General features: G+C 35.7%; 1 protein-coding gene and 1 pseudogene across 1 annotated transcript; both read left to right on the top strand.

Annotated features, from left to right (window-relative positions):
- Positions 1 to 13,763: 13,763 nt before the first annotated feature.
- On the top strand, positions 13,764 to 38,660 carry LOC120780741. The gene is made up of 4 exons (XM_040113001.1): positions 13,764 to 13,929; positions 38,096 to 38,215; positions 38,270 to 38,477; positions 38,537 to 38,660. Exons 1-4 carry the CDS (start codon positions 13,764 to 13,766, stop codon positions 38,658 to 38,660), a joined length of 618 nt encoding a protein of 205 aa, XP_039968935.1.
- An 8,351-nt stretch (positions 38,661 to 47,011) lies between these two features.
- LOC120780742 lies at positions 47,012 to 51,759 on the top strand (annotated as a pseudogene).
- Positions 51,760 to 72,089: the final 20,330 nt, after the last annotated feature.

Genomic DNA, 72,089 nt, shown 5'->3' on the forward strand with positions numbered 1-72,089 from the left:
TAGATTCCTTTGAGTCTGAGCTCATTTCAAAGATGTATATAATAAATCAAAACGTCTTAGTGAAAACTAGACTTGTAGATGTTTTGAAAATATTTCGTATATTAAATGTTGAATAGAAGACTCTTTTGTATACAAGAGTCTCAAAAAAAAATCAATAAAACCGATGGGTTTTTGATAAACCGAGAATCAAATAATATTTTCGTTTTATATATGTATATATTTATGTATATGATTAGACGAGAACTCTCAAGTAAATAAGAGTTTTGAATGAACTTGATATGACGAGAAGCTTTACGTATTTGATAGTGTGTGTAATCGCGAACTCTTTTAAGTAAATAAGAGTTTTCAAGTAAAATATAACGCGTATGCAGAATATCGCTTATATTTGATTTAATTATTTGTTGTTGACCGGAAATATTTTATTTGTTTTATTTTTCTATATATGTATATATTTGTTTTATGTATATTTTATGTCCAAATGTCCTATAGGGTATACCTATAGGTGGATTTTTTATTTATTATGTGCTAATGAGCGCTCGTTTTAGAGATCACTGCACTTTGTACATATGCATGTATGCACATATGTATTACGGTTTGGTTGGTTACACAATCCTGCTTGTTTTTGTTGATCAAAAACCAAGGGGTTTTGCGGGAAACATGCCAATGTGGACTTTGAATATATTATATACGCAATCCTGCTTGATTTTGTAAGCCACAACCTAAGGGGTATTGCGGAATATATGCCAATGTGGACTTTGAAGTAGTGAGCGTATCTACATATGTAACAATACGCGTATGTAAAAATTTAAGTATGTTAAATAATATTTTATGTTATATTTAAGTTGTACCCGATGTCGATATATATGCCGGTAAAATTTTCGACGGGTTTTATTTATGTATGTTTGTGTATTTTTATATTTTTTTTTTGTGTCCGTAATTCTTATTAGTTATGTGCTAATGAGAGCTCGCTTAGAGATCACTGCACTTTGTACATACATATACATATACTTATGTATAACGTTTTATATGCAATCCTGCTTGTTTTTGTCGGCCAAAGAACAAGGGGTATTGCTTGATGTATGCCAATGCGGACTTTAAAGCGATATTTATGTATCGTAAGTGTGGTGAATTAATGTATTAAACCGCGTAATTTTTGGTCGTTTTGCTTTAGCACTAATCGTGTGCCGTATGCACGTATGTATATGTACGTATATATGAATATGCGTATTCGCAATATTCCTAACGTGAGATCCAAAGAAAAGAAAGCGCATATAATATATATATATATATATGTATATATTTTTTAATATATATGTAATAAATATATACGTGTATATAAGTAAATGCAATTGGAATATAATATACATATGTATGTTTGTATTTGGTTCTAAATATCGGTTTTTTTCCGTTTTCTCCGTTAAGATGTAGGAGAAATGAGAACACCGATATTTTTTTGTTTTTGTGTTTGTTAACGTTCTGGTACCCGTTTTTTGGAACTGTTTAAACGGGGTTTACCAGTTCAAACATACATATATGATATAAAAAATGGATACGATACACTTACACTGACTCGCATCAAGGGTATTTTTGGTTTTGACTTTGGGGGGACAAGTGTTGGTAAGTTTCCTTTATGACTACTTTGCGGTCAGTGGCCTCCTTTCCTTAGCGGTCAGCTGCTCCCCTTTTTTTTTGTTTTTTCCTGTTCCTCTGTGCCAGTCTCCTTTGTTGGTGTTGTGAGTGCGTTCCAGCCCAGGCGTGTTGTTAGTTTTGTTGTTTTACTTAGTTGGTTGAATTTCGCGCCCGTTTTCCGTTAATCGCGACCGGTTTAGTTATGTACATATTATTAATTTTGTTTTTTGTTATGGCGCCCGTTTGTTGGTTGCTGAACATACATATATGTATGTATGTATGTATGTAAATATGTATTTTTCAGTACCGCAACTCCACTCTTTACTATTTTGGTTTAGTTTAAGCTCACCACTTTTTTTTTCGTTTGGTTTTGTTGTCACTGCACTCACTGCACTTTTTGCCCTTATATATTCACTTCACTGTTTGATGTATTATATATGTATGTATGTATGTGAGGGTATTGTCCACAGTTTTGTCACCTGACGTCTCAGAACTTTTTTTTTTGTTTGTGCACTTTTATGTATTGCATTAATATGTGTATGTGCAATTATTATTTTTTTTTTCTGATTTTTTTTTTGTCACTCACACTTTTTTTTCGTATAGTTTTATTTATTATATATTTGTTTAATTATAATATAATTTTTGTTTTCTCTCACTCACACTGTGTTCACTTTAAATTTCTATTTTGTTTTCTTTTTTCTTCACCGCGCGTTTAATTTTATATTTAATATATGTATGTATTTGTTAATTTATATTACAAAATTTTAATTTTTTTTATTTTTTTTTTCACAATGTTTTCACTTTTAATATTATCCCTTTGACCACTGTTGCCGTCCGGTACTGCTTCGAAGGACCATAATTAACTTTAGAGTTTTTTTTTAAGAATTTCGCGGCACTTACCTCACAGTATGGAATGTGTATGACGGTGCGCAACGGATGAAAAAGAGAGTGCACGGAAGAACGTACGCTGACTGGTCGAGTTCGCGGTTGAAATCAAAAAGAGGCTGGTGCCTTGTCCGTCAGTCCCCTTTGTTCTTTTTTGTACGGTGTCCTCATGTGTGTAAAATTCGTGATGTTGGTATTGTGTGCGTGTGATGTGGAATGTGAAATGAAGATGTGGTGTAGAATGATGATGTGGTGTAGAATGATGATGTGGTGAATGTAATGTGTGTGGTGTGGAAGTGTAATAGTGTGAGGGGGGTCTGAGACTCATTTAGCCAGTTAGTTTACACAGTCGTATTAGTTTTGCGAGGATACAAAATTCAGGCATCGCGGCATTAATGCAGATCCTTTTCGTGCTGTCGAAAGCAGTTTTGAAATCAACGAAGAGTTGGAGTGTGTCGATTCTCCTTTCACGGGTCTTTTCCAAGATTTGGCGCATGGTGAATATCTGGTCGGTTGTTGATTTGCCAGGTCGAAAGCCACACTGATAAGTTCCAATCAGTTTGTTGACGGTGGGCTTTAATCTTTAATACGCTCGATAGAACCTTATATGCGATGTTGAGGAGGCTTATCCCACGGTAGTTGGCGCAGATTGTGGGGTCTCCATTTTAGTGGATTGGGCAGAGTACACTTAAACTCCAATCGTTGGGCATGCTTTCGTCGAGGCATATTTTACAAAGAAGCTGATGCATGCTCCTTATTCCTATAAAAGCACGGTCTGATCACTTGGATCATGGAGTCGTTAAACCGAACTCTGGCGCCTCCTTCTCTACCCATATACCTAGGGAGTAGTGGGTGGGAAGAAACCGTTGGAAAAGAGGGACAGTGAGCTTTTTCACGGATGGGTCGAAGGTGGAGGGGTCTACTGTCAGAAGCTCTCATCAGCTCCAGTTTTTCCAACTTCTTAAGTATTACAGTGTCTTCCAGGCCGAGATTGGAGCCATTAAGGTAGCAGTTGATTTACTACTCCGGAGTGCAGCATCCTTCAGAGCAGTGACCATCGACTCAGATAACAGAGCGGCGATTCCAGCCTTGAACTCATTAACAAAGAGAGAATTCAGAGCTGATCGAACACCTAACCTCGCTATCAATAGCATCGAGTGCCTTTGTGGTAAGAATGGTATGAGTGCGAGACCACAGCGGAATCGCAGGAAACATGAGCTAGCAAGAAGAGGCACCCTGGAACCACTATCCGTAGAATTTGAGCGGATCAGTGCTCCCGTATCCTATTATATTACTGCCTGGCCAAAATTTTTACACACGCTGTTGGAAAAGTCTTTTGTCCCAAGATCGTTCGCATGAGATCCAGTGATCTCTTTGCCCTCAGTAAGGCAGTCTTTCCCTAGTTTTGGGGCTTGTAACACGCCATTGCCCTATTGGCTTCCACGCACTAAGACTGGCAATCCTACCAGACACCATCTGCAGAAGCTGTATGGAAGAAGATTAGGTGGAAACAACTCAACACTTCCTTCTTGGCTGTCTTCCGTTAGGGAGGTCAGGACTTAATCCTGAATACCTTCAGACATCCCACCGAACTGGCGGGAAACGTTTTGTTAATTTATTAGTTCGAACACAGGAGTTATTCTTTTCTATGGCCTCACAAAGGACTACATATACATATGCATATAGTAGTCTACCTTCGATCAACGATTTAGCCTAAACTAACCAAAGCACCTTGAACTTAATCACTAAAAATAAACATAAACAATAATTGAAGGCAAACTTCGATATAAAAAAAAACACTCTGTTATATTTACATACTTGAGATGATGATGATACGTTATTTTGTTTAACGAAATCAACCATCTTGATGATACGTTTTTTAGAATTTTTAATATAGCTTGGGTATTTTGATCACAGAAGCTTAAAATTTGCGACACATATGTAATATGATGTGCTGAATCGTAATCAGTAAAAAACTCAATTTTGAATTTTTTGATGATACCTTATTTTGCATTTCAGGTGACGATATGTACATAAGTACATGCGTATGACATTCATACGAAAAATGCACAACAAACCTACATATCGTCACCTGAAATGCAAAATAACGTAGCATCAAAAAATTCGAAATTGAGTGTCTTATTGATTATAATTCACTACTTCAAATTACATACATAATGTTACATATGTCCAACATTTTCAGGTTCTGAGCTCAGACATAAACCAGTTTTAACCAATATTAAACATTTTTTTCACTCATGTTCCATTTTATTTCGTGTTTAATTCATGCCACTGTAAATTTCCGAAAATGTTGTTAAGTTATTTTGCATTTCAGGTGACGATATATATGTCGGAGCGGTAGTACTTGTATTTTGTATGTCAGTGGATATGCGTATGGCTGAGTGCTAATATTTTGTAGGTAACTGTATGTGGCACAGCGTCGTTTGAAATAGGCGACGCATTGGCGGCATATATTACGGTACTATAGAATGTAAATGCGCAAGTAAGCAAAGTAACAGGACTAGAAAAACTGTTACTGAGTGAGGTCTGATCGTATTCTGTGAGCAGAGTGAAGAGACTCAGGAACCGTTAGCTACTTTTAGAGCAATGAAGGGGTGCGTATATAATAAGGCGCTATGTCCTCGCAGAATCAGTTCAAGAAGTGATCTTGATAGGAGCAGAACTTGCTGTGCTCGTATAGTGAAGTTATTGAGTAAAGTGTAAAGTGTAAAACTGTGAAGTGTAAAGTGATATGGAGACATCCATAAGCAAATCCTCTACAGAGTCATCAACGAACCAAATCCCCGACATATACATATCTGTATACACATGTAAATATAATATGTCGCCCGCAAAAACTAAAATTATTGTTCCACAAAAACAACAATCGTCTAAAACAGTGGTTCCCAAACTTATTTTGTCTACCGCCCACTTTGAGAATAAATATTTTTTTAGCGTCCCCATTTTTTCACCTATTTAAAAACCACTATAACTTCATATTAATTATTATGACCTATATATGTATATTAACGGAGAATTCTAAACGAAACTTTTACTATAACCAGCAACTTGAAACCTGAGCGCAGTAGGTAACATACAATGGCGCTTAGGTCTCAAGTTAATTCTTACGGGCACGACCTGCCAATAAGAATGATTATTGAAACACAACTTTATAGTATTAAACCAGAGAATCTTTTATTAAAAATAAAACTAAAATAATCGATCCTTATATCCGTATAAAAACTAATGTGAAGGATGAATTTGATGCTGTTTAATAAGTTTGTTAATATCAGGTTCCAATTTACTCAAGAACAGTCGCAAGTCGCCACGTTCGGTAACAAGCAAACGATTTTTATTTTTGGTAAGCAGAGTTGTCACAGCACTAAATCCACGTTCACACAAATATGACGATGGGAATGCTATCAAGAATCGTTGAACGATTGACCACAATCCAGGGTACAATTGCGAGATCGGTTTTTGTAGCCAAAATTCTTGGTAACAATTTTTGAACTTGATTTTTATTTCCTGGTTTGTTGTCAATTCTATATGTTCTTCTTCCAGCTGAGGTGACATAGCTGTGTTGACATTTGAAAACGGATCCAACACCCAGTCTGGTATTTCCAAGTTCAAAATGTCCTGGTATCGTTCGGTGAAGTCCATGTGGAGGTTTTCCAAATGTTGGTAGTAGGCAAACAATTCGTCGTTACTGCATGATACTGATAAATTCGGAAAATTGTGAAAATTGTGAAACTCACGTCTGCCCAGATTCTTTTTGTGCAGAAGCAGTTTGGCTGCGAAAGCAGCAACGACGTTTTTTGTTTTAATTAAATTTAGTTTATCGCTTTGCAGTTGGAGATTCATGTCGTTGAACAATTTATACAGGTCTGCCATGTAAGCTATATCATTCTGTAATGTAATGAGCTTGTCTGTATCTTTAGTTTCCAAGAACTCTATAACAGAGTCAAACAGGTTGTAGAATCGAGTCAGACAATTGCCTCTTGATAGCCAACGAACTACAGTATGAAACAACAAACGATTGAAATATTCGTCATTAGTAACACAAAGCTGATAAAATAAACTATCATTCAAAGAGCTGTTGCGGATTTTATTGACTGCTTTGATGACATATTGCAGTGATTGAAATATTTTTTCACTTAAGATTCTAGCAACTAAATGTTGTCTATGAATAACGCAATGTACAACAAGGACATCTGGAATTTTATTTTTTAAGTGCGCTATTAAGCCTTTATGGCAACCTATCAAAGCCGGAGCGCCATCCGTAGCAATCGAAATAATATTTTTCAAAGGAATCTCTTTCTCATCGCAAAACTTTTCTAATATATTGAATATGGCTTCGTCTTTTGTATCGGTCTCTAAATTTCTAGCAACTAATAGTTCTTCACATATTTTCTCATCTTTAATAAACCTCACGTAAGACAACAACAATGCTTCATTAGTTGGTAAAGTGGACTCATCGAGCTGAATTGAGAATTGGCTTGTACTCAGGTGATCGCACAATGATTCTTCAATGTTTTCAGCCATTTCATCAATTTGTCTTTGCACAGAATTATTACTCAAAGGAATTTTTCGGATAATATCTGCGGCCGGTTTATGAAGAACGGTAGTTATTACTTCATTTATTGCTGGCATTATTAACTCTTCTGCGATGTTATGTGGTTTGCCTTTTTGAGCAATTAACAAAGAGATATTGTACGAAGCTCGAAGTCCGTCGTCATCTTGCTTAGCAGCCGCCGAAAATAGTTTTGCTACACTTGGCTGAGTATTATGCTTCTTCTCTAGCATCTCTTAATGTATTCCGCACAGTATTGCCGTCTCTTCTTTTTTACTTCCGACATTATTTTGCTTTGAGTAATACGTTTAACTTCGCGAGTAGTGTAAAGGAGGCGTAAGTAATGCTCATCTATTGCGCGCAAAACCACAAATGAATATAAAATAAATATTACATTGTTTATATAGGAATGCTTAAGCACAATTATTATATAGTAGTCCAAAAATATGAATTCTTATTTTTCCTAGAAATACATTTGTAAAAAAGGATCTTTCTCCTTTTCGTATTATCTTATTTTTCCCAGAAATACATTTGTAAGAAAGGATAAAGATCCTTTTTTTATTTTCCATTTTATTTTAAGGAGTTCAATAGCTCAAAACGTGCCCTACATCAGCTACCTACCCGACGTCATTTCGCAAGTGATAAAATAAATTATTCAAGAGCTCAAAGCATGCGCTACATCAGCTCGAACCTACCTACCCTACACCTTTGCGCAAATGATTATATTATGATAGCAAATTCCCACATACAGATTTGGCAATGGCAATAGCAATACGTTTGACAGTTAGTATTCTATAAATTCTATCCTGTCGAGATGCCCCGTTATGAAACGGAGCGACCGATTGACATGATTTTCCTTTTTTCTATATTCAATAAAATAGGACAGATATATGAACTACGCGGAGAGAAATATAGAACCGAGTTTGAGCAATCTTTTAATTCATATTAGTTGATGTTCACAAGTTGCTGTTGAGAGTCGAGGGCTCATGTAGTCGTTGTCTAAGAGACCTCCTAGCTAAATAAAAAAAAAAATAACGCCTCAGACCTCTACACAACGCCCCATTTTCTTTCTGGGTCTCTTACCGCCTACAAGGGGGCGTTATCGACCACTTTGTAAAACACTGGTCTAAAACATCATCATACATACTTATATGCGTACACCTGTAACTATGTGAATATGACATTCCCACACAAACAATGCATACACAACATACATACTTATATGCGTTCACATGTAGATACATACGTCACCCGCAAATATTACAAATATTGTTCTACAAAAAACAACAGTCGTCTCAAATAGCATCAGAAATCAATATGGCCGACGCCAAAATTTATAGTAAATAACACAACAACAAAATTTTCAGTCATAAACGCAAACGCACTTTCAAAAAGCATAGTCGATTTATTCATAAAAGCAAATGCCATTACATCTCCCCGAGCATGTCTTTGCCTACAAGCTTCTTTTCGTGACGGTGGAAAAAACAAAATCATAAATTGAATATAAGTATTTCTGCAATATATGAGAAGGAAAAAGTGACAACCCCGCAACTATAAGGATATTAAAATATATTCGAATAAAATTGACAACATAGTTTATTTGTCGATTTTCAAGCCAAGAAATGTTTCAAAGAAAATATTCCTCTGATTTATGTGTACAGTGAATCCCGGTTTAGTAGTACTCCGCTTAAATGAAAATCATCCCTCTTAACTACCTATATACATAGATGTTATTGTTCTAAGTACCACTAGCTTAGGTATCGCCACTCGCGTATACTTATTATATTTCTGGTTTTAACAAACCACAAAAATCTGTATCTTTGATTGTGGCAAATACCCGTAAATGACTGTGTTTTTTCAAGGAATGTAAAAAATGGTTTTACGCGGCTTGCAAAAATCTGCGTCGATATGTATGCAAGCTCACACATAAACATATGCGAAGCTGTTACAACGGCAAGGAAAGCGGTGACAAGCGGCGGTCATTCGTTTATTTTTTTCAGCACAGCTTGGATTTTCTACCAACAATACAATGTTGTGACGCTTTGTCGTCGCGTCAGTCCTTCGACACATTGACTTTTTTACAAAACGTGAAGCTCGGCAATTGGTTGTCCGTGATAACGGAGATTTTGTATGAAACAATAGGTGTATATATTTACTTACAAAGTTGTGTGTAGACAAGTTAACAAACATTATGAGAATGATTCTTTCAAATTTGTTTACGTGCACACAAAATTACAAAATACTATGTGGATATGTGACAATAATGCGAATGGTTTTTTAAACCGTTTTACATGCTTATGTGAATTTGTGCGACGGCATGGTCTTTTAAAATGTTATCAAAACCTCTAATGCCCATAGCAAATAAATACATATAAGTGTATATAAATATGTATGTACAATATATAATATAACAAACCTATATTAATTATAATATTTAGGTAATAATGCAATTATGATTTTATTATATATTTCAACATATTTGATGGAATTCATCATTAAATCGGTCAGATTGCATTTATGTATGTACATGTATACTTATGTGCTTTGATATCAAATATAATTTTCATAATATCTATAAATGATATCGATAGTCGTTTGCGCATTGTAAATACGCAAATCTGTAAGCGTACATTTGTAAACATTGAAATTAGCATCACTTTTCTCATTTAACAATGAAAATGCTCAATTCTGCTATTTTCGATCCTCTCAAGTTAAATATTGGTGAAATCCGCTAATAATTTTTGTGGTAAAATCCACAAATAGAAAACTGACCCCTCCAAAAAGATGAACGTTTTGACAATCGGCACACCATGAACCTTCTCTATAATACACGTTCTCTGCTATAAGTATATTTTAAATAAAAAATAAAGCAGATTTTATAATAGGGGTCCTACGTTATTTTGAATTTTCCTTTCTGAAACAAAATAATATATATTCAATCTAAATTTGTATAAAAATACAAAATTAAAATATGTTTTTAATTTTAAATAAAAAAATAAAGGTTTTTCATATTTCCTGTTATTTTTATTATTATTGTGGACATAAGTACTAGAAAATCATAAATTATTTAAAGCAAAAAATGGGGTCAATGTTTAATAATTATTTATTTAAAAATTTATTATTCAAAAGATATATTATCATAAAAGTAATCACAGTCCGCTGGAATCAAAGGTCCTGCAGATGTTGCCATTTCTTCTTGGTTATCGTTAAACTTTGCGGTGCAAAATATTAGGCTGATTAGTTCCTAAAAGAGCACGGAACACTCGGAAATCTTCCCTCACCTTCATACCGGATCTCTTGGATTATGAAGTCCGATGGGTCAAAGCTTGCGGGGAAGGTTGGTAGATGAGCTCTCTATCAACTACAGCTTCAGACTTCCTGACTATTGCAGAGTCTTCCGGGCCAAGGTTGCAGCCATTAAAGTAGCAGTATATTTTCTGCTCCGGAGTGCAACCTTCTCAGTCTCATCTACTCAGATCGCAGAGAGGCGATACTAGAATTGAACTCATTAACAGTGCGTTCTGGGCTGGTCAAAGAGTGCCTGACCTCGCTATCAATATCATCGAGTGCCATTGTGATAACAATGGTTTTGTATGGCCAAGCCACAGCAGAATCGCAGGAAACCGTTAAACTGATAATCTAGCTAGAAAAGGTACCCTAGAACCGCAATCGGTAGAATGAGAGCGGAACTGTGCTCCCGTATCCTCTAGTGTACTACATTTGAATAGCTGGGCCTCGCAGAAGCTTGGTCAGCGATGGGCCATCATTAGTACATGCGCTGTTGCAAAAGCCTTTTGGCCCAAGATCCATCGTACCGTAATAATCATAAGCAATATACCAAGGCTAATTTCGTTATAAAAAAACAAAAACAAATACTCTGTTAGGAGTATTTTCACATGAGCGATAATACGTTGTTTTGTTTAACGAAATATAGCACTAGATGATACGTTTTTGTTTTTGGAATTTTCAATATAACTTGTGTATTTATAATTGAAGAGCTTAAAATTTATAACACATATGTAATAGGATGTGGTGAATCGTAATCAATAAAAAACTGAAATTTGAATTTTTTGAGGATACGTTATTTTGCAGTTTAGGTGACGATATACTCCCTTAGTTTTGTTACTACTATATATACTGAAATCATCATATCAGAAATGAAGGACTGTTTGCATTAATTTTTGACATTGCACAGGTATACTTCAGAACTTATTTTTACTAAATTATATAAATATATGTATGAATATTAGGTATGTGGGGGCTTAGGCAAGTTTTCGCTCCATTTTATCCATTTTAGAAACCCGATATACCGTTATTCGAAATAAAAACGCTTCGATATGCTCTTTAGTATAGTATAAAGTCAAGTGGAAGTTCGAAAATCTTGATATTAGGTATTTGGGGGATAAGGGACGTATTGATCCGATTCAACCCATTTTTGATACATGTAGGTAGAGTGGCGGAGGCCCACTTTGATACCAGCGGGACTAGTATTCCCTTACTCTATTGTCTCTTCTCTGAACCACTGCGTGCTTATGATGAAGTTCATCAGTATAAAAAGTTTTGTTTGCGCAAACTCCAAGTTGTCGTCTAGAAATCTTCGACCGGTAGCTGCGATTCATTTTCTGTATAGAGCCTTGCATTCGCATTGAAGATGTTATACAGTCTCTTCTTCTTCTACCTCTTGACAGTTTCTATAATCATCATTGTATGGTGCATCTAACCTACTGGCATGTCTGCCAATTAGACGGTGGCCTGTTAGCACTGGTACTACAGTTATTATGTCATTTCTTTTCAATTTTAATAGTCGGCATGTGCGGCCAAAGTTTCATTCATACGGAGCTTATCTACCTGTTGAGCAAGTCTGGGATTCCACCGAGACTCAGATATATTTATTTTGTATCTTATGTGTTTTTCTATTAGTCATTCCAACGTGTTTAAGAGGAATGAGGAGAGAGACTAATTGGTCTGAAATTCTTTGAACTTGTATGTGAGCTTTTGCCCGCCTTTGTTATGTATATATAATTTTACCTTTCTTAAATAGCGAAGGAATATAGTTTAATAGCAGCACCGTTTAAGAATGGTTACTAAATGGCAATTTTGTAGTCCTGAGAGTGCTGCAATTGAGACGGGAATAAACTGTCTGGTCCTAGCGGTTTGCCCAGTAGGACTATATATACTGGAATGACATCTATCTCTACTCCACTGTTATGTGTATACTCAACCGTATGGTTTTTAGAGCTACCTGGGAAGTAAGTATTTATTTAATAGGCTTAAGCCTCATCGGGTCTGGCCAGGCATATTTTGTTTTTAAATGTTATTTAAATATATTTAGAGTGTAGCAAACGACTTGCGCTTCCGGGTAGCTTCCTAGAATTTTATTGTCTATAGAATTCAGAAAAAAAATTCAAGAATATCGTATCGAAAAGGACGAAAAAAGAATATTATAATATTACACCTTAGTGCACCAATGGTGCTTGGCTAGACCCCATATATGTATTTTGTATGAAAATATATGAACCTTGGTATGTTTCTATCACTTCGCACGGTTGACTTATCTGTTTTCATGTTCGTTACATGTCCAAATTGGTTTGTATGTTTATCTAGGTCAAATACTTTAGCCGCTAGAGCGTTTTAAAGGTTAAGGAAAATGTAATTTTTCTCAAAATGTTACATTTTTTGTGAACGCTATTGCCACGCCAAGCACAAGGCAGTCAATTTGATTTCAACCAAATCGAGAGGTAAGAAATTTCAAAAATGTATCTACATATATGAGCGTAAATACAACACGTATTTCCATACAAATGTATGTAAACTAGCCTAGGCCTAGCCAAGCACCATTGGTCTCGACTAAGTGTATCAGACCGTTGGTCTCGACCAGGGTTAAAGTGTTTTGAATGGATACAGTCTAAGAGTGGTCTGGCTTTTGAAGGTATCCAATGCTATGTATCGACTGTGCCTTTATTTTCATAAGTCAAAACGATTCCGCCGCACTCTCAATTTTCAGTTGAGAGAATTTCTTTTCGCTTTCCTAACACCTTTTTTGTACGACCTTAAGAGGCAGCAATATCTATCTCAATAAACCTCGCCTTTTAGCTAGATTAAGCTGTTTGCTGCAATTCTTCTGTAATATTGCCTGACACTGACATCAGCCAGTATATACGTGCTCCCTTCTCCCACTTTATCGGTGTTTTGTCTTGGTTGCTACAACACCGTAGCATAAAAACTGTAATGTTACCTCCGCCATTCTACATGCCCTAGTTTTAGCTTCGCAATTGGCCTTATATAACTTGTGGTTCGGTGTCCTACGTTCGTAGATATGCCCCATTAACCCATGGTTTCTGAATGAGGACAAACTATGCGGTTAATAAAGCTTACTGGAGCTAGCTTTTTGTGAAGGAGATTAATTGGTAGAAGACGAATTAACCATCAATTGAGTTATATAAAGTAGTATAAAAAAATGAAATAAAATAAATTTAATAAAATAAAAATATACAAAAAACTAAATGATAAAATTATGAGCCAAAGCGATATCCGTGCCCAGAGGCAACGCGAACAAGATGCACGCCGGCGTAACAACGCATACTTTTCGATGAGGTCTCAGAGTGACAGTGAAAGCGTAAAGTCAAACTCATCGTCCACCCTTCAACCTCCTTCAAATTTAAAAGTCCGATCTTGCTCAATGTCAACGATTCCAACGGCAGAGCTTCTTACGGCTGATGTTGTACAAGTTAAAGTCGGTGCATGCTCTGACTCCGGCAACATAACCAAAGCGCAAGATAAGAAAACCCAAACACCTCAAAAAGTGGCTATACAGACCGGAATGGATCAGTACATTACCATCAAGCGTAAGCTTAGTCCGCAAAACTCAACAAACGCTAAGCAAAAAAATAAACCGAGGAAATACAACTGAGCCATTAAGCACAAATCGATTTGCGCTTTTAAGTGAGAACGTTGACGGCCAGAGTAATAAAACTCCTGAAAGTCTTACCAAAGTCACTAACACCAAACCACCGCCAACATATGTAAGAGAGGAAAACTCTGGCGCTCTCGTTAAAACTTATCGGCAATAATAACTTTTATATAGTTCCGCTGTCGAAGGGAAACAATCGAGAAACCAAAGTGCAAATATACTCCGAACAGAACATTCGTACATTGTCCAAATACCTAAATGAGAAAAATATTAAATTCTACACTTATCAAATTAAAAGTGCGGGAGGCCTGCAAGTTCTTATTAAAGGTATTGAGCCAAGTGTTGAACCCAGGGAAATCCACGATGCACTTAAAGATCACGGTTTTAACCCCAAAAATGTTGCAAATATTTGTAATAAAAACAAAATCCCACAGCCTATGTTCAAAGTTGAGCTAGAACAGAAAACAAACAACTTGAAAAAAAATTGTGTGCACCCCATTTACAAACTTCAATATTTGCTACATCGTAGGATCACTATGGAGGAACCGCAGAAAAGAAACGGCCCTGTACAATGCACCAATTGCCAAGAGTATGGTCACACCAGGTCTTACTGCACACTTCGCGCAGTGTGTGTAGCTTGTGGAGAGTTGCATGATTCTGCCACTTGCACGTCAAGCAAAAAAGACCCAAATGCCACAAAGTGTGGAAACTGCGGTGGAAACCACAAAGCAAAATACAGAGGATGTCCAGTCTACAAGGAGCTAAAAAATCGGATCAACCAACGTGTAGTCTCCGAACGCAATCGTAATGTACCGAACGTTATATCCTCCAATATGAATCCGTTGATAGCTCCATCAAAAGCCGTCATGGGCGTATCGTTTGCAAACGTCCTAAAATCAGGCCTAGGAAAACCCACAACTACAGGAACAGCGAATCTTATTGAGGTAGTCACTCGAATTTCGAAGCAATGATAGCGTCAATGCAACATAGCATGATGAACTTCATAACTTTCATGCGGAACACAATGCAATAACACATGCGAAATCAAAACACACTGCTGCAACTGCTTGCTAACCAAAGTTCAAAATAATGAGCTCGCTTAAAATTGTTTTATGGAATGCAAATGGTATACTTCGCCATAAACTAGAGTTCTCAAAATTTCTCAACGACAAGGAAAATTATATAATGCTTCTTGCAAAAACTCACCTAACCAATAAATGCAACTTCAATGTATCCTGATATACATCCTTCTATTGTAAGAAACATCCAGATGGAAAGACGCATGGTGGAACTGTTATCTTAATCAGAACTGAAACTGCTGAGAATTATCTGCAAGCAACATCGATATGCGTGCAGACAAAGCAAGGTGACATTACTTTGTCCGCCGTTTATTGTCCCCCACGTTTCACGATTATAGAAAAGCAATTTATAGATTTCTTCAGCTCGCTGGGAAAGTGCTTTCTTGCTGCCGGTGATTATAACACGAAACACCATCACTGGGGTTCCCGGTTATGTAACCCTAAAGCAAGCAATTATATAACGCCCTTATATGTAAAAGAAACAAACTAGACTACGTGTCTCCTGGAAAGCCTACATATTGGCCGGCAGACCCGAAAAAGCTGCCAGATTTAATTGACTTCGCAGTAATTAGGAAAATTCCTCACAGCCTTATTATTGCAGAAACAAGAGCAGACCTCTCATCAGACCACTCACCAGTTCTCTTCATTTTGCGGCATCAGTCACACTATAAAGAGTTACCCTATATGCTCACGTCAAAAGCTACAAAGTGGTTAAAGTAGAAAAAATACATCAGCACACACATAGAACTCGAACCAAATTTAGTTTGACCGGTCGATATTGAAAACAGCGTTGGAGCATTCGAATCAACCATTATAGCAGCAGCCAAAATTTCAACTCCTCAAAAAGGTTCTAAAGAAAACAAAAAGCAGAGCTTAACTAATAGGGAAATTGAAATACTGGTATTACAAAAACGACTCCTACGAAGGGAGTGGCAGGTTCATAGATCACCAGCCTCAAAACAACTGTTGAAAGCGGCCACACATGCACTGACAAGAGCCCTCAGAAGCGAGGAACAGCGTGCGCAGTACCAGTATATTCAAAAGCTGTCACCGACTGGTACAAAGCACCCGTTGTGGAATGCACATCAAACTCTAAGTGCGCCAATAGAGTGTGAAATGCCAATACGTGACAATAATGGCAAATGGGCTCGGAGTGATGCAGAAAAGTTAGCAATATTCGCTGCTCATCTAAAAAATGTCTTCCAGCTAAACTGGACTAATGACTTTGCACTTCCAACCGTACCCTATTTGATGGAATCTGAGCCAGTGGAGTTCGCACCTGAAGAGATATCAAAAATAATTATGAAGAAATTGAGCTCTGCAATATTTCTTGATGTCGCGCAGGCTTTTGATCGAGTATGGTTAGATGGTCTTATGTACAAAATAAAAACACTTCTCCCGCAAAACACCCACGAACTGTTTAAATCCTACCTTTATAATCGAAATTTTGTAGATAAAAACGATTAAAGCTGGTGTACCACAAGGCAGTGTTCTTGGCCCAATGTTATATGTTTTATACACTTCAGATATCCGAGTAAGCGACCGCTTGACTATGTCTACTTTTGCCGATGACACTGCGATAATCAGCCGCTCCAAGTGCCCAATTCATGCAAATGCGCTCCTAGGAAATCATATTGAAGCTGTGGCCAACTGGCTCGCAAAGTGGAGGATAAAGGTTAATGAGCAAAATTGTAAGCACGTTACATTTACCCTAAACGAGAGCAGCTGTTCGCCTTTAACACTGAACAACGTACAAATACCACAAAGCAACCATGTTACTTACCTAGGGGTCCATCTGGATAGGCGACTTACTTGGCGACTTGCCTTAAGTTAAAGGCAGGCCTTTGCACTGGCTTATTAACTCTCTCTCAGCCCAGAGTCTGGAGTATAAAGTCATTATATACAACACTGTTTTAAAACCAATCTGGACTTATGGGTGTGAGCTGTGGGGCAACGCGAGTAGCAGCAACATCGAAATCCTTCGTCGTGCGCAATAAAAAATTCTTCGCACAATCACCGGAGCACCATGGTATATCCGAAATGAGAACATCCAACGCGACTTAAGAATTCCAGACGTACGAACTGAAATAGACCAACGAAGTGCGAAATATGCATTGAAACTTTCGGTTCACCCAAACCAACTAGCAAGATCGCTATTGCGTGTGAACATGAGCTCAAGATTACGTAGAAACGATTTACCAGCCCAACCATAATATATTTTAGGCCCAGTTTAAAAAATAATCACCCATGTAGGGTGTAAATGAAGTGAGTAGTTTAATATTGGCAAACTTATTGTTAGGCTCTTAAGTAGGGTAGATTCAATAAATAATAGTAAAGTTAAAAAAAAAAATGAGTTATCTGCGTCTTCCTGAGTAAACGGTAATACCTGTCAGTCTGCAAGCTTAGACCCCCAAGAACAATTTCCATTCACTATACTTTCAATATCACTCAAGGATTCTAAAGGATATTCGCCAATCTAATTTTCCGATGCTAAGTGATGATGGGGGGCTAAGTGACGATGGGGTCCTGTGTAGAAGTTCACGCGATCCTTTTATATATGACTCAAGCAACTCACGACTTTCGGCCTTTGATCAAGTATCAAGAGCTATTCAAAGACGGTGGTGAAGAACTGATAAGAAGCATGCATGAGCTTCTTTGTAGGATATGTCGGACAAATGCATGCCCGACGATTGAAATTTAAGTGTGCTCTGGCCAATCCACAAAATTCAAGTTTTCGAGAGAAAAGTTCTGCGATTTATGGTTCTTTGCGCGTTGACCACGGCGAATATTGCATTCGCCTCTGAAATATTCCACGCAGTATCCGCCGGGAGAAGCAGAGGAGGAGGAAGACCTCCACCCCGTTGGAAAGACCAGGAGGAAAAGGACCTGGATTCACTGGGAATCTTTTATTGGCGCCACATTGTAAAAAAGAAGAAACGACTGTCACGCTGTTGTTAACTCGGCTATAATCGCGTGAGCGGTGTCTACGCCAGTAAAGAAGAAGAAGGAGAACGGGATTACTTCATTCCTAATATATATAGGGATATTTGTACGTAGCATTTTTATTAGTTGTATTTCTGTGTTCATTCTACAATTTGATGGTTTGAGGATTGCATTTTGTTCACTCATTTTTGCCGGTCGTAATGATGCAGGTAGTTGGGCGGCGTAGGCATGGCGCTTGTAAACAAAATGTATAAGATTCTTCTTCTTTTTATTGGCTGTAACGTAGCACACATATAATTGTCCCTTCTTGATTCTGAAATAGCGGTTGTTCCTAGTTGCCTCAGATACTGTAGACAGAGAAGCCTTAATTTTTGAAATAGAGCCAGCTGTGTATTTTTTCTATCGCATCTCCTATTATGCTTTCTATTCGATGAACTTGATCGATTGTAGAATGTTGAGATCTAAATTGGAATTGAGGAATTGGTATAAAACCTTTTTCTTCAAACATGTTCTTAAGTATTTTTATAATTACAGCTTCAAGTAGCGTAGACAAAATTGGCAACAATGAGATTGGATGATGTGACCAAGCCCCAATTGCGCTTTTTCCTGGTTTTTGTACCATAATAACTTCAGATAACTTCTATGACAATGGGACGTATCTGAAATTTAAGTTAAGTACCATGGAACACAAAACGACGAAACGTTTTCGTTGTTTCTTTGAAAAAAAATTCCGCTTTTTCTTCGTCGCTTTTGACCCAGGATACGATAGGCTTTCTGAGAGGTGTATTCGACAATATTGATTTCCGAACATTTTTGACAGCTTTCCAATGGAAATAATCTGTATTTTGGCTTAGCGTTAATTTCTCATTTTGATTTGCAAATAACTTTATTTTGGTGCTGAGGAGCTTAGTTAAAATATTTCGTTCTATTTTATACTTACATATATCTAAACAGGATAACTTTTCCAAGCCGATTCTTGAATAGTTTTCGAAAATCTATGGACTACATATTCTAAAATATCTTGAGGTGTTATATTTACTTTAAAATCAATATTTTTGACAAGCAAAACTTTGGAATACTCCCAATCCGAATGTCTATTAGAAAGATGAGGCGATATGTCGATTTCTTTTAGATGGTCATTTAGGAAGATATACTGGCGAGTGGTCCGAATTTAAGTGGAATCCATTTTCCATGGTAAGGAAAGTCTTGAATATTTGTCGAGCGATGAAAAAGTCGATCAGGTCAGGGGGCTATTCTGTAACTCGATTCGAAAAACAATTTACTCGAATTCGGATTTTTCATATTCTGTAATTCGATTTTCGGATTTTCAAGCCAATTTTCGAATAAAATATTCGTTAGCTTTTGAGTTGTAGAAAGCAAAAACGAAAATTGTACGTATTTACTCTGGCACAGGGTGGTACAACTTTCGGATAGTTATAAAGTAGATCCGAATTTCGAATTGAATACATTTTCGAATCGAGATACAGAATAGGGCCCCAGGTAATTTTCTTGTGTCGGAAGGCCAGTAAGTCGGCTTGCTAGTAAACATGAAGTCGCATCCAGTGGCCATAGCTGCTTTAAAGAGCTCTCTCCGCTTCGATGTCTTAACTCTGGAACCCCATTGGGTGTGTTTTGCGTTAAAGTCACCCCCATGATGAATTTTCCACAGTGTTTTAAAATAAGTTCTGAATTGCATATAAAGCTATGTATAGCAGTAATACTTATTTTTCAAAAACTAGAATCAACCGATATGGTCGTGGTTTGGAATTCTGGCACTCTTCAAATAATTTCTTCGTAGCGGCGAATATTATCTCTAGCAATTAGGCACTCCCCCCTCGTTATTTTTATGGTTCGAACAATACGTCTTAACGAAAGTCTCATTTTTTTCAAGATGTAGTAATGTACCTAATTCCTTTTTAGGTTTGAGCAAGCCATTTGCATTCATAATTTTTATGGGTTTCATTTTAGTTATTTATTTTTGTTTTGTTGTCGTTCTAGTTGAGTAAGACGTTCATGTGTTTAGTTCCTTTTTTTGCTCTTTTAGCTTATTAGGATTGTTGAGGATTGACGTGAAATCACCGGTAATATCACCAATGGCATTCGATTTTGTCTGGTTTGTAGACATATGCTGTTGTACTTGATTATGTAGTACATTTAGTTACGCTGGCAAATGAGGGTCTTCCACATTGCTGACTCACATTAGTAACCTCCTTCTGAGGAACAGTAGAAGCGGTTGTTCTTAAGTGTTTTGGTTGTTGGTTATGCTTTTTATTTTTCTTTGTCGCGTTTTTATTTGTTTCAAGTTGATTTGCCACTTCACATTCCTTATAGCTCGCAGGGTGATTCTGATTTCAATTACAGCATTTTGGCTGTAGCTCAGCAGTTTTGTGCAGCTTAGAGATGCAGGATTTCTAACACTTTTCACACACCTTGCTGGTTTACAAAAATACTTTATAGTGTGACCGAACGTCTGAAAGGATTTTCTCTGCGACACAAGATTCGATAGCTTGATGTAATTGCTTGAAGCTTAATGACGACGTAATTTAAAATATGTTTGATTTCATAGATTTTCGTAATGTTTTCTGTATATTCGAAGTATACAATAAACATATCGCTCATTTGCTGCAACGTCGTCATAACTCAAAAATAGGGATATTACAGAAGACGCATTTTTAGTTTTTGAATTGGTGTATATTTATTAAATTTGTAGATGAAAGTAAGATTAGGGTCCAATTTGTAAACTAAAGCTTGAAATGTATAATGGACTGTTTTCTGTAGCTTCAAAATTACCCCGAGTTTTTCTTATGTCGTAATTGCTGCAAGAATAAGTTTTATGGTCTGACATAATTGAAATTGTGACGTTACTGCAAATAATAAAAAGATTTATAGCTCAAAACCTTTTGCAAATTCTGATTTATGACTGCATTATATTTTCGCGTTGCTAAACATTATAAGAGAAAAAAAGCATGGATATAAAATAAAATTTATTGCATTCATTGCATATTTTATTGTAACATAAAAATTAACGTAAAATATTACTTCAGGTACAAAAATGAAGGAACATAAATTAAAAAATAAAAATAAATTAAATAGGATTAAAAAATAAATAAATAAGGATTACAATTGCTCGTAAAAAGGGCTATAATACTTAGGAATGTGATTTTTCTGTATCAATTCTAGCAGATCTTCTTTTTTGCAGTCCGCTATCTGAGGTCTTGTCAGTGAAATATCCTTCGTGTTTTTCTTTTTAATAAAATTATTTGCCACCTTAAATTCGTCATCGTTTTAAGATGTTTTAAAGAAAATGGTGTTTGGTAAATCGCGCCGAACTTGTAGAACCACCACTGTGGAAATTTTTACCTGTGCCATATTTTGGAGTCCCATTTCAGTTGCTAAAGCCTTCATATCATAGAAGTCTTCAAAGCACAGTTCCATAACGTTAAATGGCTTTCCAGTTTTTTTGGCTCCACGAATTGCAGATATCAATGACTCTGGCGTGTACATTGGACCACCTTTCAGCTGTCGTTTCACTTGACGTTCAATTAAAGAGTGGGCGGAATCTCCCTCGTTTTGTGTGTGGCCTTTGATCAGGTACTTATGAGTTATGCTTTTTACGTTGAGATGAGATATGGCATAGAGGTAGAGGGCCACCATGAACTAATTTTTTTGCTGGCCCGCACAATTATCAGAATAAAAGATGAAATCTTCATCATCTGACAAAGCTCTTTTATTCAAAAACCGAAGAACGCACGAACGCAACTCGTTAATACCTCTATGCCCATTGAATTCATACCAAACAAAACATTCACGTTCGTTACCCTTTAGATCGTAGATTATAAAATTAAATACATTTAGTTTTGATTTATAATAAAAAACTGAGACATCGCCCTTAGGAATCTGCATGACGGCTTGTAAATCGTACACTACCACATTAGCATTCACTTCCTCCTTATCATACTTCATTTCCTTTCTAGATAATTCTTTCTCTACGATATGCTGATTATAATATTCTTCTTGTTTATTTTTTTCATCACCCTCAGCGATATCGTAGGCACAACAAGTTTCACATAAGCCTTTTTTTGGCGTAAAGAACGAAATATTATAATCTTCTGTAAATATTCGATAAAACATTACATAGTTAACAAACGGAACATTTTTATCTTTACACTGCGCGGCGTAGTCTCGGTAAATGTTCGCAATAGATTTGCTACCATCAATAAAATGTTTACTGGTGTTTGCACGAGTATAATGACTCTCGATTTTAGGGATTTTATCGATAAAGTTTTTAACACCTTCCTTTAAAACTTCATGAACTTTCCTTTGTTTTCCAAGTTTTCCTCGACAATCCTACAGCAGTAAAACATTTGCCACCTTATTTCGTTTCTCCTGCACAGTTCTTATTGGGCGATCATTAATATTTAAAGTATTTTTAAAAAACAATTTGCATACTCGAACTTTCTGTTCATTGAGATGGAAATAGAAGGCATTATTATTGTCCCATTTCTTTCTCTTACCACCCTCACGCACATACCGATATTTAGGCTGAATGACCATCATACTATTCTGAATAAATAGTCGCTGTTTTTCGTACATCGCCAAATCCCAGTATGATCTAAAAATTACCATCCGTTCCTCTTCTGTAAATTTTTCAAAACATTTCAGCTTACACTTCTCTGTACATGGAGGTTCCATTTTTTTCTCTTTTCGAACTTTTTGACACGTATACCTCATTTTGTATTCTTTTCCACTATTTCTTAACATTTTGTTTACATACCTTACCCAGTTATTCTCATTTCGTTTACGCTTTACTCCTTTTTTTAGTGGACTCGTTAAGATCGTCGGAGTTTCGACAATGGTGATGTTAGCCTCAGAAGTGTCGGATGTCAAATTTGCTTCGCAGTGACTGTTACTCTGACAATATCGGGTAGAATGTATGTAGTATCACGTACAGAATCGTCATCATCTTCAGAAAATGAGCTCGAGCTTAATGAGTCTGATTTCATTTCAGCAGAAGACACTGTTGATGTACTTTTTATCTGCCATTCTTTATCATTTCCTTCTTGTTTTTTATGATTTTTTTTACTGAAAATGACAACAATGCTGACATAAATGGAAATGATTCATAGAAAATTATTTATATTAAGAAAATATTTAGTGCAAGAATGTCATAACAGCGAATAGTTTTTTAATGCACTATTGCTGCACTAATACATCTTATTTGTAATAGTGTGTTAAAACAAAATATTACTGAAATAAAAATTATATTTTTCTACAAAAATGTCAGAACACTAAAAAACACTGCAAGAATTCACTCAAATTTTTACATACACAACGTCATATCTTAAAATAATGCAATATACACGATAGCGAAAGAGATAGAAAAGTGATCTTACCTTTTATTAATATTGTCACAAAACGAAATATGGCACTTTTCCTGAGAACTTAACGATGTTCACCACGCAAAAGCCGACGAACAACTGAGATAATACGTTGTTACAAATAAGACGCAATAGGATATGTAGTTAGAGCAAAAGGCTTCTACCGCGATGCTGCGTAAAATGTTAAGACCTCGGATATAACACTTTGTCAGTTGATCAAACATATTATTTCCGATATATTAGAGATATTAACTCAAAATTTGGATTTTTTGAATTATGACGACGTTGCAGCAAATGAGAGATATGTACACCCAACTCTTTTTTTCCACGGTTTCTTTTTACACGAATTTGAAGTTACACGGTTGGAAAAATTTTTTAATCTAGTACGGTTTCAAAATCGCTGTTTTGTAATAATGTTTGTTTTTACCACACTTAGCACCATTGCTGAAATGAACATAGTACTTAGTAGTAACTGGGAAATCCCCTTATTCGATAACTATTACATACATATTTTGTTCGCACGATATTTACATTGCTGAAATGGATATCTCCAGTGATGATACCGACTTTAGTCCAGTTCGTCGCAAACAATTGCGGTTGTTATCAAGTAGCGAATAATAATTATGTGGCAATGAAAATATGTTTTCTTTATTTCTATTCTAATTTTTCTGTTCTTAATTTTGGATTAACATATTTCTTTTGTTTTTTGTTTAATCTACCAATTTTTCACCTGTATGAATTATGTATTTTAGGTTTTAATGCTCAATAAAATGAATATACATGTGTATGCATATCTGAATCTATATAGTTTTCAACATTTTTACACGGTTTTTTGAAGTAAATATAGTTCTTTATTTCATCTTACACGGTTTTTAGATGACATGGAACGTATTCCCCATTTTACTATAGGAAACGCCTTTTTTCACGATTTCTTTTACGCGGTTTCTTTTACACAGTTTTTCGTACACGGTTTTCTGAGGAACGTATCTACCGTGTAAAAAAAGAGTTGGGTGTATAATATTTCTAGATCTTTTGTTTTATATTGAATTTTTTTATGTGCCTTCGTGACTTGTTTTTGAAGATCTGTGACAATACTTTCCGGCTCACATGAGCGATGAAGGTCTTTTACAATCACGCGATTTTATTTATTTATTTATTTACAAGAGAGTTAATTTTAAATAATTAATTCACTAAGTTAAAGCGCTGACTACTGTGACCTTCGGCTCTTAAGTGCCCTGGAGATGATCAAATAATTGCGTCAAACAGTGCATATGTGTTGGTGATGTTCAATCGTGTTTTGTCCGCAACCTTCAAATTAAAACGTCAAACATCAGTTTAGTTTGGAGGTCGTAGCGAATGGTCATCCTGTTAGCGTCGGATGATTATCTGTTATTGGCATGTGTTTTTGTTATTTTATTTATTTATTTTATTTTATTATATTTTATTTTATTTATTTATTGAATTTTATTATATTTTATTTGATTTTACTTTATTTATTTTATTTTATTTATTTTAAAATTTCAGACTTATTTCAATTCACTTAATTTTTCTGTGTCAATTGAATTTCAATTCAAATATAAGGCTATAAGTATCTAATATATATTTTTCCTCTTTGTGCGCTTTATATATTGCAGCCGGTTCTGCTGCACGTTGGTAAAATTCCGACGCTTGTGGCGACACCTTGGTCATTTATTACCATAAACGAAAAGTGGGTGTCTTATTTGGATCAGTCGGTGTACTTGTATATTAATTTCCACTCCGGTTTGTATTTATCTATTGCTTCATTGAATAGCTGGCGATATTGCTTTGCATTGGTGGTTTTTTTTTGAAATTTGAAGAGCGAACTTATTATGAACGATTTCAACGGGTGAGTGTTCACTTTTAAGAGTTACGATGTCGAAATCATATGAAGCTGACTGATAATATTCAAGTATTTTATGATCATAGATCAGTGGTTCCCAAACTTATTTTGTCTACCGCCCACTTAGAGAATAAATATTTTTTTAGCGCCCCATTTTTTCACCTATTTAAAAACAACTATAACTTCAAATTAATTATTGTGACCTATATATGTATATTAACGGAGGATTCTAAACGAAGCTTTTACAATAACCAGCAACTTGAAACCTGAGCGCAGTAGGTAACATACAACGGCGCTTAGGTCTCAAGTTAACTCTTACACAATTTTATAGTATTAAAACAGAGAATATTTTAATAAAAATAAAACTAAAATAATCGATCCTTATATCCGTATAAAAACTAATGTGAAGGATGAATCTGATGCTGTTTAATAAGTTTGTTAATATCAGGTTCCAATTTACTCAAGAACAGTCGCAAGTCGCCACGTTCGGTAACAAGCAAACGATTACTATTTTTAGTAAGCAGAGTTGTCACAGCACTAAATCCACGTTCACACAAATATGACGATGGGAATGCTATCAAGAATCGTTGAACGATTGACCACAATCCAGGGTACAATTGCGAGATCGGTTTTTGTAGCCAAAATTCTTGGTAACAATTTTTGAACTTGATTTTTATTTCCTGGTTTGTTGTCAATTCTATAAGTTCTTCTTCCAGCTGAGGTGACATTGCTGTGTTGACATTTGAAAACGGATCCAACACCCAGTCTGGTATTTCCAAGTTCAAACTGTCCTGGTATCGTTCGGTGAAGTCAATGTGGAGGTTTTCCAAATGTTTCAGTATGAAACAACAAACGATTGAAATCCTCCTCATTAGTAACACAAAGCTGATAAAATAAACTATCATTCAAAGAGCTGTCGCGGCACCCTATGGCGCCCTATCATAGCCGGAGCGCCATCCGTAGCAATTGAAATAATATTTTTCAAAGGAATCTCTTTCTCATCGCAAAACTTTTCCAATATATTGAATATGGTTCCGCCTTTTGTATCGGTCTCTAAATTTCTAGCAAATAATAGTTCTTCACATATTTTCTCATCTTTAATAAACCTCACGTAAGAGAACAACAATGCTTCATTAGTTGGTACAGTGGACTCATCGAGCTGAACTGAGAATTGGCTTGTACTCAGGTGATCGCACAATGATTCTTCAATGTTTTCAGCCATTTCATCAATTCGTCTTTGCACAGAATTATTACTCAAAGGAATTTTTCGGATAATATCTGCGACCGGTTTATGAAGCACGGTAGTTATTACTTCATTTATTGCTGGCAATATTAACTCTTCTGCGGTGTTATGTGGTTTGCCTTTTTGAGCAATTAACAAAGAGATTTTGTACGAAGCTCGAAGTCCGTCGTCATCTTGCTTAGCAGCCGCCGAAAATAGTTTTGCTACACTTGGCTGAGTATTATGCTTCTTCTCTAGGTCTTGAAAATATGCTACATTCTTGTCTCTCTTATCTGGATGAATTTTATTCTAATGATCTTGCAGTCTTGAAGGCTTCATTGCTTCATTCGAAAATGTTTTTAGACATAGCAGACACAAAGGCGAGGATGGGCTTGTGGGATTTTCAATGAATCCGAACTTAATGTATTCCGCACAGTATTTCCGTCTCTTCTTTTTTACTTCCGACATTGTTTTGCTTTGAGAAATACGTTTAACTTCGCGAGTAGTGTAAAGGAGGCGTAAGTAATGCTCATCTATTGCGCGCAAAACCACAAATTAATATAAAATAAATATTACATTGTTTATATAGGAATGCTTAAGCACAATTATTATATAGTAGTCCAAAAATATGAATTCTTATTTTTCCTAGAAATACACTTTTAAAAAATAATCTTTCTTCTTTTCATATTATCTTATTTTTCCCAGAAATACATTTGTAAGAAACGATAAAGATCCTTTTTTTATTTTCCACATAAAAGATTTAAGGAGTTCAAGAGCTCAAAGCTACATCAGCTCGAACCTACCTACACCTTTGCGCAAATGATTATATTATGATAGCAAATTCCCACATACAGATTTGGCAATGGCAATAGCAATACGTTTGACAGTTAGTATTCTATAAACTCTATCGATTGTTGAGTTTACGATTTGCTTTCAATAGATTAAACAAGAGCGAGTTTCCACACTGCATAAACTTTGGTATGAGCTTCATTGTGTTGAACTTTGTTCTATGGTGAATGTTTGGAAGACCTCTTTCAGTTACTAGAATTATGATTGTTGATATGAGGAATACGCGAATGCTTCTTCTTGCCGCTATGTGTTAAGGGGTTTAAATGAGAGTGAGGTGCGTTTTAGCACAGTGTCCATAAATTGCGAGTCCAAAATTTATTTTTAACCGCTTTTACAAATGAAATGAGTATGTGACAGTGTTTTGAGGAAAGAAAATTAATAATGTTCCATCTATGGAGTAAGCTTAATCTAACATATTTACAATGTTTCTTAAATGTTTGTGTTTTTATCGAAAATTAGGCGGATCATTCTTGACCCCTTGACGTATCAATTAGCGCAACGAAATTCGCTTCAACTGTTCGCACTCAACTTGCACTAAACAAGTCACAAATGACTAACACGCTTGTTTTACAAATTTGCAAAAAATAAAATACTACGATTTAATTTCAATGCGTAACAAAAAATATGGATAGTTACACAACTGATCTGCAGTAAATAATGCACTCAACTGCAACAATGTTTAAATAAAGTTGCTAACACTTACTAATAACTTACGATTTGAAAGGAATGCCTTTATAAAATTATACCTTTTGTTTCCAATGGTCCATTTTTTTAGTTCTTATAGGACTGTATGCGCTCCGATTCTATCAACAGCTTTTTCAAAGTCTAGACTGAGGACGGATAAGTGGTTTTTGCTGAAGAGGCGAAGTGTTCAATAACACCAAGACCACCTTGAAAAGCGAACTGATTGGGGCTTATTATTTCTTTTGTTTGGTATACCACATTATTCTCTTTGAAATTACTTTTTCCAGAACTTTTGATGTACAGGGATTCAAAGTCATTAATCTGAAGTCAGCGATAGAGGTATTTGAGTTTTTAGATTTAGGGATGGGAATAATTACAGCTTTTTTCCAGTCTTGAGGTAGCCTTGATCTAATATGTTATTGTAAGTTATTAGTCAGACTTTTAAGGAGTGTGGAAGATTTTATTAGTAGCGGGTGGGAAACTTTGTCTGATCAAGGTGTTTTTCCGGATATTTTGCTGATAGTAAAATAAAATTTTTCTATTGTAATGGCAGTTGCTATCAAGATAGCTTCAAAACGGTGATGGAACCTTGTGGAGATTGGATAAAATTGATTTTATTTTAATAGTATCCACCTGAAAGATGGAAGAAAGGGATTGAAGTGGGTTTTATAGTGGCCGTTAATTTTACAATTGTTTTACTTTTTGCGGATTTAAGTTCTCTCCTGAAATTTGATTTTTTGCTTTTAATTAAATTTTCTGTGGTTCTATTTTGTTTAAATGGGGTCGAAAGTTATTGCTTTGTGCTTGTTAGATTAGTTAATAGCTTGGATCAATACAGGAGTTTGGTGGTAAATTTGTTTGTGTTTTTGTTTATATGTATATTCGATGCTTCTGCCTTTATGTTCTTTGACGTTATTCTAGTAATTGTAATTGTGTTAATCAAGGAGCAGTATTTAAGCCAATTGGCTTTTTCTAGAAGAAATTTAGACGTAACGAAAAATTACTTTGGTGAACTAACGGGTTATAACTAAAAATCTGCACTAATTTTATTTCAGCGTAACTCAAAAGATACTATTAACAGAATGGTAAGTTATTCCATGTAGTATAATTATATAATATTATTTTAAAAATGAAAAAAAGAACCTCAAAATACGGGCCATTGTCAGTAACCCGTCCTAGTTTAGTCAGGATACGTGAGCAAGCACGTTGTACACCGTTAGTATCAATTTCTTTAAGGTACTTCCGGTTGCGATGTGTTAGCTGCTTCAAATTTTGAGCCTTTCAACCATTTTTGTACACTAAAGTTTTGACTTCTCCAAAAAAATCCTCAATCGGTTGGCATTGTGTTAAGTTTGTCGGGATCTTTTCTTTAGGCACAAAGTAGATGTTTTTGTTGACCAAGAACTCCAACGTAGCATTTGCATAATAAGAAGAGGCTTTGAGCGGCCAAAAAAAAGTTTCATCGTTTTTATGGTATTTATGTATTGGAGAAATCAAAATTTTGTCCAAACATTGATTGATGTACGTCTCATGATTTATTTTAAGTCGATTTGGTGAGAATGGCTCAGAAATACTCATAGGAGAAACTGTTATGTAGAGCATAACTTTGGACTCAATTTTTTTTTTTTTTGATTTGCACTTTATTTCGGGAGGCGGTTTAGACATATCGTATGTGTAATAAACATCATTGCCGGCATTTGCGGCCCGCTGAGTGAAAGGTAGCTCTCGTCATCCAAAATGGATGATATTCCACTCAAATTCTTGCACATCCACCGACATAGTGATTTTACTTGACTTATCTGCTCTGCGGTGTCCCCTGGACAACGCTGCTTTTTTCTGGCTTTAATGTTAAGTCTATTTAATGTTTTGCAGATATATGGCTGTGAGCAATCGATTTTCGTGTGGCTTCGCTTTGACTTATGCGATCCTTATTGCTGAACATTGTCTTCAGCTTCCGAATGTTTTGGGGCGTCATAATAGTCGGCTTTCTTCTAAAACCCGGTTGCCTTTCTATTTTTAGAGTACTTAATATTGAGTATATTGTTCTTCCGGAGACTACTTCGGTCATAAAATGCACACACGTAAACTTTTTTCAAGCGGTTTCATGTTTTTTATAAAAATGTTCAACGCGGTCGCGGAGGTGTTGCTGCTTAGAAGACATTTTAAGCACTAATTGAATTTGTAAGCTGTTACAAATTATACATACGTCAAAAAGATGATGCAATCAGTTCGATAATTGCGTAATATTAGCATTTGAAAAATGAAAATAACAAAATAGCAGACCATTAAAATTACGTTTGAGGGAGTGAATCCCTATAGTGGACTCCAAGCATTGAAATCTCCGATGATTATGGTGAGTGGAGGAACAGCGTTTGTGATATTTGTAAGATCACTTGCGTCGAACTTTTAATGTGGAGTAATATAGCATGACATTATAGAAAACTTGAAAACAATGTTAACTTCTATCTTTTTTTTTGCAAATTATGAAAATGACTTATTTATTTGTGAGGCGCGTAGCTGTTTTATTTACTGGGAGGTGTGTTTCCTCTAATGCAATGATATGTGATGAGAATTCATTTATGAGTATTTGTTGAATACACCTTTTATATTCCACTGAAGAATTCTCATGATATATTCTGTGGTGGGGTTTTTGGTAGGTAAGCGGGTGACGGGATGGCGTTTGAAATGAGTGAGGTTGATGTAGAGTAATCAAAAGGAGTTGTGGATAAGTCATTGACTACACTTAATGTTGGGAGAGAGTACGTTGAATTTGTTGCGTTTACTATGGTTGTTTTATTTTCTTAATTACTTGTTTTAGAGTTAGATGGTGAAAATGAATTAGGAATTGAGGGAGGGATATCCGCTCTTGTTTGGATATTTAGTTCGTTATTAAAGAGATCTACTTGTATGTTTGTCGGATGGCTGAGTATGCTAGCGAATGAAGAAGATGAAAAATAAAAACATATGCTATTAGTGCTTTATGAATATTTACTGCTTTGCGAAATGAGCATTTATTATATGTTTGAATTGTTTTAATTTTTTTTAATTTGAATGGACTTTGGACACAATTTACTTGAAATTGCGTGTTCAGCAGAACAATTTACACAGAGAGTGCGAGTACAAAGTGAGTATGTAAGTATGTATGTATGTCACAGATAGGGATCTTAGTGTAGCGTTTTTTTGTAAGGTCAAGAATTTGCCAGTGTTTGCATCTCATTGGGCTTAGGTAGTGGGGTCCTACCTTGTTTGTATACTATGATACAAAAATTTTTTGGACAGGTAGTAGCTTTCGAAGGTTAAAAGAACCACGCCAAATGGAGTGGGCTTTGTGAACAGCGAAGCACGATTCTTTCGGACAGGTAGTAGCGTTCGAAGGTTAAAAGATCCACGCCAAATGGAGTGGGCTTTTTATGAACAGCGAAGCACGATTTATTCAAAGGTTTATATGTTTCACTTGAACTTACCGCAATGTATTAAAAGCTATTTTTCTTTTGTTGCTGGTAGGGTAGGAAATAGTTCTTCTTAAGATAATTAATCCGTTTATTATCGTAGGGACTAGAAGATAATAGGGCATTACTTTGAGTGGGGTGACATAGATTTTAAAGAATAAATTAAAAACTAGAATCAAAGTCTTACTAAGCTCCTTACTATTAACACTCTTGTAAAATGGGAAATGGGCTCGGTTTAACTTGATTTCGTCCAATACGTTGAATTAAGTTGAAATCAGACCAGTAGATCCCGCGATATGGATTTTCGTCTAAATGTAGGTGGTGCTACGCCTTTTCGTACACCCAAATTAACTTACTACATTAAGATTATAATTTGTGAGAACTAAATATCTAAACAGAATTTAGCCCACACAACCCATAAAGGCACACCCTTTTGTTCACAACACAACGGGAAAACCACGCCACTTCTAGAAACACAAGAAGATCGAGAAACCAGACATGCAGATGAAATGACAACAACAACGCATACGCAGCAGTAAAATCACGCCACGCAAGCAATACAACGGGATACCACGGAGACGGAGAAATCTGACAAGCAGACAAAACAACAACAAGCATACATACGCAGCGGTAAAACCACGCCACTGCCAGCAACATACGCCGTCCCAGCAACACACGCCATCCCAACGCAACATGTTGCGAATGTTCTAGCACGCAGCACAGGCTTGCTGGGGAGTTAGGTGATCGATGATCAGGGAGTCAGCACGGGACTGTGACAGCGTACGCACGCTTGGCATCAGACTACGCAGTGAGTTTATCCTCTGGCTAGTCTTGGTACCCTGACTTGTGAACGCCGTCTGTTAAGGGTGAGCTTGGTAGTGAGTTTATCCTCTGACCAACTCAACCTTTAACATCGCGGTCGCTAACGCAGTCTTCCGTGATCCGGGATCTTTACGCGGCAAAGTAATTAAAAGGACCTCTCCAGCGGAGCAGAGGAGCGTAAACGGGTATAACAGTGCAGCGTTATTGAAGCCTACGCGAGCGTCGGCAGAAGTAGCCGGACGTAGTCGTCGTAGCACGCGAGTGCTAACGTGTACATCAGGACAGCGTCATCGAAGCCTACACGAGCGCCGGCAGAAGTAGCCGAGCGTAGTCGTCGTAGCACGCGAGCGTCAACGTACATATAAGCCAGGACATCGTCATCGAAGTTTACAGGAGCGCTGGCAGAAATAGCCGGGCGCAGTCGTCGTAACAGAGGAGTGTCAACGTGTACGCAAGGAGGCTACACGGGAGCGTCAACGTACATCAGAGGATAGTGTCAGCGAAGCCAACGCGAGCGCCGGCAGAAGTAGCCGCGTGTGATCGTCGCGGTACAGGGCAGTAAGTCGTCTAGCGCCCAGAAGCGCAACAGAGCGGGAAACGGTATTGCCCTAACGGGCCACACAGAACCGTTACCCTGACAGCGTCGTCCCCGGGCGACGACAGTACAACGCAGAAGACTATTCTGTAACATAGATTAATATATGCATATTACATTTTACATATTAATATAAGTAAGTTGAATGAAATAAAGTACGATTCGCAGAGGAGCCCCAGTATCTACAAATTTATTGTAACGAACCCTGGACACGGCGAGTATACCTCAGCAATTTATACTTGTAAGAAGCAGGGGCAGAAAAAAGCTTCGTTACAAATTAAGAAAGCAGTTTTTTGGGTTCCGCGCAGCCACACAGGCTATTCGATGAACGATAGGTTCAGATACTTTAATCTTTTATACTTACATATCGTCACCTAAAATGCAAAATAACGTATCATCAAAAAATTCGAAATTGAATGTCTTATTGATTACGCTTCACTACTTCAAATTACATACATAATATTACATATGTTCAACATTTTCTGGTTCTACGATCAAATATGAACTAGTTTTAACCAATACTAAAATTTTGTTTCACTCATGTTCCATTTTATTTCGTGTTTCATTCATGCCTCTGTAAATTTCCGAAAATGTTGTTACGTTATTTTGTATTTCAGGTGACGATATGTATATTCATTTTATATTTTTTTAATCAGCAGCTTATTGCTATGTTATCAATGATCCCACCCAAACATACAGCCTGAACAGCAGATGTAAAAACTATCATGTATCTGAATTCGATGAAGAATTAATGTAGTATTAAGAAGATTTTTATTTTGTACACTAAATCGATCTAAATTAGCATTTTAATCGAACAATCGCCGTTTATTGATCAATTAATTCCTGTGCAAAAAGGCTATTAACCCTTGTTTAAATATAAGATTTAATTTTTTCGTAAATCTGATATTTGTCCCTTCCCTTGACTATCAGTTTGTCCGAAAACAATTTACATATGTATTACAGAATTGTGATAAAAGGGGAAATTTACGTTCAAGTTTTTACTTAATTCGTAATTAAGGAAGTTACAATTATTTATAATTTTTTAGATTAAATTGCAGTTCTAAGCTCGAAGGCTTAAACTGATATTATGGAAGTTATTTTCATAATACGGAGAATCGATATTTTATTTAAATATTAATGTCACATAAACAGTGGTTCGAAAGTTTGGATTGCTTTATTGATGTAAGGCCTCTTTAAAACGCAAACAAGCAAAAACTAAAAAAAATGAATTGTTTAAATATAAAATTAACAAATATCAATCAGTGCACACAAGTTGTTATATTTAAACATAAACAAATTGTGCACGAAACTAAAACGAAAAACAAAAAAAAAAAAACAAAAACAATCAAACAAACAAAAATTAGTGCTACTCAGCCTCACCAGCAAGGCCATAGGTATTCTTTAAATACCTACTTTAGCTTTGTCGAGCCAACAACAGCAACTCCTGGCAAAAACAAAATTAACGGCGATGACTCATCATCGCAGCGATCAGCTGAAAGAGCAAGTAAGCAAGCGCAGTCAGCAGAAGCAGCAGAGAACAGCCAACAGGCAACAACAAATGCGCTGACAGCTACAAATATGCAGGTACCAGCAAGCACACGGACAGCGAAGGAAAACAAAATGCAAGGTGAGAATGTACCAAGCAAAAAAGGGCCGTCTGTTCAGACTGATATTGATCGTTATGTTAACTAAGACTAAGTCCAGTTAAATCAGCGGTCAATACAAACAAATTTCAACCAGGCACGCCAAATGGTAAAAAGCCAGAAATCCTAAATGGCAACAGATTTGCCATACTAAGCAATGGTTCAGACCACAGTCGTTAATGCCAAACCATCTCCAATATATTTACGCGAGCGTAATTGTTGCGAAATTAAGTGAAATTGTAGGTACTAACAATTTCCATATAGTGCCTTTAAAAAAGGCAATATAGATGAAACAAAAATTCAGTCCTACACTGAAAAAAGTTTCATGGAAATCGTTAAATTTTTGTCAAATAAAAACAAGAATTACTATTCATACCAACTGAAAAGCTCTAAAGGCCTAGCTGTTGTCATAAAAGGTATAGAGTCTTCGGTAGACTCTAACGATGTGAAAGAAGCACTGGAAGAAGATGGTTTTAGCATTAAATCAGTAGTAGATATTTTTAACAGGAACCAAGTCCCACAACCAATGTTCAAAATAAAACTGATGCCAAATTGTAACCAACTAAAGAAAAATGAAATACACCCGATTTACAATTTAAAATATCTGCTCCATCGCAGAATCACCGTTGAGGAACCACATAAGAGAAATGGTCCAGTACAATGTACAAACTGCCTATAGTATGGACTCATGAAAGCATATTGCACTCTACGCAGTGTCTGTGTGGTGTGTGGTGATCTACATCCTACTTCAAAATGTACTCTTAAAAAAAAGGATTTAAATAAAAAATGCAGCAATTGTGGAGGAAATCACACTGCTAACTACAGGGGTTGCCCTGTATATAAATATTTGAAATTAAAGTTGTCACAGGGCATTCAAGCACGTCGTAACCAAATGTTGAATATTCCTCCTAATGAAAATATTGATATCCCCGTCCATATTTCAAATCCAGTTATTCTTAAAGACAATGCTACACAAGGGAGCTATGCAAACGTGGTGAAAGGCAATACTGGGCAAATGCAATTGCCCCAAAACCAACAAATGGAAGCGCTGAAACTATGATTTTCAACCTTATGCAATGTATGACACAATTTACGGCTTCAATGCAAAATACGTTTCAAGAGATAATCAAATCACAAAACCAAATGTTGCAAACTTTTTTAAGTAAAAAGTGAGTGTATTGAACATTTGTTTATGGAATGCTAACGGTGTTAACCAACCAAAACTGGAACTTAATAGATTTCTAGATGAAAATAATATTGATGTAATGCTTTCGTCAGAAACTCATCTTACGAACAAAAACAATTTCTTTATACCGGGATTTAGGTTCTATGTTACAAACCACCCAGATGGTAAATCACCACACATTAGAATCTTATACCACAGCGAAATTACAAGCTACAACCATAACTATAAAAAATCGCTGCGGGGACTTAAACCTGACGGACATTTACTGCCCACCTCGGTTTAAAATTACAGACATCCAATTTATAGACTTTTTTGGAACATTAGGCCATAGATTTCTAGCAGGTGGAGATTACAATGCAAAACACACACATTGGGGCTCACGAATAATTAATCCGAAAGGACGACAGCTGTATCAAACAATCAGTCTTCTACCCTGTCTTTCTAAAGTATTAGAAAAAGTGTTACTATCAAAGATGTCTCCTTTCCTCCACGAAAATAATAATGGGTTGTCAAAAAAGTCTTGCGGTATTTTTATTGATTTTTTTTTTTTATTGAAATTGAAATGAATTTTTGATGACTCATGCCCAGCTTTTGACCGATGCTACGGCTGCTACTATGCCGGTCTCTTTCGACCAATTCAGCGATTTTATCGCAATTTTCGACGACAGGCCTTCCGGAGCGTGGCGCATCTTCGACCACCTCTACACCAGAACGAAAACGTTGAAACCATCGTTGTGCGGTAGAAATGGAAACTGTATCGGGTCCATAAACTGTACAAATTTTATTGGCGGCTTGAGATGCATTTTTGCCTTTATCGTAGTAGTACTGTAAAATATGCCGTACTTTCTCTTTATTTTGCTCCATGTTTGCGACGCTATAACTCACGAACGACTTAAAAGAAAGAACAATCAATCAAACACGTGTTAGCGTGAAATGAGCTTTCCAAAAAGGTATAGCATGACCCGATGCGACAAATAAAACTAGAACTACGCGCTTTCAGCGCCAACTAGCGAAAATACCGCAAGACTTTTTTGACAACCTATTATAATACCAACGCACCAACGGGTTTCGTGAAAAACATAGCACGATAAAGCAAGTAAATATAATTACTAACGAAATAAGAAAAGCATTTGAGCACAGGGAGTACTGTTCAGCTATATTTCTAGATGTAGCTCAGGCGTTTGAAAAGTGTGGCACGAAGGTCTTTTATATAAGATTAAAAAAATTTTACCTTTAGAATTGTATAAAACATTGGATTCTTATTTAAACAATAGACAATTTATGGTGAAAGTAAGAGATTTCATAACGAATGAAAGACAGGGCTGGTGTACCACAGGGCAGCATTTAGGCCCAACTCTATACATCATATATACAGCAGATCTTCCAACTGCTAACAATGTATTAACTTCAACAACTAACAACTGCCACATTCTGGCATCAAGAATATTAGCGGAGCTTTTAAGTTCTGTCGAAGAATAGCTAGCGAACTGGCGTATAAATGTGAATGAACAGAAGTGTAAGCATGTTACATTTACGCTTAGACCAAAAATATGCCCGGCAGTAAAAATAAACAATATTTTAGTACCCCAAGCGAATGAAGCAACTTATCTTGGTATTCACTTAGATAGAAGGCTTACGTGGAGAAAACACATTGCTAGTAAAATAACATGAATAAAGATTAGAGCTGCAAATTTAAATCGGCTTTCAAATAAAAACTCCAAACTTAGTCTAGACAATAAAGTGCTTTTGTATTGTGCGGTCATAAAGCCGATTTGGATGTATGGCATTCAACTGTGGGGTACGACCTTTGCAACTAATATTGATATAATACGCGTAACGAAAATATCCATAAAGACCTTGGTATTCCTATTGTAAAGAGTAGAAGATAGAAGAATTAAAAAATAGATATCGAGATCACCCAAACCCTTTGGCTAATGCTTTGGTATATTTCTGCGATCAAACACGCCTTAAAAGAAGAGACATGCCTGCGTATTAAAGAGCAACGTATCACCAAAACAGCTCAATCACTTGCTTGAGCCTGTCTAGTTTTTAAATAGATTTAAGATTTCATAACTTATTGTTAGGCTTAAAAAAAAAGAAGATCCAATAAATAAAATAATATTGAAAAAAAGGTAATATTATCAAATTACCTCAATGATATTTACTCTTTTATTATTCCAATCTTAAGATCTCTAGGTATTTATAAATAACAAAGACTATAATTTTAAAATATTTTCAGATCCGGAATATTTTTAAAGAACAATTTTATATTTCAAGACATTTCTAGAAGAGAAAGAAATACATTCGACTTCAACAGATTTTATGAAGAATATTGTAAGAAAATTTAACTTATTCAAAAATAAAGTGCTAATAACATTTCAATTCAAAAGTATTCCCGCAAACTGGTAAAAACTTCCCCAAAAAGTTTCAAAATCGACAATCACCTAAATTTCTGCCTAAACGGCAACAATTTGGGCGAACTATTGCAGATCACCATCATAAACTGAATGGTAAACTAAATTTGACACCAGAAATAGAGCCTTTGCTAATCAAAATATTCATAGATTATAGTAAATATATATCAGACTCAAAGTCTCGGAATATAGACGAGGATGAACAGCCATGTTCTTCATGTGGTGGCAAGAATAAGAAACCTCCCACAAAAACTGACAGCAATATAATGACTAGGAATATTAAATGTAATTGCAAAGGATATCAACATGAATGTCTATGCAGCCCGAGAAAAGCTCCACGCTCATTATACGATACCTGGTAAGTTTTATATAAAACGTGAAATGACTTCAGTAAGATTCAGTTACTCCAATTAGCAGGTATTCAGTCTTCAACATGAATGCGCCCTTGCCGTTCCTAACAACGAAATTGAGGATATTCCGCAAAAAGAAAAATATTTGGTTCCAAACTGCTCCATCAATAACGTATTTATTACATTTTTAAACAATCCTTTTATATTTACAGCGAACATTTTTTATCAAATAAGACTCAAATATTTTCATCCGTATGTCGATAGTCGCACTAAAGTTCTGTACACATTTACATAGTACTTATGTATGCTCATATTATCATTTGCGTAAACTCAATTACACAAACCTATGGTCAAGAAAAATTTTATACAAATTTATACTTGTATGTAAATTACAACAAAGGTCCTAGCATTATAAAAAAAACTATAACATTCAATCAAACTTTTCTGCCCGCAGCAGGTATCGTTGTTAACAATTTTTTTTCTCTCGACGATTGCTGAAGCTGCAATTTGGCAAAAGCGCAGGAAGCTAAATAATCACAAAAGCATCAATACTCATATATGCCATCAACTTACGTGTACGTATGTGAAAACATTCGTTTTGAATATATCAAACGTTTCCTCAGGTGTTAAAACAGGTTGCCCTATTAGTTTTTGTTTTGCGTACGGGAATAAAAAGAGGTCATTAACAGAAGTCATAAGGTTACCACTTCCCGAAATATCAAGGCAATCTACGAAATAAAAATATTATATTCTCAAAACTCGGCTGACTTGCCGCCTCAAACGAACATCGTGCCATTATACACTCGCAACATGTTTCTACAGAAATTATAGCTTTGTGCATCTAACGGTTTTTTCCAACAATCAAAAAATAAGTCTATACAGAGATAAGTATACTATGAGGGAACGAGATAGTAAGACTACATATAATTTAAATGGTCTTGTCAAAATAATCATTAGTGTTTAGTATACGCTTGTATTTCTAAATTATATAAAATGCATTCGGCGATTCTCACGATGAGTGACTTTATTCAATTTTCACCGCTAAAGAAAGCCTCTCCAAAAATCTATTCATAATAGGAACAATATATTTTTTTAAGTAGTTGGAAGTTAGATATAAATTTTTCTATCTGATAATAAGAAAAAATAGAAAACTGTATGTAGGAGGACCTTCCCGTTACAAGTAAAAACTCATGTTTGGAGGGGCTTTCTTAGAGGTGTCTAGGAACCTATTTTTCCGGGAACCAAACGAAAAAAAAATTTTTTTTTGAATCACTCTAATGTATGTATATCTTATCCACATTTTGTCGTATGCATACATCTTAACCTAAGTAAATATATTTGAGTGCATGCGTATTTCATATTAAGGGGTCAGTGGGGTTATCTCGCCTGTTTTTTTGGCATTTTTTTTCATAGAAACTTTTACTCTACAACAGAACTTTTTTCACATACTATTATTTTGTTTTTATTATTTTAAATTATTGTACTAATTATTTTGTTAAATATTTCTTATTTTTTAGGGTTTGATGTTATTTCTTATGGTCTTATTCTGTTGAGATTTTGAATTTGTACTCTTATGGTTTATGCTAGTGAGTCTGTTTTTAAATATAATAATTATAAAAATTTATTTTTATTCAATGTTTTAATTTTGTTGATTTTTTTAGTATTAGCTTTTAGAAGAATGAATTTATTTATATTTTATTTATTTTTTGAAAGTAGTTTAATTCCTACTTTATTTTAAATTTTGGGTTGAACCGGAACATCTTCAAGCGGGAGTTTAATTATTATTTTATACATTGTTGGTTTCTTTACCTACATATATTGGTTGGAATTTTTTATTTATAATGGGTTGTCAAAAAAGTCTTGCGGTATTTTTATTGATTTTTTTTTTTTATTGAAATTGAAATGAATTTTTGATGACTCATGCCCAGCTCTTGACCGATGCTACGGCTGCTACTATGCCGGTCTCTTTCGACCAATTCAGCGATTTTATCGCAATTTTCGACGACAGGCCTTCCGGAGCGTGGCGCATCTTCGACCACCTCTACACCAGAACGAAAACGTTGAAACCATCGTTGTGCGGTGGAAATGGAAACTGTATCGGGTCCATAAACTGCACAAATTTTATTGGTGGCTTGAGATGCATTTTTGCCTTTATCGTAGTAGTACTGTAAGATATGCCGTATTTTCTCTTTATTTTGCTCCATGTTTGCGACGCTATAACTCACGAACGACTTAAAAGAAACGACAATCAATCAAACACGTGTTAGCGTGAAATGAGCTTTCCAAAAAGGTATAGCATGACCCGATGCGACAAATAAAACTAGAACTACGCGCTTTCAGCGCCAACTAGCGAAAATACCGCAAGACTTTTTAATATAATAATTTAAATACAATAAATTTTTATTTATTAAGTATTTATTTATTTAATTATGATTTGTTGTATTTATCTTTAATTTTGGCTTTTTTAGTTAAAATACCTATATTTTTGGTCCATCTATGGCTTACTAAGGCTCATGTTGAAGCCCCTGTTTTAGGGTCAATAATTTTAGTTGGAATTATACTAAAGTTGGGGGGATATGGGCTGTTACGGGTTTTCTCTTTTTTGCAGCTAAGAGGTATTCAATACATATAATTATGTATGAGTTAGTATTAGATTAGTGGTAGGAGTTTTAATTAGTTTAGTTTGTTTACGTCAAACTGACTTAAAGGCTTTAATTGCTTATTCATCAGTTGCTCATATAGGAATTGTTTTAGGTAGTCTAATAGCTTTAACTTATTGAGGTCTTTGTGATTCTTACACTTTAATAATTGCTCATGGGTTATGTTCGTCTGGATTATTTTGTTTACCTAATATTACATACGAACGATTAGGGAGCCGAAGTTTATTAATCAATAAGGGTTTATTAAATTGTATGCCTTCAATAACTTTATGATGATTTTTACGTCGATTACGACGTCTGTGAAATTAGTGGCCTATTAAGTTATCTTAAAACTAAAATTAATGTCAAGGAATTCAGCTATAAATCACAACGTGATGGTAATGTATGAATCGTGGTTAAGACGGTCGATAAATATAGAGAACTCATCAAAGTGATGAGAAATGATAATATTCAATTTCATACGTTTCAACTAAAGCAAGACAGAGCCTTTCGTGTAGTAATCATAAATCTTCATTACACTACGCCATTGGAAACAATTAAAGCCGAGGTTGAGCTGCTGGGGCATGCTGTTCGAGGTGTTAATAACATAAAAAGTCGCATTACAAAGGAGCCACTAAATATGTTTTTCTTAGATAATACTAACGCGGAAATTTACAACGTAAAATATATTGGAAACGCTGTTGTTAATATAGAATCACCAAAGAAGGTAAGCGATGTCGTTCAATGTTTTCGTTGCCAGGAATTCGGTCACACAAAATCATTTTGCAATAAAAAATTTAAATGTGTTAAATGTTCGCTACAACACGCAAGTGACAACTGTCCAAAAGAAAAAAACATTCCAGCCAAATGTGCTAATTGTTTCGTGAACCATGCTGCCAGTTATAAAGGCTGCATAATTTATCAAAAAATTATGTCCAACAAAAGGTCTGCTACCAATGTTTTGGTTAAGAGCCAATCTCAAAATTGTCGGTCCAATTATAGCCAGCCAAACTTCATAAGGACAAGTAGTCAATTAAATAACTTAAACCTCAACAACAATCAGCCAACTTATGCTCAGGTAGTGGGAAATGATAATATAAACAATCAAGGCGATGCATTGTCAAGAATTGAAAAACTTCTAGAAAAACAAGCTGAGCAAATAAGCAATTTACTTAATACGATAATGCTCCATGTAAATAAATTATGTATGTATCGGGTGATTTTTTTGAGGTTAGGATTTTCATGCATTAGTATTTGACAGATCACGTGGGATTTCAGACATGGTGTCAAAGAGAAAGATGCTCAGTATGCTTTGACATTTCATCATGAATAGACTTACTAACGAGCAACGCTTGCAAATCATTGAATTTTATTACCAAAATCAGTGTTCGGTTCGAAATGTGTTTCGCGCTTTACGTCCGATTTATGGTCTACATAATCGACCAAGTGAGCAAACAATTAATGCGATTGTGACCAAGTTTCGCACTCAGTTTACTTTATTGGACATTAAACCAACCACACGAATGCGTACAGTGCGTACAGAAGAGAATATTGCGTCTGTTTCTGAGAGTGTGGCTGAAGACCGTGAAATGTCGATTCGTCGCCGTTCGCAGCAATTGGGTTTTGGTTTGGTTTGACCCGTAAGTTGGCCACCAAGATCATGCGATTTAACGCCTTTAGACTATTTTTTGTGGGGCTACGTCAAGTCTAAAGTCTACAGAAATAAGCCAGCAACTATTCCAGCTTTGGAAGACAACATTTCCGAGGAAATTCGGGCTATTCCGGCCGAAATGCTCGAAAAAGTTGCCCAAAATTGGACCTTCCGAATGGACCACCTAAGACGCAGCCGCGGTCAACATTTAAATTAAATTATCTTCAAAAAGTAAATGTCATGAACCAATCTAACGTTTCAAATAAAGAACCGATGAGATTTTGCAAATTTTATGCGTTTTTTTTTTTTAAAAAGTTATCAAGCTCTTAAAAAATCACCCGATAGATATTCGTTGTGCCATATGGAATGCTAATGGACTTTCAAATCACTATAATGAAATAAATTTATTCCTAAAATCTCATAATATTGACATAATGCTAATTCCTGAGACTCAGTTTACTAGAAAATCATATATCGTCCCCTCAATATAACAATAGCGTATGTGCTCATACGCCATTATTTTTTTATTGCATATTTAGAATCTCCATCATTGATTCTATGTCTGGTCAAAATTTCGTCAAATTCTACTTCCACAAAGTGGGTCAAAATGTCATTGGAAAAAATGGTGTATAATTTCATGTTCAAAAATTTCGTTCAATAAGTGTATAAGCTCATATGCGCTATTTTGCTTGAAATTGCCACTGCAAAGTTGTTAAAAGAATAATAGTGTATGCGCATTATACTCCATTTTAGCCTGTAGAAATGAATACAATTTATCAAAACTTTAACTCATACAATAGCTTATAATAATGTACACTATTGGTTGAGAAATAGTTTTATTCCGACCATTTCTATACTCCACATAAGCTGTTTTATTTTCAATACAAATTCGAAAGTTTTATCAGAAATTTACAAGAGTAGTAGCCTATGCGATTTTTACGTTGTTTTGACTACTCTCAAAGCCAAACAGGTATGCAAGAAGTTTTTTTTAAATACTTTGAACTTGTCAGACGGCGCAATATCTGTGTTAGCCAAGAAGATGTGCCAAAATGAATTTACTGATAAGAGGGGTCAACATGGTCACCAGAGAAAATTAGACGAAGAGACAGTTGCGCATATCAAACAGCACATCGAGTCATTTCCAGCCGTCGAAAGCCATTACAGTCGAGCAAAAAGTCAACGACTTTATCTTGCCTCCGACTTAACAATATCAAAAATGTACGATTTATTCAAAGAACTCCACCCGGACGCTATCATTAAAGAAAACGTTTATCGCCGGATATTTTGCATGAATTATAATTATTCTTTCCACCGTCCAAAAAAGGACACCTCTTAACATGCGAGATGTACAAAAACCCTGAGGACAAAGACTCATTTCAGAAATCCTATGATGAACACATCTTAAATAAGACAAAGGCAAGAACTAACAAGCAAACTGACAAGGAATCAGCTAAAAGTAACAGTAATTTAAAAGTGTTTACTTTTTACCTCCAGTCAGTGTTAACGACTCCTTGTAGCAACGTAAGCACGATGTATTACAGTCGAAAGTTCGCCACGTATAATAACACATTTTACGACATTGCCAGTGGAGAAGGTTACTGTTTTCTATGGGATGAAAATCAGGGTCAACGAGGATCGGACGAAATTAGGACCACAATATGGAAAATGATGAACTCGTTAGACGAATCGGTAACCGATGTTATTCTCTACTCAGACTGCTGCGGGGGACAAAACAGAAGCAGGTTCATTGCTACTCTATTGATTTATATCAACAATACCTTGAAGCTTAATTCGATAACAATTACATAAGTACCTCCAAAGCGGACACACACAAATGGAAGCAGATTCGATGCACTCTGCAATAGAACGTGCGAACGGCTCGCAGTCATTTTTTTTTAACTTACGAGGTGGAAACAAGCGAAATTGTTTAAATGAGCCAGATGTAGCAGAGGAAGAGAATGAAGACGAATGAATTTCTAGTTATTTTTGATTTGCGCAATGTATACCTTCATTTGTCATAATTTTTTGTTTATCGTAACCCAAATTGGAAAGTAATGAATAAATTCCACTGAATTAACAAAACTATGAATTAATTACTGTTTTATAATGTTACAAATTGATATATTTGAGATCAAATCTTTTAATAAAAATACCGTAAAATTATTGAATAAAACAGCGTATACCATACAAAATAAAATAGTGTATCAGATACATCATACGAATTCCTTAAAAAATAAAATGGCCTATATGGAGGACTTGCGCTTTGAATAACATAATTATGGTCTTAAAGGATGCGTAGAATAAAAAAACTTGGAAAATTTAAAGACAAGAAACGGTATAATGTACTCATCGAAAAATCCACTATGAAGAATTTTTATTTACCGCGATATTGAGGTTTTAATAGACATCTGATTTGACAAAAACTTTGAACTCGATTTTCTCAAAACTAAAAAAAAATTATACGCTATTGTTATATCGAGGGGACGATATATACTATACACAAAAGGGTATGAAGTCATAAATGCTAACCATCCGTCTGATAAGGCACATGGAGGTGCAGCAGTTTGTTAAAAACACTGTTAAATTTAACAAACTTGATAACTTGTATTTAGTAAATATACAAGCTGCAGCTATTCAAATTAAATGTATGCATATTGATGTATCTATAGCAGCGGTGTACCTACCTCCCAAAGGAACTGAGCTATTTAAATATATAACAAAGTTCAATTACTCAACTATTTCTACCGGAAAACCTACATTCTGGCCTAGTGACCCTCGAAAAAGACCGGACCTGTTAGATGCTGTGTACAAAGGTATATCACAACGCCAACTCCACATTAAGGAAAGCTTTGATTTAAACTCTGATCATTCACCAATAATTGTAACTTTTGGAACTACTGTGTCAAGTATGGAAAAACCATATAAGATTATTACGCAAAATATGGATATAGCAGCATTTGGAAACTGGCTTGTAAATCGAACTAGTTTAGATATACCCTTAAAATCTGGCGATGAGATTGATTTAGCAGTTGAAAATCTTACAAATACCACTCATGAAGCGGGATTTCTTTTCACTTCACAATCAAGTGTTAACGAAGTTAAAAAACCATTTCTTCCCCTTGAATTAAGACGGCTAATAAAAGAAAAAAGATTACTCAGGAAAAGATGGCAAATTAGTCGGAGTCCTCTTGACAAAAGAATTTTGAACAAGACAACCAATGATTTAGAGTCCAAACTGCGAGAAATAAAAGATCAAGAAATATCAGAGTATATAAGAAATTAAGATCCCCATGCAAACAACCCTGAACATAACAGTTATGATATCCACTTCACCATCACATAAAATATTAATATAAGTTAGTCATATTCTTTGATTCAATAAAGCAAGAACTACATGTTCTTGAGATAAATATTTTAAATAATGTTTTAATTGGCGACGAGGATGGGATACGCGGAAAAGTATCTTTGAAGAATCAAGGACTTTTTTTATTTCAATACATTAACGCGTACACAATAAAATTTAAAACTCCTTAAAGAATTAAGGCAGTGAAGCATACTATCCTTAAAGAATTAAGGTAGTGAAAAACAAAAATCTTACAAACCAACATTTTAAAAAAATCCTGTATAAAGGGAGTTATTTGGACGAAATTCCTACAAGAAGACAACATTTACAAAAAAAAAAATCCTGCATAAAGTGAGTTATTTGGACGAAATTCCTACAAGAAGACAACATTTACGAAAAAATCCGGCATAAAGTGAGTTATTTGGACGAAATTCCTACAAGAAGAAGACAACATTTACGAAAAACCCTGCATAAAGTGAGTTATTGGCACAAAATTCCTACAAGGAGAAGACAACAACATTTACAAAAATCCGGCATAAAATGATTTTTCTTATATTACTTTATGCATCAGTGCTACTCGACACAGGAGCACAATACCTAGAAGTTGAAGACTTGACAGACAACCACGGTTATATACCAATTAAACTGAAAGACACAGAAATTATCGAAAACTACTTAAGAGTAATACATATTATTAACACTACTCAATACTTTGAAACAGTAAATATTTTACAAGACAATATACATAAACTTTCGGACACATATACAAATGTTACTCCTCTATTAGGAAGCGTTAACAAAAGCATGGACATATGTAGGACAAAAATTAAAAACTTAATTCCTAATTTTAGACAGAAACGAGGACTAATAAACGCAATAGGGAAATGACTTCAATTTGTAGTAGGGACAATGGATAGTGATGACGAAAAAGAAATTATGGACAAAATTCAAACTCTAGAAAAAAGTAAGACTGAAACAATGACCGCCCTAAACGAAATGAATTATCTAGGTAGTTCCATAGAAAACAAAATATTGAATATCACAAACCATATTAACAAACAACAGAAAACTATTCAAAAATATATAAATAAGTTTAAAACCGAAATCCAAAACAAAATTCTCAATTTAGAAGACGAAACAAATTTCCTCGAAAATATTTTTCAGATTAATAACGACATCAACTTGTTAATAGACCACGTTAATGAAATAGGACATGTAATTTTTAATTCATAACTAGGAATAATTCCATCAGACATATTGACAACTGAAGAATTCAATTTTATTAACCAAACAGAATCTTACCTACACACAAAGGTATCCGTTACATATAAAGAAAAGTTAGTAATTTTGACATTGAGCATCCCAAAATTTTTAAATGAAACATTCGCTGAAGTTCTATTTGAACCACTACCAAACACTCAAAATAAAACTGTAGTTTTAAACGAAAATACTGTCTTAATATGTAAAAATGAAATATATGAACCAAACACTTTAGAATATAAGAAATTAACAAAAATAAATGATAACTGCTTAACAAACATTGTAAAAAATTTAGAACCTAATTGTAATATGACTACAATGAAAAACCAAGAAGAAAAATAAATTTATTCAGGCTTACTTATATTTAAGAATTACCATGATAAAATTATTACCAATTGTGAAAAACCACGAATATTTGAAAATTTAAAAACATTTTTGATAAAATATGAAAATTGCTTTGTAAAACTAATTTAAAAATCTATGAAAATTATAAAATAAATGTAAAAGAAATGTTTATCCTAAACAAACTAGCATTAAGAGTTAAAGAAAATAATATATCACTCCCGAATTTAAATCTTAACGAAATACATTTTAATCAAACAATAAAGGCTGTAAAACATAACCTTTCTAGAAATGCAATAATAAACACTGGGAGTAATATAGGAATTCTAATGATTTTTATCTGTACTATTATTATAATCTGTATAGAAAACAATAACAGAACTTATGTAATCTCTTCGTCGGAGCCTCAGGCTAACGGTGGGGGAGTTATGATATCCACTTCACCATCACATAAAATATTAATATAAACATACATATATATATATTTACATACATACATACATGTACACTTAAACATACTTACGTCGTTAAAATAAACTAAGTTCTTTTGTTGTTTTCCACTTAATTGTGGGTAACGTATTTTTCATAAGAGGCATCGAACTCTTTAATTTTATCATTTGTTTATAAAATAGTCGAAATTGCATTGACACTATTTGTAACCAAATTCTAAAGAATTTTAAGTGCATTTCCGCTTTGCTGCAAGTTTGTTTTTACGATCGACATTCTTAAGAGGCGTTGCACTTATTGATTTTGCTGATAAGAATTGCTTTCTTTCTTTACTAGTAATTTCGTATTTAAGATTAAGAATTTTTGTAAACTAAGTTAGTCATATTCTTTGATTCAATAAAGCAAGAACTACATGTTCTTGAGAGAAATATTTTAAATAATGTTTTAATTCATAACCTGTGGAAGGCAACCAAATATCTACAGAGACCCACTAGGAGAAATACGATTATAGAAAATAGTTATGGTCACAGGTGCAGAGATAATCAAAAGAAAGCCGAAGCTTTTGCTTACCATTTACATTTGGTTTTTAGACCAAACGTAATTCCAGATAATGAAAACACTACTGAAGTACTAAACTTCCTAGAATCGCCTTGCCAGATAAGCCTGCCTATTCGAAGAATTTCTATCAAGGAAGTAACGACTGAAATAAAGAAAATTAAACTTAAAAAATCGCCTGGTTTTGATAAAATTGATGGTCTTACTTTTAGACACCTGCCCCAAAAATGTATCAGACTACTTGCTTACATCTACAATGCTATGCTCAGACTCGACGATTATCCAAGTCAATGGAAATGCGCTGAAATAATAATGATTCCAAACCCCAATAAACCGGAGCACTGCCCTTCTTCATACCGTGCAATTAGTTTACTGGCGACCTTCTCTAAGATATTTGAAAAGATAGTTTTAAAGTAAATGTTACCTTTTTTATAGGACCAAAACATATTACCTGAACACCAGTTTGGGTTTAGAAGGGGGCATGGAACTCCTGAGCAATGTCATCAAATTGTTAAAATTATCACGAGTGCTTTCGAATGTAAGCAATACTGCGCAGGGGTCTTTTTAGATGATAAATAAGCATTTGATAAAGCTGACCTACCGATCGCTATTGGCTTAGAGGTAGCAACTAATGCTGATGATACGGCATTTATCGCCACCAGTTTTAATCCTAGTGATGACTCACTTCACTTACAAGAACAACTTAATATTGTCGAAAAATGGCTAAATAATTGGAAGATAGAAGTAAATACACAGAAATCCGTTCAAATAACGTCTACGTTAAGGACTGAGAAATGTTCCCCCGTAACATTAAATGGCTCCATTATACCTGAAAGTGAAACTGTGAAATACCTTGGTCTTTATTTGGACAGACGTCTCACTTGAAAGATACACATAAAACAAAAAACGAAGCAGCTCAAATTTAAAACTAAAAAATTGACTGGATTTTAGGTCAGCGATCACAACTTAGCCTTGAAAATAAAGTACGACTTTACAAGTCAATCCTTAAGTCAGTATGGACGTATGTAATGCAGTTACGGGGTACGGCGAGTATATCCAACATTGAAATCCTCCAAAGATATCAATCGAAAACTTTAAGAAGCATTGTAAGTGCTCCTTGGTATGTAAGCAACTTCGAAATCCACAAAGACTTAAATATACCTTTTGTAAAAACGAAATCAGCAAATATTGTCGAAAGTATTTAGATAGATTGTCTAATCATGAAAACTTACTGGCAATAAATTTACTAGACAACAGTATGGATGTTAGACGCTTAAAAGGAACTCACATTAGTCTCAATAGAGAACAATCAATCCTGTCACTATTAATGTATTTAAAAAAATTGCTGATTGTCTATTGATAGAAAAAAAAGTAATTAGTTTTTTTACTTCTAGCTTAGTGTTTTTATTAAATGATTATTCTTTTTTTTTAGAATGAGAAGTTATTAGTTTAAATTCAACTAGAATTGTAATAACTTTTTGGTTCGATTGAATGAGATTATTATTTATATCTTTTGTTCTGTTAATTGCTTTTTTAGTAATTTATTATAGAAAGAAATATATGAGAGGGGATACAAATATTAATCGTTTTATTATATTAGTTTTTATATTTGTATTATCTGTAATATTATTAATTATTAGCCCTAATTTAATCAGAATTTTATTAGGATGAGATGGATTAGGATTAGTATCTTATTGTTTAGTTATTATACCCTGAGCAGGGTATATTAAGTTTGTAACACCCAGAAGGAATCGTCGGAGACCCTATAAAGTATATATATAAATGATCAGTATGTCGAGCTGAGTCGATTTAGCCATGTCCGTCTGTCTGTATATATACGAACTCGTCTCTCAGTTTTTAAGATATCGTTTTGAAGTTTTGCAAACGTCATTTTCTCTTCAAGAAGCTGCTCATTTGACGGAACAGCCGATATCGGACTTCTATAACATATAGCTGCCATACAAACTGAACGATCGGAATCAAATGCTTGTATGGAAAACTCTCACATTTGACAAGATATATTCACGAAATTTGGTATATATTATTTTCTAAGGCAACAATGTAATCTCCGGAGAAATTGTTCAGATCGATTACCTATCGCATATAGCTGCCATACAAACTGAACGATCGGAATCAAGTTCTTGTATGGACAACTTTCACATTTGACAAGATATATCCACGAAATTTGGTATAGATTATTTTTTAAGGCAACAATGTAATCTCTAAAAAACTTTTTCAGAACGGATTACTATAGCATATAGCTTCCATACAAACAGAACACATAGTTACTAACAGAAATGCACCTGTGAAGGGTATTTTGCTTCGGTGCAACCAAAGTTAACGTTTTTTCTTATTTATTAATTCGATTTAATATTTTATTAAGAGGTAGATGATTAGGAAATTTATTATTATTACTTTCTGGGTTAACAATATTTATGGCAGGATTAGGAGCTAATTTTGAGTTTGATTTAAAGAAGATTATTGCTCTTTCTACATTAAGACAGTTGGGGTTGATAATAAGAATTTTATCTATAGGATTTTATAAGCTTTTTTTCCACTTATTAACTCATGCTTTATTTAAAGCTTTGTTATTTATATGTGCTGGAGCTATTATTTATAATATAAATAATTCTTAAGATATTCATTTAATAGAGGATTAGGTGTGTATATGCCAACTTCTGGGTGTTTTAATGTAGCTAATTTAGCATTATGCGGAATACCTTTTTTAGCTGGATTTTATTCTAAGGATGTAATTTTAGAAGTTGTTTCATTAAGTTATATAATATATATTTTTTTTCTTTACTTTTTTTCTACTGGGTTAATTGTTTGTTATTCTTTTCGATTAGTATATTATTCTATAACAGGGGAATTAAATTGTGGTTATTTAAATATACTGAGAAATGAAGGTTGGATTATACTGCGAGGTATAAGTGGTTTACTAATCATGAGAATTGTAGAGGGGAGTATATTAAGTTGATTAATTTTTCCAACTCCTGTCTGTCTTCCTAATCTGTTTACCTAGTTATTTAAAATTATTAACTTTATTGGTTTGAGTAGTAGGGGTAGTATCGGGTTATTTAATTTCTAATGTTTCTTCATTATATTTTAATAAGTCCTTACATAACTACTTAGCGAGTTATATTTCTGGTTCCATATGATTTATTCCTTATATTTCAAGTTTTGGTATCATTAACTATCCTTTAGTATTATGAATTAGAGTATTTATGTCTTTTGATCAGGGATGGTCAGAATTTTTAGGAGGTCAAAATTTATATAATGAGTTGGTTAAATATTCTCAATATGTATCTATTATACACAATAATAACTTAAAGATTTATCTTTTATTATTTGTTTTATGAATTATTTTCTTGTTTTCATTTTTTTTGATTTTTTATTCAAGTAGCTTAAAATAGAGCATAACACTGAAGATGTTAGGGTAATTAAATAATTCTTGGATGTAGAGCATTCTATTTAGTAATTTATAAAAAAGAAAATTTTATTTTTACAATGAAAATGTAATGTTTTTATTAAACTATATAAACAGAAGTACAAATGGAGTTTAACCATTAAAAGATAAAAGTTAGCAGCTTTTTCTTGAACGTCATACTTCCTTAATTGGAGGATATTCTCAGTTCTATCATTAACAGTGATAAGCCTCTTTTTGGCTTCAATTAATAAAATTTAATTAATATCTAAATTTATTAGAATAAGGGTATAAAATACCTAAGATTAGGTCGAAACTAATTTCAATACTTTTTGAATGCAAATCAAATGTTATAATTAACTACAACCCTAATTTGATCAATTTAGTATCCCTTGGTTTCATTCGTGGTATAGCCCGATAATTAAAATAATGATGAATACAATTCTTGTTGTAGCCCATATAGTAATATTAGAAATTGAAATAATTAAAATTATGGGTAGAATAAGAGCAATTTCTACATCAAAAATTAAGAAAATAATTGTAATTAAAAAGAACCGAAGGGAAAAGGGTAGTCGTGAAGAAGATTTAGGGTCAAACCCGCATTCAAAAGGAGAGCATTTTTCACGATCTGTTAATGCTTTTTTTGATAAAATAGAGGCTAGAGTTATAACTACGCTGGTAATAATAATTAAAATTGATGCTATAATAGCAATTGAAAAAATTATCTATACTACTAATTAGTAGACCTTATGATTGGAAGTCAAATATACTTATATACTATACAGATAAAAATTAATTATCCTCCTCATCAATAAATTGAAATATAAAGGAATAATCAGACAATATCAATGAAATGTCAGTACCATGCAGCTGCTCCAATCCAAAATGGTGAGTTTTAGAAAAGTGATTATTTAAATGGCGAATTAAGAAATGTTGTTCCAATTAATACATGAATTCCGTGGAATCCTGTTGTAATGAAAAAGGTAGAGCCATAAACTGAATCTGCGATAGTAAACGATGCTTCAAGATACTATTTGCATGCTTGTAGAATAGTAAAATAAACTCCTAAAAGAACTGTAAAAAATAATCGTTGTGTTGCTTGATAGTGATTACCCTCCATTAGTCTGTGATGAGCTCATGTAACAGTTACTCCTGAAGATAGTAATATGAGATGCGTTTTTTCACTGGCGGACACGACTTCTCATGTTTGGATCATCTGAAACACAAATGCCCTATTTATTCTTAAAAAGTACGTGAATGGTTATCGTCCCTACTAGAATCATGAAAAAATGTTGAAAATAAAAGAGTAATTAACTTTCTGTTCTTTTACATACATTTTGGCATAACAAACAAGAAAAAACGTTACCTTTGGCTGCACCTAAAATAATATACCCTTCACAGGTTCTTCATAGTTCTTTTAGTAACTATGTGTTCAGCTTGTATGGAAGCTATATACTTTAGTAATCCGATCGGAACAATTTTGTCGGAAATTATATTATTACCTTAAGCAGTAATCCGTGTCAAATTTGGTGAAGATACCACGTCAAATGCGAAAGTTTTCCATGCAAGCCCTTGTTTCCGATCATTCAGTTTGTATGGCAGCTATATGCTATAGTTACCCGATCTGAATAATTTCTTCGGAAATTACATTGTTGTCTTAGAAAATAATTTATACCAGATTTCGTGAATATTATGTATCTTGTCAAATGCAAAAGTTTTCCATACAACCCGACATTCCGAACGTTCGATTTGTATGGCCGCTATATGCTATAGTAAACCGATCTGAAGAATTTCTGCCGATATTACATTATTTCTATAAACAATAACTCACATCAAATTTCGTAAAGATATATAGTCAAATGTGAAAGTTTGCCATACAAGAACTTGACTCCGATCGTTCAGTTTGTATGGCAGCTATATGTTATAGTGGTCCAATATCGGCAGTACCGAGGAATGGGCAGCTTCTTGAAAAGAAAATGACATTCGCAACGTTTCAAAACAATATCTTGAAAGCTGAGGGACTAGTTCGTATATATACAGACAGACAGACGGACGGACAGACAGACAGACGGACATTGCTAAATCGACTCAGCTCTACATACTGATCATTTATATATACATACACTTTATAGGGTATAGTGTTACAAGTGGTGGGTCTAGTAGGGACGATAGCCAGGCGTTTTGTGAACATTAAAAAAAAAAATATTAAGCAAAACGGTTGAGTAGTTCGGCCGGAATCATATCCGCCAGTTTAAAAAAGTTTGTTTTGAGAAAAACGCGTTCAAAGATTGAGGTGAGGCACTCCGTGCGCTCCGACCGTTGAGCAGTATTATAATTTTTGGGCCCATTTCGAAACCATCCAATGGTAAAGTGGGTTTCTACATTAATTCTGAGGGTATAAGGGAACAGAAAATGGCAAAAAAAAAATTTAAGATTACCCTACTGTCCCCTTAATGCAAATGTGCCTTATTTGTATATGTATGTATGTGTTGCATTTAAATGCATATATTTTTATGTGTTTATTTATGTATATTAGGGTGTGCCATTTTGAGGCAACCTTTTTTTCAACTGAAAAACAGGCTCAAAACTTTCAAAATGTGTAAAAAAAAGTCACTCGAAATATGAGCTCTTAATATTAATATTAAGAGGTGCCTCTTTCAAATTTTCTGTTTTCCATATAAATTACATGGAAAAAAAATCGTTTTTTTTGTGGTGGTTATTCTGCGGAGGTTATTATATGTGCACGCGATGGCTGCCAGTTGGGATGGTAAACTCGATTCCGATTCTACTCGAAAATCGAATTTTCTCGTAAAATAATCGATTTTTCAGAATCGATCTTCAGTAGTCGAAGTCGATTAAGAATCGATTCTTGACATTCGAAAAATCGATTATTTAACGAGAAAACTCGATTCTCGAGTAGAATCCGAATCGAGTTTACCATCCCAACTGGCAGCCATCGCGTGCACATATATATGTATGTATTTTCGGCATATAATGACGTGGCATGTATGCCCAAGCTGAGAATATGAAGAGAGATAAACATGTATATGTATGCATGCTCCTTATGATACTCCCAACAACAGCATTGTGATATTTTCATGCTTAAATTTTTGCTTTCAACTAGCGAATCGCAATGTATGCAAATATGTATGCTTTTGCGTTTTGTCGTCGGCCTTTCCATATTGGCATGTAAACATAATTATGATATGAGTATAATTTTGTATGAATGCATGCATAGTAATATTTACAATCAATTTGGACTTGCATATTTAATAATTTTATTTGATTTTTACATAATATAATATGTATACTAATAAAAATTTTTGTATTATGTTCCTTACTAATAGAAATTGAATTTATCACAACAATCCATAAATACATCGTTTATCATATTAATCTTATTATATGCTCATACGAATGTAAGTTAACACCAAAGATGTTAGTAACCCCACAGCCAACTTCTGGCACGTGTCTTAAGAATAGTTAACATTCAAATTCTCGGAATTAATTGCAATATTGGTTGTGCCAATTTTTATGCAACGGAAATCAATAATATTGCATTATTGCAGAAATATTAACTTTCCAAAGAATAGCTTGCGCAAAGCGCAAGCTGAAACAATATTGCTATTGCAGCAGTCTGCTCAGTACAATAAACTGGTGATGCAAATAATTAAGTGCATAGCCCTAGCTTTAATATAAATATACATAAGTACTTGTAAACTAGATCAGTTGGGCAGTTGTTAATTTAAACTCAATAAACGCGGAATCGCTGTCCGCCTAAAACTAAAATTGTATTTTTTTTCGCTCTCACGAAAGTGATTGCGTAACTGGCGCCCGAGCTAAATACAAAATGTAAAGTTTTGTATAATATACCGCGTAAAGCGTGAAATCAAAAAAAAAAAAAAAAATTTTTGTAACGCGTAAAGCATAGAACGTCGTATACCTAAAAGTACCGGTAGTGCGCGAGTGGCAAAATCTGTGGTAAAATCAAGTGAAATACAGTAAAAACGTTAACTTTGTGCTGTGACCTTTAAGTGATAAACTAGTGACAGTGTGCTAGTGCCACCCTGCAGCAAATTACCCAAAACTGAAGAAGCAAAAAACCGCAGTTGTGAAGGCCCCTTAGTAGCTTCGGCAAAAAGGTGGTATTATGTACCAGCCTACACTCTAGGAAAAAAAATTAAAACTGATAGTTAAAATAACGAAGATAACTAATTAAATTTATCGTCACCATAAAAAAAAAAAAAAACCTGAAAAGCGACAAGCAAAGTAACAATATAAGCAATTAAAATACATTCTAAAACAAACTATTTAAAGCTAAAAAAGGCTTCAAAATCAAACTCCTAAGGGAAACAGTGAGAAAAAATTAGTACAATAAAAAGTACTTAAAAATCACCTATAGCCAACAATTGTACTATCCTGGCAGCGACTACAACCGTTATATCTATACCAAGAATTGCATCAATCAACATCTCAAGAGGACACCAGCCCTGAGAAGAACATCAGCATCCAGGAAGCAGGATCAATATTAAAGTAAGAAAAATTTTAAAGTAACAATATTATATTAACAATTATAAGATGGCAAATCCAGACAATCTTGTTCGCCCCTCAATTCTCAAAATAATGCAACACCTACTCCTCAGGCGGCGCGAAACGCTCAATTGAGCATTCACGACTTAACGACTCTCATAGGAAACATAGCAACAGACATTTTTAGGTAACAAGGACCACAAATAGTACAGTCAGCTCTTAACCCAAATGCTAGTTTGTCTTTAGCAACTGACCAAACTATAGAAGAAACCCACAGGACAAATTTAATAGACTTAGATAGGATATCCGATGTCGTTAAATGTTTGAAAGAATTTTCCGGTCACGCAGGCGAATTTAATTCATGGAGGAAAAGCGTAGATCGGATCCTAAAAATATACGAACCCCTAAGAGGAACCCCAAAGTATTATTATTATTCTTAGCGTGGTTAGGAATAAAATAGTGGGCAACGCAGACATGGCGCTAGAATCTTATAACACGCCTCTCGACTGGTCTGCTATAACAAAATGTCTTTCCATGCATTACGCCGACAAACGCGACCTGTCCACACTAGAATACCAAATGACCACTCTTATACAGGGACGAAATACAGTCGCAGAATTTTACCAGCTAGTTTACAAACATCTGTCCTTAATTTTAGATAAAGTAGGTTGTCTCGAAATGAGTAATGAATCCTTGCGGATGATGACACAATCCTACAGGGACAGAGCATTAGATACCTTCATAAGAGGGCTGAATGGCGACCTCCCAAGGCTGCTAGGAATAAGGGAACCTGTTGACCTGCCCCAGGTCCTTCACCTATGTCTTAAGTTGGACAACCAAAATTTCCGCACGACTCATGCGCATACCTTAAAAAGAACGTACCAAAATAATCAAACCTTTTCAAGAAGGTACCCAATACAAGCTCAAAGGCAAGAGTTTTACCCTCAATTGGCACATATGCCACAAATATACCAATTGGACAGGCAACAACCGCCTGTACAAATCCCAAATATAAACGCTCCCCAGGCCACCTAAGCCTCAACCAAGGCCAGAGCCTATGGAAGTTGACCAGAGTATACACTCACGTAGAATTAATTATATGAATAGGTCACATCGGAACCAACTCCAAGGCAAGAGACCGCCATCGGTCACTAAATATCAGCCAAACAAAAATCAGAGGACTTTCCACATAGATACAACGGCGGTCGAGCAAAGCGAAGATGGAAGTGTTCAGCAATACGGGGAACCAAGTGACATCCATTTTTTAGCATGAGTAGCTCTTCGCTCCCTTATTTCGAAGTGAAGACGGAGAGCGGTAACATTCTGAAGTTTTTAGTCGATACAGGATCTTCTAAAAATTATGTTAAGCCCGAATTAGTAAAAAAACGCATAGAAAACGAGAGTCCCTTCTATGCTAGATCTATTATTGGTGATATAAAAATCAGCGAGCATACATACGTGAAACTTTTCAAAATCGAGGATAAAATAAGATTTTATCTAATGCCTTCATTGAAAACATTTGATGGTATTTTAGGGAACGATACGCTTAGAGCACTAAAAGCAATAATACACACCGACAAAAAATTATATGGTATTAAGAAACGGTTTTACTGTTAGCCTTAAACAGCTTCCTTCGCAAAGTGTCAACGTTATTAACATAAAAGAAGAAAATGTGTCTCCTAAACAGAGAGATGTTATGAGAAAAATCGTGAATACACATCCCAAGCTCTTCTCCGAGCCCGACGAGAAACTTACTTATACGACTAAAGTCGTTGGACAAATCCGGACTATCAATGACTCTCCTGTTTACACGAGATTCTATCCCTATCCAGCATCATTAAAAAGTGAGGTAGAATCGCAAGTGAGAAAAACTTTTAAAGGATGGTATTATAAGACCCTCTAGGTCACCGTACAACTCCCCTGTGTGGATTGTACCTAAGAAAGCAGATTCAGCGGGAAACAAACAGTACCGCATGGTCATAGATTTTAGGAAACTAAATGCTGTCACAACCGCGGACAGATATCCAATACCTGAGATATCAGAAGTTATATCTCAACTGGGAAACAGCAATTTCTTTACTGTTCTCGACTTAAAAAGTGGTTTTCACCAGATTCCACTAAAAAAATCTGATATAGAGAAAACTGCATTCTCTATTAACAATGGCAAATATGAGTTTACAAGGTTACCATTTGGCTTAAAAAACGCCCCATCTATCTTCCAACGAGCGCTGGATGATATACTCCGAGAACACATTGGAAAATGTTGTTATGTCTATATCGACGACATCATCATTTTTAGTAAAACCCAAGAAGAACACTTTAATCACATAAAAATAATATTTAAAACCTTGGAAGAAGCAACATGAAGGTCCAGTTGGACAAGTGTAATTTAAAAAAGAAGCAGAATTTCTTGGCTACGTTATCACCCCGGATGGAGTAAAAACCAATCCTGCAAAAGTTGCGGCAATTGACAAATTCCCAGCCCACAACTTTGAAAGATCTTCGTAGTTTCCTCAGTATGTCAGGATACTACCGAAAGTTTATCAAGGATTATGCGAAATTAGCGAAACCCCTAACAACCCTTTTAAGAGGGGAAGAGGGTAGAATTTCAAAAACAAATCCTCGCAAGTAAAAATAAATTTGAGCAAAGAAGCGATACAAGCCTTAATAATATCAAGCGCTCACTTACTTCAAAGGATGTTGTACTCGCATACCCCGATTACAATAAAAAATTTGAGCTGGTAACAGATGCTTCCAATTTCTGCTATTGGAGCTGTTCTATCCCAAGATTCGAAGCCCCTGGCATTTATCTCAAGGACATTAAATAAAGCCGAAGAGCACTATGCAGCCAACGAAAAGGAAATGCTAGCCATAATTTGGGCTTTAAATTCATTCAGAAACTATTTGTATGGATCTGCCAAGGTCCAAATCTTTACTGATCACCAGCCGCTAACATATGCGCTGAGCAATAAAAATAATAATTCAAAAATGAAGAGGTGGAAAGCCACTTTGGATGAATACTCATATGAACTTTTTTACAAACCGGGCAATCAAAACGTAGTGGCGGACGCATTATCGAGGATTCCACCAAATGAGGTGCACATTAACACTTTGTCTATAGCAACAAATTCGGATGATAGCTCATTCCATAATTCCCTTTTTTCCCTATTAACGCTTTCAAAAATCAAATCTTCTTAAAGAGATGCGAAACCTCTACTTAGCAATTTAAAATAGTATTCCCAACGTATCATCGCCATATAATAACGGAACCAGAATATTCTCAAGCAAATCTGATTTCAATCCTTAAAGATACCTCAACCCTTCGGTAATAAATTGTATTAAAACAGAAGAATCCACAATGGGAAAATACAGGAACTATACCCTTGCACTTTAGTAAGTATCGCATTAGATTCACTCAAGCAGAAGTCGAAGATGTAACTAGTGAACAAGAACAGGAGGAACTCATAATTAGAACACATAACAGAGCTCATAGAAACAGCAAAGAGAATAGGACACAGATTTTGGAAAAATACTACTTTCCCGGAATGGCAAATAAAATCAAAGAAAATTATTAAAATATGCGCCACTTGTAAAGAGAACAAATACGAACGACACCACCCAAACCCCAACTACAAAATACGCCCATCCCAAAATTTCCAGGACAAATAGCCCACATAGACATATTCTTGGTCGGTAAAGAACTAATTTTAACTGCTGTAGACAAATTTTCGAAATATGCAGTAGCAAAACCCTTTCGGTCTAGAGCAGCAGAAGATATCAGACAACCAATGAGGGATATTCTTTTCACTTTAGTACCGGAAACAATAGTAATGGACAACGAAAAATCCTTTAACTCAGAGACACTAAATTTTATGATTGAAAATGAGTTTGGTATTGAAATACATCGAACACCCCCATATACGAGTTGTTCAAATGGACAGGTAGAGCGGTTTCACTCAACCCTTCAAGAAATAATGCGTTGCCTTCAGGTCGAAAAAACGCATCGAACATTTTATGAACTTTTAGAAAAATCGGTAAAAGAATATAATAATTCTATACACTCTACCACTGGAAGGAAACCGATAGAAATATTTTTCGGAAGACGCGTTAGTAGCGATCCCAAACTGCTAGATATTGATAGGCAAGAAATAATTAAAAAACTAAAAGACAAGCAAACCGCCGACCTTTCTTTCCATAATAAAAACAGATTGACACCGAAACAATATTCGGAGAAGGCGATGAGATTTTCGTAAAGATAAATCGTAGATTAGGAAATAAATTATCAGCTAGATACAAGAAAGAAATCGTAGTACAAAATTATAACACTACAGTCAAAACAAAGTCAGGAGAATAATTCATAAAAATAATATTAGGTTATCATAAGAGCTTAATTTTTCTTTTTCTTTCCCTAGAAAATGAGCACAGCAATAAGACTTTTGGTCATAATAATGACGATTCTCACCACCATAGCACAACAAATCGACATACAAGACTTGACAAATAATAACGGATATATTCCCATCAAGACGGAGGAAATAAAAGTAATCGATCACTATAGCAAAATTCTTCATATTGTTAATATAACTGCGTACGAGGACACAGTGACACTAATCCTACACAACATACAAGGACTAACCGCCAATAGAATAGAAAGCAAGCACTTACTGGACACAGTCAATAAGAATTTTTTATTATTAGAAAAGAAGATTGAGAATCTTAACCCACACTTTAGACATAAAAGAGGCTTAATAAATGTATTAGGAAAAGGACTTAAAGTAGTAGCAGGTACTATGGACAGTGACGACGAAACCAAAATAAAAACTCTTTAGAATACCTCTCAAACAACGGAAAATCTTGACGGATAGAATCCATAATCTGACATTCGTAAATAATTTACTATCATCCCAAATACAAAACATTACTAATCACATAAATAACAAACAGATTGTAATAAGTGACTATTTGAACAAATTCAAGAACTTTATCCAAAACAAAATAATGACAGTAGAAGACGAAATTGAATTTATGCAACAAATTTACCAAGTTAACAATGACATTTCCCTTTTACGTGACCACATTGACGACATCGGTCAAATAATATTTTCAAGCAAACTCGGAATAATTCCCACCGATATTTTAACAGAGACAGAACTCAACTTGATTAATGACTTTGACAGCTACTCTAACATCAAAGTTTCCGTCGCCGTACAAGAACAGAATATTATCATAATCCTTAAAATTCCTAACTATTCACGAGATATCCTATCCAAAATCCTGTTCGAGCCTATCCTAATGCCAAAATAAAACAATCATATTGAAAAATTATGAAATACTAGTGGATAATATGAACAATATTTTTAATGTAAATGTAAAGGAAAATCTGAAACAAAATTTGAAAAAATTGTAGATGATTGTTTAAAGAATATACTAAACTTCGAAGAAGCATACTGCGATATGCAAACCTTTGAAGAAACCGTTGTAAACGAAATTTTACCTGGTATACTAATATTTAAGAATTTCTATTCTGAAATTGTACACAATTGTAATAAAATGAAAATAAAAATTAAAGGAAATTTTCTTATTAAATTTGAGAACTGTGAAATTAGAGTAATGAATAAAACCTTTTCTAATGTAAAAATGAAAGCATTCGATCAATTTATTTTGCCAAATATGATAACAAAAATTAAATACCAAAATACATCTTTTCCAAATCTAAAGTTGAAATCTTTGTACTTAAAACAATTAAATCAAGATGATCACATTAAACTCTTAGTGAATGAAAACTATAAAACGCATATAATTAGTCTAACACTGATGTCGCACTAGTATTTATTATAGTACTAGTGGTATTCATTTTGGTATTCATAATTAAGCACAAGCACAAGCTATATGTATCACCAGTATCGCAAGGAAAAACTGAAGACGTTTCAAATTTAAAAAACGGTCCATTTTTACAAGTCGCAATATCTTAGAATATTTTACAAAAACACCGATTGGGGACAATCGATTTAAGAGGGGAAGAGTTAACACCAAAGATGTTAGTAACCCCACAGCCAACTTCCGGCACGTGTCTTAAGAATAGTTAACATTCAAATTCCCGGAATTAATTGCAATATTGGTTGTGCCAATTTTTATGCAACGGAAATCAATAATATTGCATTATTGCAGAAATATTAACTTTCAAAGAATAGCTTGCGTAAAGCGCAAGCTGAAACAATATTGCTATTGCAGCAGTCTGCTCAGTACAATAAACTGGTGATGCAAATAATTAAGTGCATAGCCCTAGCTTTAATATAAATATAAGTACTTGTAAACTAGATCAGTTGGGCAGTTGTTAATTTAAACTCAATAAACGCGGAATCGCTGTCCGCCTAAAACTAAAATTGTATTTTTTTTCGCTCTCACGAAAGTGATTGCGTAACTTGTATGTATACGCATGTGCGCGTTCAGAAATTCAAATCATGATTTTAGCAATATATTACATGTGCGCACATTGATCTGCATGTTCATACATTCATATATACTTATATGTACATATACTTGTATACAAATAATGCACAAGCATACTGTTAATGATTAAATCAAACGCAGGTGTAAGACACGTCCGTTTATTACAGCAATCCAAAGTAGAAGAGATCTTTACAACGACAGTAGTACAAAAGTTGAACGAAATATAAGACGTAAGGAATACTAAGTAATTGAGGAACAACGCACAGGGTGCATCGTGTGAAATGAAATAATAAATTTAAAATAAATCTTAGACATCCTGCCCGGTCGAAGCAACTGCTTCGAAATCATCCGGTCGTAAAGGCAAGCACAGTTTTTGTACTGCCCGGGTGCACACGCCATTAGAAGTCATCAATGTTGCGTTTCGAACAAGGCCATCACCGCTAGGATGTACCTCTATTACACGACCCAGTCGCCAATGTGTTGGGGGGAGGTTTCCATGTCTGACCAGGACAATATCTCCCACTTGAATATTTTCGGTACGCCTGCGTCACTTGCTTCGTGATTGTAGAGTCGCCAAATACTCTTCACTCCACCGATGCCAGAACTGTTGATGGATTCGTCGTAACCACTGCCAGTGCTTTAGTTGGTTAGATGGAATTTCCGCCACGGTCGGTTCTGGCACTGCGATAAGTGGAGCGCCAATGAGGAAGTCTCCAGGTGTTAGCGCATATTTGTCTTCAGGGCCATCAGTCAGCGGTATAAGCGGACGCGAATTCAAACAAGCTTCAATTCGTGTCGCTAGTTTTTGTAATTGCGAATGCCACATCGCCTGATTACCGATGACACGAACCAAATGTCGTTTCGCGGACTTCACGCAGCCTCCCACAATCCACCTTGATGGGGGGCACTTGGGGTTATAAAGTGCCAACTCGTCCCAACGTTTGCGAGATATTGTTGATTTTGTTCACTGTGCCACGAATGTTGTAGCGTGGTCGCTATATACGTCACGACACAAACCGCGTCGACTAACAAAACGCGTGAAAGCGTCTATAAACGCGTTTGATGACAAGTCATCCACCAACTCGATGTGGACAGCTTTGGTAGCCATACATACGAAAACTGACAGATAAGTTTTCACTGTACTGCGAGATCTTCTAGTGCCAGTGCGAAGTGAAAAAGGACCGCAGTAATCTACACCTGACACCTAAAATGGCCGAGATGCGCTGACCCGATGTGGTGATAGTGAGGCCATCTGTAACGTAATGGTAACTCCCCGATGTCTTCTGCAAATCACACATTTATGTACCATACTGCGGACAACTTGCCTTGCATGAAGAATCCCATAGCGGTAGCGTAGGGTCTGCAGCATCAGCTGTGCACCGCCATGAAGAGTGTCGATATGAGTTTGGTGAACAATCAGCCTAACTAAATCGCTAGCCTTCAGAAGTATAGTTGGATGACGATTTTCTTCTACCAATGCTGATCTATGAAGGTGGCCGCCTACCCGGATGATACCATGATCATCTATGTAGGGGTGCTAGTAGGGGGCTCGAGGATGATAAGTTGGTTGCATCGCGCAAACAACGTAAGTCTTGAGGAAACGCAGACGATTAATCAATACGAATGAGCAATTCAAGCGCATTATCCATCTCTGGGGCTGTAACAAGATGTTGTCGAAAATGACGATACCTTGGTAACCAGCGCAGAACTATAGCTGTAGTTCTGATAAGTCGTTTGATGGAACTAAAACGCTGTGTTAGTGGAATATGTTGTCCATCTATACGCCGGGTGATAAGCTGCAATCTAATTGAGGATGCGAAGGTTAAAACTCTTGACCTCTCCTCACTCTGCATAGTTATACGTTCATCAGCTTGTAACTCCGGTGCCTGGTCAAATGGCGTTGTTTTCTGAGGTAACCAATCTGGGCCCGACCACCATAAATGGTGGCTCAGCAACTCTGATGGAGTCACACCACGGCTGGCGCAATCCGCTGGATTCTGCGCTGAACATACATAATACCACAAATGTAATGACGTCAATTGTTGTATTTACCGAACCCTGTTGGCAATATATGGCTTTAACATCACTGGCTGTTTGCGTAACCAACTCAAGACAATACTGTAATCCGTCAGTAAGTGCACAGAGGTATCCTCTAAACTTAACGCCTTGCGAACATTACAAATTGTCTTGGCTAATAAGAGAGCGCCACATAGTTCCAGTAGAGGGATTGTGGCTCCTTTCAACGGCGCAACCTTGGTGCGTGCGGTAAGCGAGGATATCTTGGCTTTGTCATCATTGTCAATAGTGCGTGCGTAAACCACAGCAGCATAGGCTTTCTGACTGGCATCACAAACCAAGCCATCGAGGTACACGTACCTTATCGAGAATACTTAAGTCATCGCGAAATTTAGACCAAATATGACACAGATCTTTAGGTACTGGAGTATCCCAAGATGTACCCGTAGACCAAAGAGTCTGCATAAATACCTTGCCCGATATAATGACTGGTGCCAAAAATCCAGTGGTGTCATACAATTGGGCTACATCACTAAGAACTCGCCGCTTTGTCGGCATTTCATTATACTGCTTCAGTGATACCATAAATAACAATTCGTCACTCACCGGGTCCCAACGCAGCCCTAGCACTGCAGCTATAGGTATGTAGAATGAAGAAATAATGGCAGAACGCGCCGATTCGGCTAGATGAAGGTCACTAACTACTCCATAGTTATCGACGGCACACTGTTGTAATGCTCGCACTGCGTTGTATGGGCTACATGCCATGCCATACGTCACCGTCATAAGCTGATATATCTTAACGTTCTCGTTCGGGGATTCGCGCCAAATGAATCCTCCGGTGCTGCTAAAACCTGGCGAAACATCTTTTCCACGTCAGCGGTCAGAGCAATTGCGTATCTTCGGAATCGGAAAAGGATATCGTTTAACGAATTCTGAATGGTTGGACCCACACGACGTTGTATATCATTTAGAGAAACACCATTTGATGTTGGTGCTGAAGCATAAAAAACGACACGAAACTTGTCTAGCACGGCATGATGCGGAATGTAATATACATGACTGGAATCATTATAAGTACCTAGAGCTTCCATGTGCCCTAGCCCGATATACTCCTTCATGAAAGCAATGTATTTGTCACGTAATGGTGTATCGGAGGAGAGTCGACGCTCCAAACGATAGAATTGCCTTAAAGCGCAGCAATAAGAGTCGCCTAGGGGTGGTGCGTTAGCTTGCATTAGTAAGCCCACCATGTAACGCCCTTCCGATGTTCGTGAATGAGTCGTTGAGAATATTTGCTCACAGTCATCATCAATAACCTCGTCGCCATCAGACCCTTCGTCGAGCTTCCAAAAGCTGCTTACAATCTCGTCCAAACGAGACTCTTCCAAAATGTTGTCGCTATATGAGCGCTAGCCAGAATTAGTTGTTGAAGATGTTGATGCGGGCCCAAAAATAACCCAACCCAAACTCGTAAGTTGTGCAAGTGGTTCATTAGGACCACCCTTAATCGTGTCTCCCTTCAAAATGAGACCCCAGACGTCAGCTCCTAGCAGAAGGTCAATGGTTCCCGGAGTACCGAAATGTGGGTCCGCCATTTGCAACCCAGCCAAATGTTTATATTGATTCCCAAAGATTTGTGCTGTTGGAAGCACCGATGTAATAGATTGAATGACGAAGGCATGGATTGCCACGGAAAATTGTGAGTGAGTTGACTTGAGTGTTACTGCCACGAGGCCCTTGGTGCGTGTACAGGATAATGCACCAATACCCTCGACCGCTACGTAATAGCTGCTTCTATGGAGATTCAAAGAATTAGCAAAGCGTTCTGTAAGGAAACCTACTTGTGACCCAGGATCGCACAAAATCCTTGCCAACCGTTCCTCCGGATTGTCCCCAGAAACATATGCACATGCTGTTGCAAGAGGTATGATCTGGTCACCCCGAACATGGCATCCAATAACAGAATCGTTACGTCATAATGTAGCTTGAGCCGGCATTAAAGGTAGACCAGGCTGAGGTTTAGTAGTTGTAGTAGTTTCCACTCTCCTTGGGGTGAGAGGAGGAGCAGACCTTTGTGGCTCTCGACAAAAGATGGTATTATGTCTGCGGCCACATTGACGGCATCCTCCAGATGGACACTGTTTAGACACATGCCTTGACCTCAAGCAATTAAAGCATAGGCCTGCTTTCTTGAGGGCATCGAAACGTTTTTCCGGTGGTTAGTCCAATGACGTTGGACAACGCGTGACCTTATGAAGATTTTGACAATATTGGCATTTTGCTTCTTCCATTGAATGGTTGCATTTGACTGTGCGCGCCGTTGATACACGCTGATGTTGACGACTGGATGTGTCGGTACCATTGACGACTTCAACAAGCTCCGTTGACAAACTTTGAGCCCTTTTCTCCAAGAACTTGAGTAGCTCCGATAAGCTTGACAATTCCGTTGGGGAGCAGTGTATGCACCATTCACGCTTTGTTGTAAGAGAGAGTTTTGATACCACAATAGGCACCGTTAATGCATCCCACTCTTGAACTGGCAAATTCATAACAGCTAACGCACGCAGAGAACCGCTAACCACATCGACAATACGCCAACGAAAGGTTTAGGAAACGTGCAACATGAATTTCAGCCAACTGTTTAGGGATATCATATCATTCCTTCAAAGCTGTCCACAGTTCTTCGTAACCTCCTGAATAAATACCACCAACTATTGGCACCGCTGAGCAGGGAACAGCTTGTCGCAGCATACCAAGTTTGTACGCGGTGACCGAATGCCAACCAATTATGTAACGCGATAATGAGATCTCGCCGAATTCAACAGTTGCTCAACCTTGGATGCATCTAATTCACCTGGGCGCGCCTTGCGTACCAGTTCCATTGTGCGAGAAATAGCAGATGCATGAAACTGGCGAAGATTGATTTCTGCCATGTTTCACTACGTATGTAAAGTGCGGGTATGCCTTACAATTTACAATTGAAGATTTTATCCGAAAATATCGCGTGAATCCTTTAGGATAGGGTCAAACCAATTTATTTATGGAAACCGCCAATTAAAACTCTCAAAAATAACAAGGTTCTTAGTCCTCACAGGAGGCACCAAAAATTATGTTACTGATTAAATCAAACGCAGGTGTAAGACACGTCCGTTTATTACAGCAATCCAAAGTAGAAGAGATCTTTACAACGATACTAGTACAATAGTTTAACGAAATATAAGACGTAAGGAATACTAAGTAATTGAGAAACAACGCACTTCGTCTGAAATGAAATAATAAATTTAAAATAAATCTTTGACACATACAAACATACATATGCGAATAAATGTGAATATGTCACCAACAAAACATTGAGACATCCTTCTACAAAAACAACAATTGTGTCAAACATCAGAAGCATCACAAGGCAATATGGCAGCCAAATTGGCGAAAACCAAATATAGTAAATTTTACAACAAATACGGTTTCATTCATAAACGCAGGCACAAATTCCACAAGCGACCTCGCTTCATTCATAAAAACAGACGCCGTAAATTCATAAATTGAACAACTTTCTGGTGTTGGTTCTAAGAAAGAAGTGAAAAAGTGGCAACATATCTGTTGTCGATTTACAATATTTGTCAATTCTAAAAAATTTTTCCGTGGCTCGCAAAAGTCAGCGTCTATATGTATGCAAGCTCGTACAAAAATATACATATTTACGCTAGCTTATTGGCGAAGCTGATCGAGCAGCAACGGAAGCGGTAACAATTGGCGATCGTTTGTTAGTTTCTTTCGGCACAGCTCGGATTTTCTACCAACACCACAATGTTTCAGCCATTGAAGTGCTCATTTCTGCTAAAAACGGCGAGAATGGTGAATTCCGTACTACAATTCTATAAGCTCTGTTAGCCGTCCAATCGAACATCATACATAATTTAATTTGCACCTTCTCTATGTTTTAAGTTCTCTGATCAAACCTGAGCAGCGAGTAAAAGCAAATACATGAAATATTATTATGCATACGACAAGCACCTTTTACTCAAAAAATCGAGTCCGAGTACAAGCTCACGTTTTATGCATCAGACCCAATATGTTAATATATAGAAAAAAAACTCTGCTCTCGCTGGTTTGAAATACACTCTTTGGCCATTCTCGAAATGAACTGCGAGACGCACAGCAGTCAGAAAAGGTTCATGAGTTGCAAAAGTAAATATCTTACAAAACGTTTCATTGCAGTTCACGCATCGATATTATCTCGTTCAGGGCCAATAACCGCCAAGTTGCTTTCTTTGCAAATGTATTTGATCGATTTCACCAAACTGCAATATTCAACATTGACATGACTTTTCAATGTTGTCGATTTCGATATTCACTCCTCTAAGTTGAATGCTTAATGTTCTGCCATTGTCGTCTGGTGAGCTACGCCGATAGAATGAATATTTCTAGTTTGCGTTTCCGAAAGAAAAGCACGAGGATAGTGTTTTGTGCATTTATTGTCAGACATACAAACCGCAGTGGGTTTGTGTTGTCCGCAAGGTCCATGCTTTTCAGCACTTCGTATAATAGTAGATCTTTCTCTGCATCAGGAATTTCCGCAGAAATGATTTCATCAATTTGATCTGGTAGAACCACCATCCACCTCCCAAAGAAGTTTGTGTGCGTGTGGCAAACCTCTTTTTTGCAACTAAACAGAGTACATCCAGCATCTAGCAGCACCATAAGTTGCTTCAAAATAAAGTCCATCAAACATCGTAGCTGTTGTTTGAAAAGTCGTATTGTGACGTATGTCATCGCAACCTGGGAGTACTCGTTCATGTGTCTTGGGCTGCCATACGTTGATGGCAAAAAGAACGCCGACCGATATTAGCGCGACCTCTTCGTGGTTTCGTAACAAATTTCAATCTGTAATTGATAATTTTTTGTGAAACACACATATAGTTTTCATTGAATAATTATCAATAATTTTTCTTTTGAATAGCCGGAATAAAAAATCCAGCGGCCGAAATTCGACGATTCAAATAATTTCAAACCAAAGTATTGAGAAACAAAACAAAAAAAATTAAAAAAATGTGTATGGAAAAAAGTTACTTTTTGGAATTTTCCTCATGCAAATTATAAGGTTTCTTTTATTTCTAAACCTTCCCGATTGGTGAAGCTGTTCTCGAGCATTAGTGTTACTAACAAACAAACATTCAAGAAAAGAGCTGTTTTTAGGGGTTTTTCGGAAAGTATTCGAATTTTTCTCGCCGTAGAAACCATCTTTGAACTTCAACGAACATTTAAAAAAGTGAATTGGCTAAATTAGTCTAGGCGTTGTTGAGTCATGCGCTTACCAACACATTTTGCGATTCATTTTTATATTATAGATATACAAGTAGTACACAATTTGTACATATGTACATATAGTCTACTTACTCATATACTGACAGACGAAGTCGGTGAAAAATCTTAAGCGTTGTTAAGATTTGAAAAAAGAAAATTAGGCTTACTGAGATGCGTAACTTGATCGAAATGCTAATTGCCTGTGCTTAGAACGAGTTTAAGACTGCCGATTAAAAACGATGTCCGTTCGCGGGTATGGTGTTTATGCAATAGAATTCTTTATTACATGAGTTTCATGGTTTAGCCTAAGCCTTAACCTAACGGCTTAGACTAGTGGTAAGTACATATGTAAACAAAAACAGAGTAAGTATATCGTCACCTGAATTGCAAAATAACGTAACAACATTTTCGGAAATTTACAGTGGCATGAATGAAACACGAAATAAAATGTTCACTCATATTCCAAAATTTTTATATGGTTTATACCTGACCGCAGAATCTGAAAATGTTGAACATATGTATTATTATGTATGTATGTAATTTGAAGTAGTGCAGCGTAATCAATAAGACACTCAATTTCGAATTTTTTGATGATACGTTATTTTGCATTTCAGGAGACGATATGTAGTTATAATTCAGCAATCTCATATTTCATGATAATACATACAGTACTAGTGGTAAGTGTGTATATAAAAAATGGGGTAAGTACATGTAGTTATAATTCAGCAATCTCATAATTATAAAACATTTTATAATATTTTCAAATATTATTTAATTAATTTTACAAATTTATTTCTTAAAACATTAATTTAGGTCTATAAAGTTGCTTGACGCAACACCAGCCACCGGCAGCAGGGCGAGCTTGTGAATAGAGCGCTTAATTGTATCTGCCTTGGTTGCCACGTCTTCCACTCGTACCTTTCCGTCTCGCGGTGGCGTCTTAGCTTCGTGGACGAGATCGCCGGGCTGCAGGTTGCGTTTCGGGTGAAGCTATTTTTGCGCTCCTCTCTTTTCCTCTCTTTGAGTTCGCGCAGGCGAAAATAATGAAATTAGTCGATAAGTCAGAATCTAATTCTAAGTGTACTGCTTTTGACGTGAAACAAACGAAAACTGCGATGTAAGTTTTAACGGGTTGTCGACCGCGTATTTTTAATGTCGGATCCCAAAAATCTACGCCACACATAAGAAAGGGTCTTAGCACTCGAAGTCTTTCAACTCCGGCTTATAATGAAAGCAGTGTATACAGTTTCTTACGGTTCTACTGTATTAATCGTGCTTCTCTTGTATTAATCAGCCATATGCGTTCTCAAAGAAACGCAACCAATGCTCTTGCCCCTGCGTGGTGATTTCGAAAGTGCAGGAACCGTAATTAATTGATAACGATGTGGGAATTTCATTTAGTAATAGTGGGAATTTGGAATCGTATGGGAGAGGTGCATTTAAAAGGCGACCTCCTACTCGGATTAATTTGAATGAAAGCGATATATCCGAGTACTTTATTTGCCTTTAGTTTTTTCATTCGCGAATTCCGAATGTTGGATCACCTGAACAATTTTCAAAAAACTCAAGTGTAATTCATCAGATCCTTCCCTCCGTAGAAATTTTTGGTCATGTAATCCACCGTAATAAATAGGAAACCAGACGAAGCAATTTTTG

The sequence above is a fragment of the Bactrocera tryoni genome, unplaced genomic scaffold (assembly GCF_016617805.1).
Source record: "Bactrocera tryoni isolate S06 unplaced genomic scaffold, CSIRO_BtryS06_freeze2 scaffold_25, whole genome shotgun sequence".
Lineage (NCBI taxonomy): Eukaryota > Metazoa > Arthropoda > Insecta > Diptera > Tephritidae > Bactrocera > Bactrocera tryoni.

Bases quoted from the DNA above. Each gene is read 5' to 3' on its own strand.
- LOC120780741 (XM_040113001.1), top strand. From the start codon at position 13,764: ATGTCAACGATTCCAACGGCAGAGCTTCTTACGGCTGATGTTGTACAA. The intron at 38,216-38,269 runs GTAAACTAAATT...AAATATTCATAG, and splicing joins TCACCATCATAAACTGAATG to ATTATAGTAAATATATATCA. The intron at 38,478-38,536 runs GTAAGTTTTATA...TCCAATTAGCAG, and splicing joins CGCTCATTATACGATACCTG to GTATTCAGTCTTCAACATGA.